At 41.4% G+C, this 69557-nt stretch overlaps 6 protein-coding genes across 7 annotated transcripts in view; 3 read left to right on the top strand and 3 right to left on the bottom strand.

Annotated features, from left to right (window-relative positions):
- The window catches only part of LOC307248823 (sodium-coupled neutral amino acid transporter 3-like), a gene marked incomplete at both ends in the record, with an annotated part of 19023 nt that extends 18489 nt beyond the window's left edge, over window positions 1–534 (bottom strand). Inside the window, one exon of the mRNA XM_080025338.1 lies at window positions 398–534. Within this exon, the coding sequence (XP_079881464.1) occupies window positions 398–534 (137 nt within the window). The remainder of the gene's footprint in view (window positions 1–397) is intronic.
- A 21048-nt stretch (window positions 535–21582) lies between these two features.
- On the bottom strand, window positions 21583–31389 carry LOC307249969 (uncharacterized protein). Of its 2 annotated transcripts, XM_080026878.1 has the most exons (26): window positions 31098–31389; window positions 30848–31013; window positions 30567–30698; window positions 30166–30238; window positions 29777–29850; window positions 28550–28636; window positions 28145–28196; window positions 27972–27995; window positions 27677–27840; window positions 27486–27583; window positions 27080–27164; window positions 26677–26827; window positions 26425–26583; window positions 26026–26190; window positions 25771–25935; window positions 25517–25675; window positions 24764–24916; window positions 24582–24667; window positions 24329–24458; window positions 24132–24226; window positions 23908–24033; window positions 22874–23041; window positions 22591–22653; window positions 22436–22491; window positions 22198–22339; window positions 21583–22004 (listed from the first exon to the last, which is right to left on the bottom strand). In XM_080026878.1, the coding sequence occupies exons 1-25, from the start codon at window positions 31157–31159 to the stop codon at window positions 22222–22224; spliced, it is 2811 nt and encodes a 936-aa protein (XP_079883004.1). In that variant the 5' UTR covers window positions 31160–31389; the 3' UTR covers window positions 21583–22004; window positions 22198–22221. The 2 variants fall into 2 exon arrangements, with proteins under 2 accessions (XP_079883004.1, XP_079883005.1); XM_080026879.1 differs by lacking the exon at window positions 27972–27995.
- Window positions 31390–32284: 895 nt separating this feature from the next.
- On the top strand, window positions 32285–35932 carry emc3 (ER membrane protein complex subunit 3). The gene is made up of 9 exons (XM_080026855.1): window positions 32285–32514; window positions 32914–33085; window positions 33194–33251; window positions 33459–33552; window positions 33958–34062; window positions 34202–34283; window positions 34404–34483; window positions 34934–35016; window positions 35099–35932. Exons 2-9 carry the CDS (start codon window positions 32931–32933, stop codon window positions 35225–35227), a joined length of 786 nt encoding a protein of 261 aa, XP_079882981.1. The 5' UTR covers window positions 32285–32514; window positions 32914–32930; the 3' UTR covers window positions 35228–35932.
- Window positions 35933–36355: 423 nt separating this feature from the next.
- On the top strand, window positions 36356–48161 carry usp4 (ubiquitin specific peptidase 4 (proto-oncogene)). Its single transcript, XM_080026667.1, has 22 exons — window positions 36356–36545; window positions 37906–38033; window positions 38152–38282; window positions 38394–38520; window positions 38667–38812; window positions 39442–39503; window positions 39680–39832; window positions 41241–41358; window positions 41526–41699; window positions 41835–41993; window positions 42650–42874; window positions 43064–43147; window positions 43260–43354; window positions 43463–43645; window positions 44290–44546; window positions 44668–44916; window positions 45041–45111; window positions 45210–45325; window positions 45427–45576; window positions 47002–47105; window positions 47476–47564; window positions 47777–48161. Exons 1-22 carry the CDS (start codon window positions 36394–36396, stop codon window positions 47897–47899), a joined length of 3096 nt encoding a protein of 1031 aa, XP_079882793.1. The 5' UTR covers window positions 36356–36393; the 3' UTR covers window positions 47900–48161.
- Window positions 48162–50387: 2226 nt separating this feature from the next.
- On the bottom strand, window positions 50388–52478 carry gpx1b (glutathione peroxidase 1b). Its single transcript, XM_080025723.1, has 2 exons — window positions 52162–52478; window positions 50388–51014 (listed from the first exon to the last, which is right to left on the bottom strand). The coding sequence occupies exons 1-2, from the start codon at window positions 52375–52377 to the stop codon at window positions 50664–50666; spliced, it is 567 nt and encodes a 188-aa protein (XP_079881849.1). The 5' UTR covers window positions 52378–52478; the 3' UTR covers window positions 50388–50663.
- Window positions 52479–53372: 894 nt separating this feature from the next.
- On the top strand, window positions 53373–69318 carry fancd2 (FA complementation group D2). The gene is made up of 44 exons (XM_080025769.1): window positions 53373–53401; window positions 53681–53741; window positions 54365–54490; window positions 54594–54661; window positions 54741–54847; window positions 54946–55006; window positions 55164–55216; window positions 55317–55395; window positions 55508–55632; window positions 55733–55820; window positions 55919–56023; window positions 56236–56336; window positions 56438–56555; window positions 56694–56729; window positions 56934–57080; window positions 57709–57843; window positions 57937–58068; window positions 58213–58320; window positions 58421–58530; window positions 58661–58715; window positions 59008–59127; window positions 59279–59352; window positions 59463–59606; window positions 59733–59833; window positions 59972–60087; window positions 60216–60324; window positions 60426–60524; window positions 60887–60981; window positions 62387–62542; window positions 62937–63053; window positions 63306–63434; window positions 63526–63644; window positions 63966–64076; window positions 64401–64531; window positions 64648–64747; window positions 65332–65454; window positions 66028–66121; window positions 66370–66441; window positions 66730–66768; window positions 66864–66938; window positions 67417–67491; window positions 67694–67840; window positions 67930–68034; window positions 69127–69318. Exons 2-44 carry the CDS (start codon window positions 53681–53683, stop codon window positions 69202–69204), a joined length of 4344 nt encoding a protein of 1447 aa, XP_079881895.1. The 5' UTR covers window positions 53373–53401; the 3' UTR covers window positions 69205–69318.
- Window positions 69319–69557: the final 239 nt, after the last annotated feature.

Raw genomic sequence — 69557 nt, 5'->3', positions numbered from 1 at the left:
TAGCAATGAATGATTGCATGTAGTAAATTTCAGTTATTGAACAGTCCCTCAAAAGACTAGATGGAACTGCCAGCCCACGCAGTAGAGTGATATGATCCGTTTCACTACAACGCACACACGCACGCAAGCACAGAGAGACACACACACACACACACACACACACACACATCAGCTGCTTTAATGTATATTATCTCCCTGATGTTTTGTGACCATTGAGGATGGAGGCAAGATAATAATTAGTAGAAAGGAATAAACAAGCACAGGCAAGCCACACATGACACCCATTTCACATGGTGCTCTTATAACAACCATAGTGAGGGGTTATACATGAGAGCAAACATGTAGTAAGGCATAGGTAAAGGTCATCTGAGACCACGTTCCCTAGGGGTATACTCACTTTTCAGCGTCTTCTGCGGGTGGTGTTTTGGCGTGTGCTGTGATTTCCTCCCCGGGCTCGTGGCCTTTCCCATTGGGAACGGAGTTGGCCTCAGCAGGGGCAGTTTCCACAGTCTCGGCTGGCTTATCCTCACTCATATTATCTGCTCTGATGACTTGGTGTTTAAGTAATGATCAGTCTGTTTTAAATTATTGAGGCTGTGGCACTGTAATTGTAGTGTGCTCCGAGAGTGACCTTTTTATTTTCCTCCTGGGATCTGCAGGAAGAACAGACAACGAGCAATTAGCATAATATTTTGCAAATGATAAAGAGCCTGCTGTCCTTTCTTCAAAGAATTTATCCGGATAAAACAGTGCAGGAAAGAGACACAAAAACAATCTAAAATCAAGACTGTTAAATGCATTTATGGATGCCAATTTTTTTTAAGTGAAACATATGGCATATCATCATTAACTGGTAAAAGGTGGCCATCTGATATATGTTGTTTTCACGGGACAGCAACAATATGTCACTGGTGCTTCTTGATGAAAGATTGGACTTATTTAGCGCTTTTCTCACAATCAAAGCGCTTTACAGGGTTCCAGGTTCCATTCATTCACACACAGTCATACCGGTGGTGGTAAACTGCAATAGCTGCCCTGGGGCAGACTGAGAGAAGCGTGGCTGCCATTTCACGCCTACAGCCCCTCCGACCACCACCTCAAACATCCAGCACTCATACACATTCACACGAGGCAAGGTGGGTGAAGTGTCTTGCCCAAGGACACAACAACCATGACACAAGTGGCAGGGCGGGAATTGAACCGCCAACCCTCCGATCATTGGCCGACCCGCTCTACCACCTGAGCTACAGTCGCCCCAATGAGACATATGCCTTGCATGACTAATAATAATAATAGCCTAGATATTTAAATAAAATATATATATCTATACATAAAATATTTCGATATTTAAATAAAAATTCTGAGCTATTCTTTTGTAAAAACTTGACACTGCCAGCCATTTAATGGATGAAAACAACAAACGCATACAAGTGAATGTAAGAGAATAGCGAACATTACCACTTGTTACTCAATGCATCAACACCAACTCCTATCTTAATCAGAATATACAGTATAGGCTTGACCAAAATGGACGTTTCGGCAAAGTTCATGAATAATTGACACATCATCAGCTGACAGGTCAATACGCTCAATGGAAACAGAGCTTTCAGTCAGCTGTGACACACTGGGCTTTGCGTCGGGGCCTCTTATTTCCTGGCTATCCTGTTGTGGTGCCTTAGCAGACCAGCTGGCTTGTGGGGCCCAGAAAGGCTCCCCGTGACATGTATCTCCTGGACGCTGTTGACCAAAGCCCCCTCTCTGGCTTGCCTTGAATGATCTTTTTTGCTCTACTGCATAAACAGCGTTGGGGGCTATATAATGGAGTGCACGTTGGGGGCCATAGATGAGGAACACACACAAGTTCTTGAACCCCCAGCATTTAGATAAAAAGCCAAACCAGCTAGGACCAGCTACAAACCAGTTCTAGCTGTCTTTGTGCCTCGATTAATCTGCTTGTCACTTTTCTCTTGGTTTCCTCTTTTTCAACATAGCAACAATGCTCAAGGGTTTTTTTTCTGTACCACCATTCCTGGCAACCTCTTCGCTGTCCTTTCCCCTCTGGCTTCTTCTTCTTCTTCTTCTTCTCCCCATTAAAAGAAAAGTAGTTTTCTGTAATATTATTTCAAGACATCAAACCCAGTGTGAGGTGAATAAAACCCTGGGTCTCCATAGACCAGCAGTCCTCTGAACCTGTCCAACCTCACGCTGCCTGTGAGCAAGGCCTCTGGCTGTCTCTGGCTAAAGCCGGGCAACGTGGTTAGGCAGTAAAGCATGGCGCACAATGGCACATGTTGTGCGGTTTCCTGGGAACGGGTCGGAGAACAGTGGCGCTATTGTGCCACGCATCATTATACTAACCGGGGCCCCCTTTGGCTGTGGTTTTGCCCGGCCACTCGAGAGGCTGAAAAGGTATTTCACTGGGCCCTAATTGAAAAGACGCCACCTTGAATTCAGCAAATGCCAGTATCCTGCAGTCATGCCCGGGTTGTAGGACAGTTGCTGACAGTAGCGATGGCAGAGGCAGGGCCCCCTCTCTCTCGTGGGACAAATCACTGCACAGAAACCCACTACCACTCAAGATAATCTGCAAATCACGAGGAGGCTGGGGGTCGCCATTCAAGGACAATACACCGCGGGTTGTCCCGCTACTAAGGTCCACTCCTCAATAGGCCTCGAGCAGTGAGCTTGAAACAGCAGGCCTGATTGGATAGTTATTTGGCTCCTACAACCATTATGTTAAATAAGAAAAAGGCAATACATGACATCCTTGAAAATAGATGAATAAAAGCACACCGATTCAGCCAGAAGCTTGTTCTCCAGTCCTCCCAAGTTTGAAGCAAATGGTAGGTGGAATGGAGGTAGCTGAAACACTGTGGGGAAAATGCTCCTTTTAAAATTAGGGCAATGTTATTGGCAGCAGAAATCCTCATTCTGATTCAGCAGATATTATTAGCTTAACAGAGATAGTTGTACTGAAATAATGCAGATTCGGTTGAAAATATACATTCGGGGCAAGGTTTACAGTTGACAAATCCTTTATGCATACGATGACCTACTGGCACTGCAATAGGTAGGTCACACTGAAATGATCATTTTGTAAATTATATTAGCACATACAGTATACTTTCATGATGAAGTCTAACTATATAATTGACCAAAATCTCAATACCACTAACAGGTGTATTAGGTTTAAATTAGTTAATTGACAAGCTGTTAGCAAAAATAGCAAGAAGATTGCACAAAAACAATTGAGTTCAGCCCCACAGGCCTTGACGGTATGTTACCATAACACCATTGTGGTATGAAACCACAGAGGAAGAGTTGTCATGTTCAGCTGCAGAACTGAAATGCTCTGTTGTCTCTAGACATTACGTCACCCAATAGCACATGTGCAACTATCTGCATGAGCAAGAACAGTTCACCCTGGTTTCTAAACACACAATGTATCCAAAGGAATTAAAGAGAGCAGAGTTTCTCTTTTTAAATGTGTCTGAACCACAAGTGTTTTAAGATCTCTATAAGAATGACATGCGTTTTCCTAACAGCACCACGCAACATTCCCAAACACACTGTCATAAGTATTCTTTTTTTGAGCCTCACACTCACATAGAGGCTGGCAGGGTCATAACCAATCTTCTTGTAGCCGGATTGATTATAGTGCCATCTGTTAACAAACAATTCATATTATAACCACACTTCTCAAGAGCACAAAGCTTTATAAAAAAAACAATAGCTGAAGAGAAGGGGAAAAAAATTTAAGAATAGACTTCAGTACCGGATGGGAACGACCTAATCAATAGAAATCCAATGTTTCCCCACGGATTTCCGAATCCTTTGCAAGAGTTAATGCCACATTGTGATGCTCTCGGTGGGAGTAAATTAGTCTTTTCACAGCAACAGAAGAGGCCAGGTTTATTTAAGCCCTCGACCAAAACAGTTTGCCAACACAAAGCGAGTGCATGCGTATCCGCTCACCAGGGCTCTGACGTGAACAACACCGACGTCATCCCACCAGGATGCAGGCAGCTCCACTGATTGCTATTCTGTAACTGACACCTGAAATAAGCGACACTTGTGCGTGCTTATTCATCATCACTTTTTGCTATGCATGTGTGCATTTGTGTTTGGAGGATAATTAAAACGTGCAGATACGCGTGTGTGTGTGTGTGTGTGTGTATGTGTGGGTGTGTGTGCAGTTTATGCAATGAGTAATCTCAAAGTGTAATACAGCCTCCTCTGTCAGCACTTAATGACATTCTCATAGGCCTCCGGGCGTATAAGATTACTTCAACAGTCCCTTCTGTAATTTTCTGATACTCTTAATCTGATGAAGTGATGAATGTGGACAATCATAGACTGTTTCTGACTCTTTGTGTCTCCACATCCAGGTCAGTGGATGCATGAAAACAAGGGCTAGCATTTCAATGCCTTTACAGAAACCTGACTAACCTTTTCTTTTTCATGGAATTTCCATAAAATCCTCTACAGCATCACAATGTCTACATACAGTATACAGCTCCGGAAAAAATTAAGAGACCACTCCAAATTTTCGGTGTCTCTTGGTTTTCTCTTTAGAGGCATATGTTTAAGTAAAATTAACATTTTGATTTTATAATATCAACTAGTGACAACATTTCTACTAAATTCACAATAAAAATATTGTCATGTAGAGCATTTTCAATAAGGAATGTACAGATGAAGATTTAAGAAAAATCCGGGGCTGTATATACTATATATACATTCATACACTGGACAATTAAACAGACAGCACATTCTTTATCCGCCCTTTATAAACAGGAAGCGATTTCCTGTGGATTAAGAGATTACACATGACGGCGATTTGGCTGATGAGCAGCTAATAGAGCTATCAGAGAACATTTTATTACTACACAGTGGGTTCAGAACTCTGATGGTCAGTGTGATAAGAAGAGTAGATCAGATTAGAGCCTCTCATCTCACTCATGGAGGAAATCAGGGCCAAACTGCTCCGGTCGCCCGCCATGCATTCTTGCTATTGTATAAAAATAGCTGCAAGGGAGTGTATAGCCACGTGATAACCCTATGTCATGTCACACTCAAAAAGCTGTGTTTAAATGCTTCTACGTGTGCCACTGAACACAGCAGCTGCCTGCAATAAGCAGTGAACACTCAATGTGTCTAAAGACCATATGCCTCTATTCTGGTTCTTCACACCAGGGTGAGCATGCACACACAAAGACATACAGTATAATTGGGGAAAACATCAGGAAGTTGTGAGTGAATCAAACATCCCTCAAAGCTACTGGCAGAAAACAGTCTATATCATCACCAAAAATGTGTCACTGAGACTGGTGCAGAATTACAGTTGCTGTGGAACATAGACGTTTGATATAAGAGATCTTCTGTGTTTCTATAACAAAAGAAAGTAGAGAATTATTGCACTTGTTTAGTTAGTAAACATTTACTAATAATAAGACGAATTGGTCTTGCACATTCTAATGGAGTGGTAAACCATAATGGGATTAGTTTTTCAGAATCAGGATACAAGTAAAGCATTGATAAATAGTTTGTTATCCACTTCTGATTTCCTTCTCTATAAATATAATAATACAAATCATAAAATCAGGCCTGTCTACAGCCAACCATACACTTTAATGCATACATGATTTTAAATAACTTCCAAAATTGATCAATTATAGACAAGATGTCCCCAGGTTGGATTATTTATTCCTCGACGGTCACAGGATCCCCCGGTGATCCCCAATGTGTGTGCTACTTATAGGGTTATTCTATCCCTTTACAGCTATCTAATAAACACCTAAAAGTCTTTATCAAAATAGAGCTTCTGCATCAATTTGAAATTGGATCCTTCTTGATTGAACTTTTCAAGGTCTCTAACCTCCACCCACACTTAATTTTCTCTAGTTTTGACATGGCTTTGGAATGGTTTAGGATGATTTATTCAGATGGATACATGTCATATCGCTCTCTTTCTCCCCTGAAATCTTGTCTGTCTCAAAAACTTCCCCTGCCCCTGAAACAAACAAAAAAATCCTTCATGCAATCTAGTTTCATGCTTCGATAACGTGAAGAGAAGAAGAAGAATAATAGAGCTCTGTGCAGGCCTCAAAGATACCGGTTCAGGCTGTGTTCAAGTCGTAGTTTAATTCTGCCTAAACCTGACAGATACTGCCTATTTGAGAACCTGAACCTAAAACAATGCCAAAAGTTATATTATAACCTCCATTTCATCCTCTGCTGTTCTGTGTGAGAGTGAGGCATGAGGCGGTGTGGATTTGTCTTGAGTGTCTGGTGACTCACTGAAAACGTGGTTTATTTATAGGTTCACGCAACACTTTCTGTCACTCTGGCTCAACTCTTAGAAGGGACACCCTACAGTGCTACAGGGAGTGGCAGAGCAGCCACACACATAGAAAATCAAGAGTCTGAGCTTTGCAGCAAAGCAGGATGGACAGGTGATAGGTACAAAGCGCCCTTAGGGATGGGTTTAAAGTTGTAACTATGTCCCTTGATAACAAAACAAGAAGGGGGCATTCATTGAAGATGACAGACTAAAGTCATCAATATGATATTAAGTGTGTGGGATTTATGCACATAGCGGAGCTGTGCTTAAACTTGCCCTCGGAATGCAATTAGCATTCCCTAAATGAGAGCAAGGTTCTAGTCTCTAATTATACAGAAAGAGACTGGGGCTGTTAACATTTTTAAAAAAATATATATATTATTATTGCAACTCGTTAAACAAGCTTCCAAGAAAATGAGGAAGAGACGGCAAAGAAAAAATAAGTTATTCACTGCAAGTGGTGGAACAGATGATGCTGCAGCAGACTGAGTGAGTGAGAGGTTCAGAGGATATTTAAACTGGAAGCAATCATTGACATGGCTAATGTCTCTGTAATATCCCTCCTAAGTAAAGAGTTAAATGAACCCTGCAAATGTCCTCTTAACAAAAGAGTTCGATCGCCGTAGTGCAAGTCCAAGTGGTTTTAAACCCAACTTACCATTCCCTATTTGTTTGGTGCTGTAAAATACTCAAATATGGGATTCATTTATTAATACTGCTCTTGTTTCTATTAATGCATTCATCTATGTTCAGTATTTGTTTGTTTATGATAGTATCTAATTCAGTGCAATCTTTTCATCTAAAACTGGTTAAGTGATGCTCAAGGCTGCCACAAATGTCTGCTGCGTAGTGAAATGAGCAGCGAACAGAACACTGTGTGGCTAACGACCATCTATTCTGGTTCTTCACAGCAGGGTGAGCATGCACACAAAGAAACATCTCTTAAAGTGCAGGTTGAACCTATTATTAGCCGTTAAAAGCATTGTCATTTTGAATCAGTTGTTGTCTACTTCTCTCGTATTGTTGTGGGATATCAGAGACGATCTCAAAGCAGTGTGTCTCAACCCAAACACAGAAAATCAAATCCAAATGTAGATAGAAAAAATTCAAGGTATCCCCACTGTGGTTATGAATACTGTTAATAACACGCATGCCGAATCAATGCCATGTTGCTTTTGAGGTGATGGGCTGCTTCAAGGATCTTTGAGATTGGTTTACAGTCCCACATCTGTTTCACCAACATCTGTCTAAGTAGTACAAATCATCACTTGATTTGAACGTGATCTCATCCCTGTCGCTGCCTGGCTCACGAGCTGTGCAGAACACAGTGACACTGTGCTGTGCTGCTTAGTAGGCAAAACTGCAAATGAACTGTTAACAAGCATAGCATGTTGTATGTAACATACAGTACACTTATAACTTGCGGAACCAAGTGTTTTATTACATGATGCCAGATTGTGTGTTGTCTATTAAAAACAATAGCATTAACAACTCTATATTATGGTACTGCCTCAGTACAAAACAATCAGCAAAGATTGCAAAATAACCTTTATTCTAAAATGTGCCATATATGATGTGGAATCATGGGTGTTCAGATAAAGGTCAAAGCTGGAGAGGTGTGTCCTGTGCATTTAAAATGTGATTTTCATACATCATCCTTATACATTTAAGTACCAGTATTATCATTATAGAAGTAGGGTGAATTCATGTTTTAGGGCTTGATAGAGATGAATTAGTTTCTTAGGCCAATATCATGATACAATAAAGGCTTCTGATATAAGCAGGAAGTTACTGGGATGGATTCAATTGCATTTTTGTGTTTGTTTTATTAGAGTGCTGACAGAGAAGATATGCGTTTAAACGTGCCACATGTGTTCCATTCGTTTTGAGCTGAATGACAAAACCAAGGCTGATAAGTAGTGGTCCGGACTGTAACACAATGCTGCTGACATGGTAATGCTAAATCAAATTTTGCCTGTTCTCAGGCTGCTGTTGAATGCAGCATTGGAAGCAAATAACAGTACTGTTCACTCGCCACATGAATGAAGCAGCCTGCCTGTCGAGGTGAGAGCAAACACAATTATTTGAACTTTCTTCGAAAAAAGATGGTGTTTTTAGGACAGCTATATAAACCACAAATATCTGACCAACAACACTCAAATGACGCTGCTGACACACTGCCCAAGTTGATGTATTGCCAGTGAATATTGTGTGTACAGTTTCAGACAATTTCGGTTAGTCAGCTTAGCACTGAGGTAATCTTGATAGAGCTGTGCAATAAATTGAATTAGAATTGCATTGATGCATTGTTGCTAGGTGAGTAATGTAAGAGCCAATTTGATTACATACACTTTGCTTACACCCATTTACGTAGCCTATAGGCTGTGTATTAAGATCAGATTTCTTTTCATTAACCGATTTTGACAGAAAGTGATTCTGCAGAATCACTGACTCCACTTTGAAGATACATGTTATCTGGCAGCCGGGCTCCAAAAGCAAGTTGTTTTTGGAGCTGAACATTAAGGACAGCAGTGACACAGTCAAAGACGACACAGCCTTGAGGAGGAAACCATATGCCCGTTGTTGTTGTGTATAATTTAGAACAATAGGACAGAATGCAATCAGCTAAACAGACTTCCACCCACCACACAGTCCTCCTTCAACGCCACACTGTTTAATGCCAGCTCTGTCTCCTCTCAGTCATGTGGCCTAAAAACAAAGTACCGTCCTCTCCTGGCATCTGCCACCCGTCTCCCTCCCGTTTCCTCCTCATCACATGGGAGGAGAGCGAGAGAAAGACTGTGCATCATGTGGGGAGCGGAGGGGAGAGGGGACGCATTCATTCTGGTGGAAGAAGTACAACTCACGCAGGGCCTGACCACAGTGGTGGGTGGGTGTTGCACTGCTGACTCTGTCACATGCATCATTCAAGTCCAAGTTCTAATCGGCTGACAGAGGACAAACGCTTGAACACTGAAGGCGCCCACCGTAAACTGATCGATGTAAGGCTTAAGTATCAACTCCCTTATAGAACTTAGAATGGTCAAACAGACCCAGGATGGGTAAATACAGAGCTAACTGAGGCTCAGAAGATTGTATTCAGAGGTAAAGGGTGAGCAAGGTGGCCCTTGATTGATTTCTGCAGTGTCTTTGACAATCCAACCAAAGCCCTAGCTACGAGACCAACCAATCATGTATGACTTTAAGGTGGAGACAAGGCTCTGTAAACAGGCATGTTGCTAGCTATGGTGGGCCCCCTTTGTTTACATACCAGTTTACAGAGCCTAGGCTGTGTATTAAATTTTTTTTTTTAAAGCGTGCACACACAGTATGGAAAGGTTGCGGGGCGTGAGGAGATATTCACTGATTTTGACACTAAACGTTCTCCAGAAACGCTTACTCCACCTTGAATTATAAGAGGGGCCAGTCGAAAGAAACCTTATGGCAGTGAAATATAAGCAAAAAACTAATAGTAAAACTTACACCACTCTATTGAGGCCTAATTGATCAAATCTAAGAAGAAAAAAAATGCATTTTCCATTGAACTTCCCTTTCACGATCCACTGCAATATTGGGATTAATGTTGTAGTATTACGCATTTCAGTCACAATTAAATTGATGAAACAGTGCACAAACAGTTTTTAGCCTTTAGGTTTAGGCAGCTGTTTCCGTAAGACATGGATGTGAGACTCTTCTCCACTGATGATTACAGGACAGCATACTGTAGTGTTCAGGCTTTTATCATTTTCTCCTACTTAGAGCTCGTCTAACCAACAGGCTTGCATTTATCCTGAGTGTTATGACCTTATGCAAGCTGCACTTCATCTATTCTATGATGTCCCTCAGCGTGTCCTCGGGTATACCGCAATTCTTTCATAAACAGGTCTGCACTCAGAAGAAGAAGAACGGCCTTACTTTAATAAAATACCCCATTGAAACTAGTATTAAATGTAAAATCAATGGTTTTCAAAGTTTTCCCTTTTTTAACAACTTCCCTTGACACCAATAAGCTTGAATCACAAGAACTGCTTTCTGATTAGGCTTTAGGTTGGCGAAGAATAGATGTATCCATAGGTACAGCTACAATATGCTCACTCAGACCTTCCCCCTAACACCATCTTCAGGTGCCCTAGATGTTCTACCCATCCTTTTCAGTCTTTTTGTTTAAGCAGATAATCTAGTAAACCTACAAAATTCAATTTTGCAACATTCTTGTAACCAGAGACTCAGGAAAGAGTTATGAAAATACTTTGCCTTTTATAAAAGATCAAAATCAAATTCCTGTGAAGCCTGAAGGCCAGACAGGAGCTCATGTCCTTTCCTAGTTTAATACCATGGACAAAGTTACAGCAGGGTGTTCCCATTCTTCTCACGGTCAACTACATTGCTTTCATAGACTGAACAATCCCATCGTGTTTTCTTTTCATTCCTGAGGTAAAAACCAATACCACTGCAGAATGACAATAAGTATTTCACATGGACACAGAGCTTCAGAAAATTAAATAGTGAGTGAGTGAATATCTCTGTCTGTGTCTCATCCTACAGCCAAGAAAAGAAGAGGCGGGAGAAGGGGCCGTAGACATTTCTCTTCCACTGACCGGAGACAGAAAGAAAAGAAGAAAAAAAAGATAACACTGATGGGAGACAAATGATGGTTTCTTTTCTGCAGGCTGAATGTGATGGTGCTACAGACTGGAATAAGCCATGCTGAATCATTTGCATCTACTATGGTTCTTGTGAATGAGGGCCTTGACCTTGCATAGCACTGTCTGATTTATGATACGTTTTCTTCTTTAAAAAGATATTTTTTAGACCTGTAAATAGTCATTTTGATTTATAATATGAAAAAAGACTGTATCCAAAATCTGTTGTGAAAAACCCTCCAACATCTAGGTCATTGGGCACATGGGAACAGGGGGAATCTCTTGCCAATTTTGAACTCAACCCAAGAGGCAAATACAATCATTTCCCAGTATCTTTTCAACCTCCATTCTAATATTCGGCAGTGTGTGTAAGACATGCATGTTTGCACGCCACCCCTATACACACACATGCTTCAACTCTCATCAAGATCTGTGAAACACACACAAAAATGCAGGCTTTAAAAAAAATAACATGCAAGATCAAAGGCTGGGGGCTGGGTCAGTCAGGATGGATTCTGGGATGGGGGCAGCAGGAGTAAGGGCAGCACATGGGCCCAAGACAAGCCATGATAAAAAGGCAAGTCAGTTCATTATAGCAGCATGAGGCCAAGCGGGTTAGACATGAGCCTCCGTCAGCACTGGCCAGTCAAGCCCAGCAGTCACACTCTCTCTCACCTGCGGCCCACAAGCCCTTAAAGTGACTCATTTGTGGAGTAATGAATGACTGTGGACATCATGCTGCTGTTTAAGACAGAGTTGTATCTGGTCTATGGGAAGTTCAGCACTGTGCCTAGCTGGATAGATAAATACATGTTGTCATTTAATGTCATTTAATGTGTGTGACTGTCTTTATAAGAAATCTGATTAGCAACGTGCAATTGTGCATGTTAGAAAATGCAGTCCTTTATTGTATTGCTTCCTTTCAGACCAATCAGATCAAAGTAATGCACAAGTGCTTAAAACTTAAGTAACTTCTGTTTTGCGTGCATTTTCTAGATGTTGGCTGAAGCCAAAGTTAAGATCTTTCTTTCATTTTTCCAAAAACAAGTGTTTTATATACGTTTTTACACAACCGATTTTGGATATGGCCTTTTTTCATTTGATAAATCAATAATACTATGACAGGTCTTACAATTAACAATACAAGACAATTAACAACACATGAACAACACTTCTGTAATAATAACCATCACAATATTGCTAAGAATGAAGGTTTAGTTGAAGTAAGTGCTTTAGAAAGTTGAGTTGAGTTTTTGGTTCAGAATATAGAAAAAACAAATTTTGAGATAATGGCCTCTGAAGATGGTTGTATAGGGCCTATAGCATACATATAGAAACACAACCAGAAAAGGTTTAACATAAACATCTAAATGTACATATCGGACCTTTAGTTTACCAGTATGAAGCAAAACATGTAATGGAAGCAAAATAGCCAAATATCTCAAAATGTATTCATGTCTCACGTTAAAGAGAATATTAGATATCTGTAAGTGGTGTATACTAGAATTTGAAAGCTGCTTTGCCCCTTTTACTAGTTAGACTTGGCAGATGCCACCAAATGTCTGGGCATGTAACTCAGACTGGGCAAGATCACCAAACATGATGACTAGATGGCACCTGTAGTAGCCAAACTGTGACGCGCGCGGCTGTGGATGTTTCTCAGGCTTGACTTTAAAGTGAAGCTCTTAACTTTAAGATGCATTTGCATCTCAGTCCCTGAATGCCACGGAGACATGCACTACTGAAACAAAGTCATTCCTAGAAATCCTGAGTGCCAGTTTGTGTTGAGCTAAAATCATACGAAACAGTTGCAGTTCCCTGGCCTGGGTCATTTCGTGGGAGAGCTTACAGCCCCCCCCCCCCCCCCCTCCCCACACACACACACACACACACACACACCACCAAAAATGCCCACGTCTGATCTCACCAATCCACTGACTCTACTTGAACATGGCATTGAGAGGTTGACACTGTTTCCATCAAATGCTTCTCCCTCAGCAGTTATCCTCTGGCGATACAAAGTAAACAGTTAGCCTGTCAATTCTGCAGATTTTCATAAGCCTTGAAGGGGGAATAAGGCAATCACAAAAATAGAGTCTGTGTAGTCCAAAAGGGATAGCTGAATCTCAATAGTAGCAGCCAGATAATAGTGACCACCCAGCTATGATGATATAATGCAGCACGTTTATAATGTCACCTCACCTCTCTCCACGACTGGTTGGGACCAGAGAAAATGTCGCATGATTGGAACAAAATGACACCACTACCTCCACTTGACTTTTTACTGCATTTAACTCACGTTTTGGAAATGTCACTCGCGCGCGGATTTAGCAATCTGACAGGTGGATGCTGCTGCACGCGCGCGCACAATGAGCGTAGCTTTGCCTTTGTTTAAATTAATGTTTAGGTACGGGGAAGAGAAACATGTTCGCGTCTATGGTTAAAATGTGACCTATTTCGTGGGCCTATTTGTGAAAAGAAGAAGGAGACAAAAAAACATGTTATCATCGTTAAAAGGTGCAGCGACCGTTACATGTCTTACCAGAGAAGTGCCCGCGTGCCTCCCCAACTCCAAATATCTCCACACAGATCTCGCTGCTCGTGGCGTGTCGTTCTGCCACTGCTCTCGCTCTCTCGCTCTCTCTCTACGTCCGTTCGCCTTTCCCACGAACAGCGTTAATGTCATGTGTTTCCCCAGTAAATTGTTCCCTCGTAATCTTCTCAAAAAGTGGGATGCGAATATAGCGCCCGGGTTCCGCCTACCGCACGCACGACGACGACTCCAATCAAAATGATTGTTGATGTGTGAATGATGTGAAACTGACGCACGCAGCAACATAGAGCCCCCCCTCATACTCTACCCTTTCCCTCATTTGGCATGCGCTCCCTTTAATCTTTTGGAAAGGAAGACCCGCGCTTTATTGATATCGTCTGGTGGTTGGAAGAGGTCGTGCCCGCTGCTTTTAACATGTTGGAAATAGAACTGTCATTTCAACAGTGATGAAGGAGGCGGGGGTATAGGCTGTATTCCACGTTTGTGGATTTATTGTCGTGCATGAGCGCGTATTGTTATACAATGAGACAGCGAGGAGACCACACACTCTATTCCACTGACTCCCCTTTATTAGTTCCAGATAATATAACCGAAGTGGCGGACCTTTAAGGAAATATCGATCCAATTGCAAGTTGTGTGTGTGTGTGTGTGTGTGTGTGTGTGTGTGTGTGTGTGTGTGTGTGTGTGTGTGTGTGTGTGTGTGTGTGTGTGTGTGTGTGTGTGTGCGTGCCAATTGCCAACCTAAACACAGCTACCCGAGCCTTATGCATAGAGCCCACTGTTGCTTACGCACATAATGCACGCTCCGATTTCTAGGTCATCAACGGCCGCGCGTTCTGACGTCACACACCGCTCGGGGATCGTCTTTTCTCTCTCTCCTCTGTAGCTCATGTTCAGAGGAAAAACATATAGGGAAATACATAAATGAAATATAATAAGTCTATCTAGGTTCCCTCATCATCCTGTGAACCTCTATCTGTTTTTAATATAGGACATAATGCTATTGTGCATTATCTTGTATCCCCAACCCATTAAAATGACTCTATATTTTCTCCCACAAATGCCTTGCAACCAGCAACCACAGCTTCCTTTGAAGCAAGTTGCAGCAAACCTGACCTTGTGGAAAGCAGAGGACGTTTAACCTGTGTCACGCAAGACACACAAGCTGTGCATCTGCTCTGAGTTTGACCCAGTGGGGGGGACGGCTACCCACAGAGGAAAAGGCCAGAGATGCTGAGAAAGAACTCGGCTGGGTGCATCCCTAGGGGAGCTAGACAGATGTATGCTATAGGTCAAAGGCAACATATCAAGTGCCTGAAGGCATGTGATTTAATCTGTGGTTTCATTTCAAATTCCTCTGTTATCCTCCTATTCACATTCACAAAATAACACGTTGTTGTGCTAATTTAAACACTGTCAAGTGTCAACTAATGAGGAGTGTGTAAAGGACATCTGGTTCTGGAGGCAAGGCATTTTCATCCAGCTGTATGAACTCCCCCTGTTCTTTCCCCTTTCAATGGTGTAGGCTACTGTGTGCCAATCTTACCTTGCCTCACCTATCTGGCAGCCTAAACGGTGATGCATGTAAGTGCTCCAGGACTCTCTGGCTGCCAAGAGCAGCGCACAGTAAGGCGTAACCATAGAAACTGGGCGTAGCAAATGTCTGCCACACAAGTTGGATGACCACTGAGCAGAGGAGAGATGCTAGAAGACTAATGAAGTATGGCAGGCTGGCAGCAATTAATGTATGTTAATGCCACCCATTTGAAGGCCATGGTATAATGGTTAACTTTACATGAACAAATGCTTAAAACTGGTTCCAGTTCCTTTTAGATATCTTTAAAATATGACTTTTTGAACGTTGTTCCGCTTTTAGCATAGTTAGGACCATAATTACAAAAACAGTAAGTGGGCCTTCTGTTACGGTGTGGCAGACAGACAGGCAAGCAGGACTGTCTGCCACACCGTAACACCTTAATTAAAATGTGGGACCTTGCAACATATATGATAGACTTAACGCTACTTTCAAATTAAACGCACAGTATATTAGTTTTACATTTGTTAACTTATAATGTTAGTTACAACACCCCCGTCTTTTTCTCACAAAAAAACTAAATTACTTGGTGACCAAATGCAGTTAAAGTCTGGCTTACTCTCCCCCAAAAGAATGGGTTGGTTTGCATTCATTGAAAAGGTCATTTTGGTACAAACTGCAATACTCAAACACACACACACACACACACACACACACACACACACACACACACACACACACACACACACACACAACTGAAGCCAATGTATAACATCAACAAAGCAGTATAGCCTTCTGAACAGTTTTGAATGGATATCTGAAAACAATGGGAGTCTGTGACTTCTGGGGGGTCTGCAAAGCTTTAAGCTGCATAACATTATAAGAGGTTATAACTTTGCCAACTGTGCTAAATACATAAGCAGATTTTGACTGTTTCAAAGGCAGGTCTAGAACAAATCTAGCCTGTTCTCATGAAACTTTATGAATGTACTCTCCTTTTCCCTAAGTCTGCTGGTATCCTGCACCGTAACTAAAACGTTGGTCTCATCTTCACTTGATTGACTTCAATGAGATCAAAGGAAAAACTATCTTATTTTTCCCAGAGAGTTTCCCTTACAGGTGTGGAGCTTAATTTGTGGACTCCTGTACATTCTCCACAGTCCCCGTCATCCACGTCATTAGGACAAACAGAAAGAAAAGATCTCACCATGCACCACTAAACCCATTCAGTTTGTTTTGCTGAGCCCTGCCGGAAGATGCTGCCATCAAACTCAATTAAGGTCAATCTTCCATAGTCCATTCAAAATCTGGGGGAAGAGATACCACTGTGTGTGATTATCCAACGCAACATGGCCCACTCATGGCATGAGCATGATTTAGCCGTGCTGTTTGAAATGATGCGTATATGCAATTACCTGAAAGCTGGTTTTCAGCGAAATGGCGCTTTACGTGGGACTATAGGCAATCTGCCTGTGAATGGAGTGTGGTGGTGACTCATTCAGCAAACAATGATGACACTTGACACGCTGCCTTAGAGGGGCTACAGGCATGAGCTAGTTCGTAGGTGTTAAAGAGGATTACATGCCTGCTGAAGTGGATCGGGTTTGTTTACTGGAATAAAAATAGTAAACATGAAGGAGGGGACCATTGTGATCCATATTAGATAGGTCAACTGTTATTTGATATTCATGTAAAGTTATTTATATAAAAATATATTCACCAATGGATGGAGTTTGCACCGTTGTGTTTCGAGATGGATGTGTTGACATGAGCTCAGCAGCTGTTGTGGATTCACTTTTCACAGGACTTCCTGTTCAGTAGCCTTTAGGTTTAAGCATATACTTTCTCTACTTTTGTTTTTACCTGGGAAATAGGAAATAGTTGTTTGACAATTGCGATATCATAACATAAACAACAACATAACCATGGAGTTTGCTTTGTGTTCACTTAGGAAAATACCAATTTCATATGCTGACACATCTGTTGAAATCAAACGGCATATTGTCAGCCACCGTACATTTCACATAATGTAAGCTAGAGTAATCAGGGAGTTTCTGAAGAGTTTATCAAGAGGAGACATCTGTCACACAAGGGGAATGCTGTTTGTTATTCTCCCCAGACTTCAATCATCCGAGAACCTTTTTACAGAAAAAGTTCACAAAGTGTCCCCTCTCCTAAACACACAAACACATACTTGGGCCACCTGCCCATCCTTCTCTGTTGCCATCAAAGAGCCTCCACTGTAGTACACACGCACACATGCGCACACACACACATCTTTGCAGGATAGAAAAAGTCCTGAGCATTATTCCTCTCTGCGGGAGGAATTCCCTGAAGGAGCAGCCTGGCTGAAACATTTAGGCTCAAAGAGGGAAGAAGTTCAGGGTGTAACAGAGTTTAGGCAGCAAAGATGAGCAAAACCACATTCAAGGAGAAAACCACTCCGGTTAAGTTGGTTTGCAATGTAAATCATTTTTCCCTTTTACATGGACTAAATCTTTTACGCTTTAGAGTCGTTGAAATGATTTTACGTGCCAACAAAAGCTTCTGCTGTTGTTTTTTTATGTTCATGTTTACCACAAAGTTCTTTAAAAAAAACAAGAAACGAAAAGTTACATTCGTATCAAGGCTCGCAACATTCAATGGGTACATTCAAATTATGATGGGTTGGCGTACATTTTTGGTGGGGATTCCCATCACATATGTAATTCTGTCCATGTATTTTGGTCAATCTACGACTTCCGTCCATACTGGAAAAATGCAACAATTGGATTGGATGGATGGCCATTCAAAATCTGTTTTGAGTGAGTTGTCACTCTGGTGATCTTCTGACTTTTCATTTGGTCTAATAGGTCACAGCCGTACCTGTACTTTGCGTTCAGAGCTACTTCAGAAATGTTCTACAATTCTAACGCGCTAAAAAGTTAAAAAGTACAATGTGAGCTTGTTATCATCTAGCTCTAAGCACAACCGTACCCAAGGGCCAAGCCTCAAAGAGCTGCTAGCAGGGCTGCCAACTTGTTGGTGTAATCCTGTTGATCTTATCTTTATCTCTAATTATTGAGCTGGTTTATTCACTTACTGTACATCAATAACAGTTAATATTGTGTGCATTCAGATCACAATCATCTTGATTCATGTAATTGTTCGATCAAGACAAGGATTTGTCCCAAATTGGAATGCAGTCAAAGAAACCCTCCACCAAAGCCAGTATGTAGGATTCTCATATAAGTCAGCTTCTCCCTAAACTCATCACATTTTTACCAACCACTTATTTAATTTCCTCCCTTTGCCAGCTGCTTGGTTAGGCCTTGGGGGAACTTGTGGCTCATGTCACAAGGTTAATCCCATACAGGACTCTACTGCTGCAGACATGAACACTGTTTGAATTTAGTGAGGCTGCACAATCTAATTGATTGGAAACACTAGCAATCTGCATACAGCATGATATGTACAAAAGTCATTTAAACATTTAAACATAAAATTTAAATATGCAATAGGTTTGAGCATCAAAACAACACTTAAATTAAGAGAATACATAATAAGTATAAGTCATTTTTCAAGTTGACTGCACAAGTGTTGCTGCATAACACAATACATACTGGTATATTCTTAAACCAGGTTAAATCATCAACATATGGTTATATACAATCTATGCTATTTAATAATAACATCCCGACTTAAACTTAAAATCTGCAATCAGATGTTATTGGAGAGTTGTCTTAAGGCCCCCATGGGAAGAATATCCAGAACATTTTTTGGAATAATAAGTAGATAATAAGGTAGACATACCACCTTTTATGACTTCTCAGATCCAATAATACATCTAAACTCTTTGTAAATGAATATGTGGATCATAAGATCTTCCAATATTGAATTCAGTCCTCTTTTGTTTGGACAGCTGGCTGGAATATAAACGACTAGCCAGCATGAGCCCAGTTTATTACCAGTGTGGGTTCTTGTATGTTTCATGCATTTGTTGCGAGTATAATCTTAGATGTATTTCCTTTTTAGATCCCCGAGGAAAGGAACATAAACACTTCACAAGAAGACAAACACAACGTCGTACAGTGCGTCCTTTTTAGATCACTGCGACCTCACCACAATCCACCTGACAACATACAAAGCTCCGCTGTTTGAACCGACGACACTGACTTTATTGCCATTGTCTGTGTACAAACACGGTTAATGGTGTTTTTCTTTGAAATATCTATTACTCCCTTGTCACAACCCGGCTCAAGGGTAGGACAAAAGAGGAGACCACACAAGAGAGATAGTTTAACCAAATATAATTTATTTAACCAAGTTTAAATTAAATTAATAAATGGTGCGTGAATGTCAGTAGTCAGTAATGGGTGTGGTGTCTGTGTGAGTGAATGAGTGTATGGTGTGTGTAAAGCAGCACTAACTAAACCTAAACCTAACCAACCCAAACCAAAACAAACCATACGTCAAGAGAGGGCCTTTAAGTGGCTGACTCCTGCCGCTTTTATAGCTCAGGAGAGCAGCCAGCATGGGTGTTGAGGATCAGCAATCAGCTCCTGGCAGCCTGCCAATCAGGAGGTGCCAGGAGCTGTCACCTAACCCTAACCCTAACTAAACCTAACTAACCCAAACCAAAACCAACCAAAACAAACCATACGTCAAGAGAGGGAGGCCCCTTTTTAACAAATCCCAAACCAAACCAAACAAAACAGCTCAGTCATGACAACTTGACAAGTCTGGTGATATCTTATATGACAACGACAAAGCCCTATATCACACAGCAACAAATGAATAGAGGCTTGAGTTATAGTGTTGGACATGAACTGTTGAAGATACACAGTATGTACAAAAGTATTGAGCAACGCCTCTATAATAATTTAATTTTTACCGGAATTGTAGACAGCAAAACTGAGTTTCATTAAGAGGAATATTTTTTTTGCTCCCCAGGCTAAAAGCACAAGATGAGGTAAAAGCAATAATTTAAGTTAAATGACCTGTGCCTCTAAGGCCTCAAATGCACATTACGGACACAAAGATATAAGGTTTGCACAAACTTTAAGAACTATAGGTGAAACTGATGGTATAGAATAATAGCAATAAAGACAGTTGATTTATTTAATCCCATTAATGTCACAATCCCTATACATTAGGGACACATGGCATACATATATGCCAACCTCATCCTCTCTCAATTTTATTCTGCACGACTGTGGGACCTGACTGTGTTATGCAAAACAGCTTTGTTAACTGACACAGATTCTGGTAAGATGAGCCAGTGGCATTTGAGAACTGAGTAGGCATTCACAAGTGTCTCTGTGAGACAGCGAGCACAGTTAATTCTGTGCAGAGCTTTTAATCAACGGGGAGATAAACACCATCATGCTGCCACTGCGGGTTGAGTTCATCTGCACTGTTTGGTTGTCACTCGGGGGGAGGCCTGGGTAAGAGACTTCTTTCCTTTCCATACCAACTGGTACGATGCATGAAATGATTTACTACATTGATACAATGGGAATGATTCAAAATAGCCTCTCTAGTTGTACCGATTGTGATTGTTGTATATATAAATCAACGACAGTGATGTTAATCCCCCCTCCACCCCACCCTTTGCCCAGCAGCAGTGAGGACGTCATCATGTCAGCGTGATAAGACAGACTGTGCTGATCCAAGCATCCACAAAGATATAAAACTACAACCACAGCAAGATGGAGAAAAATATTATATTAAATATGTTATCGTTTATATAAGTAATTATGCATAAGAGCTGCTCAAATCATCAGCATAAATATACTTGCAACACACTTTGATGGTGAGAAAGCGAGTTTTGAAAACAAATAATTTAGATTTATAAAACTGAATCCCATATGCTAGAGGATCATTTGAATGAATTGTTTGTATAGATTTTTGTTGGTGTCATTTCTTTCATAGTTTAAAGTGACCGTCTGAAGAAATGAATTCTAAAAGTGGCACTGCCCCCTAATTATGAGAATGAGATTGAATTATTTGCACTTAATGGACCGAAATATTCAAAAGGGACATCTACATAACTCCTGTAAAAAAAGCTGTGTACACATAATAGCTCAGTAATAGTCTTGTAATGCCTGCAATGTGAAACATGACACTGTTCCGTTACATTTGAATGTCAGTCCAAATTGTGCAAAAGGGAATGGGAGAGGCCCTGTAAATTACATTGAATCAACCAACACCACTCCACAGGAATGCTTTGCCATTCTTCCCAGGAGGTCACACATTCAAGTAACCTGGAAGAATGATAGCTCGCTCTCAAGCTCTCGGACCACTTTGACCTTAAGAAATTGATATTAGGGATTGTCACAGTTCTTTAGGGTATAAAGCTCAGTATTTCTGACAAAGCCTCTGTATATCAATATCATTCATGTATATCTACCTAATGGGCTACTGCCTGCTCCTAGAGTCGTATCTGACTGATATGAGAGATAAATGGAGAAAATATTTAGCAGAGGCAAGTACTGTTGACCACAAAGGTCCCATTTTAATTATCACATTGATTTTTTATTTTTTTTTACAGAAACAGAACCTCAGCTGGTTCATGTACTTTAATGTAAAAACACTGTACAACATTTACATGTGCTTTCAACTGAAAACAGATCGCATGACAAAATATCGTTGCCATATAAAACAAAACTACCTTGTATGTACACAGAGAAGCTCGAAATCTATACAGGGCATGGGAGAAAAAACTTTTCATTTTCACAGCGGGTCAATCGGACACAAAAATAAAGATTTCCCATTTCAGCAGGATTACTTTTCCCTCTCCAGTTTACTCTCTCTCTCTCTCTCTCTCTTGCTCTCAGCAAAGTGTGCGAGCACAGCCTTACGAAGAGCTTCCTTGTTTGTGTTGGATGCTGAGGGTTCATGTGAGCTCAACTTAACACCAGAATCTGTGCTCTTGGTTCTTAATGATGCCTGTGGGGAGAAGCAGAGACGGTCATTAGAGGAGACAGCTTGGACACAGGTTGTCCTCAGGTAACGGTGCTAATTGCTTTGTGAGCGTAAGAGAACACATTGACATGCATATATCCATCTGTTAGGAGCTGGTGGGGAGATGAGCTTGTTATTTTGAATGCGAATGCCAAGTCATTGTTGCCAGCTTTCTCACCGGGACAGGAGCGATGACGTCATGTTAGTTGTCATTGCCAGCAGGGGCTTCTAGGCCTTCCAGCCAGCCCATGTCCTTCAACATTTTGTACCTCATACTTGTTCGGTCATTTGCTACGTCATCTTCACGCTGATTCATGTCTCTGTTAAATGTGAATTACAAGAGATGTTACAAATGTGCATTTGTTGTCCACTTTTGAATTTTCAGTTTGCAGTGAGATCCAGCAAACCACACTTACATTGGTTCAGAAACACCACATTTCTCCCCTCTCTCTGAAGCTCTGTCTATGTATTTCTGTTGAATTGACATTGAGATTATATTTATTGTGCCCCACATTGCAAAACAAAAAATACCAGATACAGATGAGCAGGTATACATTCTAGAGCCAAATACCTTGCGATCTCTTCTCTCCAGCTGTCTTCTTATGCACTCTGATTGCCAGTTGTCCATATTTTTCTAAAACAATTGAAAGCAACTTTAATTGACAAAACGTGCGCTAAAAAATAAACATAATTGCATTATATGTGTTAACAGGTATATCTACAGTAATACACTACATGATGGATTAAGTCCTTTACGTTTTCACATTGAAGCTTTATAAATTGAACAGATGGCCTCACCAGAAATATTCAGAGCTACTAGCAGATTAAAATGCCTGCTGTTTCGCCATCCTCACCTTGTGGAGTTCAGATTTCTTTTGGTGTTGCTGCAGAGACATTTTGGTGGCAAACTCCCGATTACACAGCAGGCAAATCAGATTCTTCCAGTCTGTTATATTTCCCAATCTAGCTCTCTCAGAAGAGCCGCCCCCTTCTGCGTTGTTGTCAGCAGCACACGGAACACTCTGGAGAATCAAAGCCGACAAGGGTGAAGGGTGTTATTTATTTTAATTTTTTTAAATGAATATTTGTGGAGCAAGGCCAAAACACCAAGGCCAGTCTCTCTTAGCATATGTTAATTATGAATAAGTCACATATGATGTTAGCCATTTGGATGGGAAGTTTTAAAAAAGAAAATAGGGGTTAAGGTATCATCTACACACACAGTTGTTGTAGTTGAGTCACCATTTCTCATGTCAGAGTTACCAAAGAAGAGTCAAAGTCCAGTCATCATTACTTAAGTCCAAGTCTTCATGTTTGAGTCTGAGAGGAGGATATAGTAGTAGGCGTGTTGATTACACTTCTTTGCAACACTTATACAATGTGTGCAGTCCGCAGTGTTAGCAGCCATTATTGTCACATCCCCCTTGAGTGGAGGTGTTGACAACAACGCTGCGTACGAAATGCTTTCGCCTTGTTTTCTACTGATCAAGACAGTTTGCCCCCATTTGCCGAAAGTCCAGTTCTGCTGACAGGTCTAAGACGGATCTCCCCTGCATGGCTTGGTCAGTAACACACACACACACACACGCACGCACGCACACACACACACGCACACACAAGCAGGTGGAACTGAATAGGGTAACCGGGTCCCAAATCGATTGTAGGTAGGGGTGCAAAGATTGATTGGGTGCAGGCAACACGCTCACAAACTCTAGTTTATTCAAATTGAGCGGTCGGTTTGGTTCCTATCAGTCAATATTGGATGTGCCTGTTTGGGCTTACAAAGTCTGTCTCAGGTGAGATGATACGATCATGGAATCAATTGGAAACTGTGATCTGAAATTTGTATTACAAGTAAAGTATAGATATTTTCTAAATGAGCAATTACCTCATCTGGAGATTTGTCTGATGCCTTGGCTTTTTCCTCTCCGGACTCTTCAGGTTGTATTGGGACGTATATCTGCTTCTCAATGTCCCAGTAGAGGTATTCCTTCGTCTTCAATTTAAAGTAGTACTATTGGTGACAAGCGTAATAAAATATAAAATAAATGACAAATGCATAGTGTTTGACAGCATATTGTGTACATACGGTTAGCACCACAGAATACATACGTGGCTGCTGGGATCGTAGTAAATGCCAGTCTTTGCGTTGCAATAGTAACCTGATTCCTCATCAAACTGGTATGTGGAGTTGTCAGTGCCTATTACTACAGATACAAAGAGAGACACAAATGAAACAATGCATGACGATTTTAAAATCATAGAAAATGTATCTGTTCAGCCACATATCTGTTGCCAACTAATCTCACCCCTTGTGTTAGCAGATGAGGTGGCACGGACGGTCGTCTCAACAGTGGAAGCTGCTGTGGTTGCTGGTGATGCAGTGCAAACCCTAGTGGCCTGTTGTGATGCATCATTGGGCCTCGCCGATGGATGTGACTGAGAAGGGTGGGAGGAATCAAAAATGACCCTTATGCATAAAAAAATACAACATCAGTGTTATATATTCTACATTGGTAGAAATGATTACACCACTACATAGATGCCATGTACACCGGCTACCTCTACGGCAGGCTGGTGAAGTTGATGAGACGTGGATGCGACAACACCTGTGGCTGCAGGGGCCAATGTCTTCATTCCCGGAGGAGCTAAGGAAAAAGTAATAGTGATAAAATTACCAATCTCAGCCTCAGGATTAAATTCTGTAAAAAAACATATATGAGTGGTCGACAAGCTATTACTACCTCCAGCGACAGTTGCCGATCCTTCATACTTTAGCTGCTGCTGCTGCTGTACTTGATGGGGAGGGGCAGGCTGGCTCAGAACGGGAGGCGGGTAAAAGTGATGTGAATTGGGTATGACAACACCTGTGGCTGTAGGGGTCAATGTGCTCATTTCTGGAGGAGCAAAAGGACAAATAACAATGATAAAAATAGCAATCTCAGCCTCAGCATTAAAGGGATAGTTCAGTATTGTTGAAGGTGGTTTTTATGAGGTACTTACATACGGTTAGAGTGTTACCTTATGGAGCTGGCGATCAGTGCAGTCACTATAAGGAGTTTGGGAGATACGTCGCTGTACCACCAGTCAGCCTTGTACTGTTGCAGACGGGGTCAGAAGAATTTTTTTTTCTCTCCACATATATAAATGCTTAGCAAAAAAATAAATATCCATTCTATTGTTCGACTCGGAGCTACCGCTGCTTATTTGAGAGTTGATTGGCTGAGTGTTGCAAGTTGATGTATGAATTCATGGCTTAACTACACTTGAAAAAAAAGCAAAGGTAATCGGCCGTTTGGCGGCAAATGAAAGTCGCACAGTACAAGGCTGACTTCCGCTACAGCGACGTCTCCCATAAACTCCTAATAGTTACTGCACTGATCGCCATCCTCATTACTTAACACACTAACTATGCACAAGTACCCGATACAACCCCACTCGAAAAAAAACTGAACTCTTCCTTTAAATTCTTTATGTGAGCCACATTCTTGTTCTACCTCTGAGTGAGCCACCTCCAAAGACAGGAGGCAATCCTTTGTGCTGCAGCTGCTGTACTTGAAAGGGAGCATCAGGCTGGCTCAATACGTGAGGCGGGTATAAGTGATGTGAATTGGGTATTAAAACCTCTGGGCCTGCAGGGGTCCATGTCCTCATTGCTGGACGAGCAAAGGACAAATAATAGTGATATAATGAGCCAACTCAGCCTCAGCATTACATTCTTTGAAGAAATATCTCGGCAGGATCTTACTACCTCTGAATGGGCCACCTCCAAAAACAGGATCCGATCCTACAAACTGCTGCCGTACATGATAGGGAGCGGCAGGATGGCTGAACACGTCAGGCGGGAGAAAGTGACGTGAATAGGGTATGAAAACACCTGGGCCTGCAGGGTTCCATGTCCTAATTCCTGGAGGAGCTAAGGAAAAGTAATAATGATAAAAACTGAGCAATCTCAGCCTCAGCATTAAATTCTGTAAAAATATAGGAGTGATCGTCACGCTCTTACCAGCTCCGAATGAGCCACCGCCAAAGACAGGAGGAAATCCTTCATGCTGCTGTGCTGGATACGGAGCGGCAGGCTGGCTGATAACAGGAGGCGGGTGAAGGTGAAGTGAATTGGATATGACAACACTTGTGCCTGGAGAGGTCAATGTCTTCACTTCCGGAGGAGCTAAGGACAAGTAATAGTGGTAAAATGAGAAATCTCAGCCTCAGCACCAAAGATGGCGTCAGCCAAATCCATTGTTAATACACAGCCTAGGCTCTGTAAACGGGCATGATAATAGCTGCGGTGGTTCCCCTTTGTTTACACACCGGTATATCAGTTTGCCAGTTCTCCATAACCGCTGACTCCACCTTAAAATTCTGTAAAAATATATCGGAGTGGTCGAAACGCTCTTACTACCTCCGAATGAGACAGGAACCGATCCTACATGCTGCTGCTGCTGCTGTACTTGATGGGGAGCGGCAGGCTGGCTGATACCGGGAGGCGGGTTAAGTTGAGGTGGCTTGGATATGACAACATCAGTGGCTGGAGGGGTCGATGTCTTCATTTCTGGAGGAGCTAAGGACAAATAATAGTGATAAAAATAGTAAATCTCAGCTTCAGCATTAAATTCTGTAAAAAAGATCTGATTGATCGTCACGCTCTTACTACCTCCAAGTGAGCCACCTCCAACGACAGCAGCCGATCCTACATACTGCTGCTGCTGTACCTGAGATGGAGCGGCAGGCCGGCTGATAACCGCAGGCTGGTAAAGTTGAGGTGGCTTGGATATGACAACACCTGTGGCTGCAGGGGTCAATTTCTTCATGGAACCAAGAACAAGAAGCCCAGTTAAAACATGCAGAGTTGCATTTGAAAACAATAATTCTGCAAATAAAGAAGGGTCCACATTCAGTAAGCCTTTTTTAGTAGCTAAAACATATCATTTTAAATGGGTCGAAAATGTTTGGCCTTAATTAAGATCACTCCATGTAGTTCAAGAAATTTGAAGTGCAACCATTTTTTAATAATTGGAAAAAGAAAAGAAAAATAGCATAAGCCTAAACACTGGTACCTGACCGGATGATGACTGGGCAGCAATGGCTGCTACAGATGCAGGACTCGGGCAGGCTTTGACCCCATCAGGCAGTGCCGGGTCTCTGGGAAAGACACAGAGCAATACGCTTAAAATTACTTTCGCTGCACACGCAGTTTACCTACACTTGGATTTCGATACTGAACCTGCATGCAGGAACCTACAGCAAAATGTGATTATGTAAATTTTGGAAAAAGTTAATATATTTTATTTAATTTTAAGTGCTCTACAAAAAAATAGGAAGTAGAATAGAAACACCTATACTATGCGGGTATAAAGATTCCTACACGATGCATGTGAAACAGTGCAGATCCATAAGAGCATTCATTTACCATTTTGTATTCCTAGTAGGCTAAATGAAAAATGATGCTTGTGCAAGACTCACTCCTCAGGGCTATTGAGATAATTCACAGTGATGGTTTTCCCATGCAGTTTTAGGGGTGGCTCCATGCTCTTGATATGATTGAGCAGCATAGAAGCCTCCTGTACAAGAAGAGAAGACGCAAGATTGTCCTATGTGTTCACAACCCCAAAACAAATGCACCAGCTTACACCAGGACAACAGAAATAACATACCTCATGAGAAGGGAGCTGAACAACGGCAAAGCCGGTGTTCAGTCCCGTCTGCGGGTCTTTGAGTAGGTGGATGTTGCGCTCCGTTAGGTAGGCACAGTAGGAGGATAGTACATTAAAAATCCCAGTAACAGTTGAGAGAAAGGAAAGGTTTCCTAGATGTATTACTGTAAACAAAACAAACAAAAGATGATTCAATGTAGAATAGCTTTACGGGAGGAATGTAAAACCTAAGTATGTGGTGAAAAGCGCAGACTGCCGTTTATATCGTAGTTCCCTTGCCACAAAGCATTCTCACCCCTCTGTGCCGAAGACTCCTTTTCTATATCCAGTAATGACAAAGTAGAAGGATACACATGTCAGGTAGCCATTAGTCAGGGCAAGAAAGCAAAATATCAAAAGGACAGAGATGAAGATGAATTTGAGTAGAAACATTTTTAAACTTTATTTTTGTAAGTTGTGAAAACTTACCATCTGTTTTTGGTCGACACTCGGAACACTTCTTTACGTTGGACCAGCCACACTGTATCAGGCCAGAGATAAATGTTTTACTTTTTTTCTTTCTTTAGTTAAAAGTACAAAAAACTGCTCATATTTTGTTGTGATTAGTGTAAGACATAAAATGAAATAACAGTTATATTTGCACAACATTTACAGTTTCATGTTAAGTATATGCCAATGTGCAATGGGCATGAGTTATTTTTGATTTGCTTTTTTGTTTCTCCTTTGTACATTTTCTCTGTCTTTCTAGTTATTCTAACTCATTCATTATTCCCCACCACATCTTTGTATATAGTGTTTTTTTTTGTTTGTTGACTGGATGAACTGTTTGGTTGTACTCTGTACTAGTGCAAACTAGTCAGTAGTGAGACTTACGTCAATGCAGTGCCATTTTGTCCCTGCTTGCTGATTCCACGAGCTGTATTGTAGCTCAACAGGTGCCCCCTGGATCACCACCTTGTTCTGTGCAGTCAAAAGCCACCGATTATTATTTCAAATACTGACATGTTTAAGTCACAGGTCGAGGTCCTGCCGCTACCCCACCCACCGCATGAGTGAGAGCGGCAGCTGGAAGTGCAAGAGAGTGGCTAGGCCTACACTCCTTTCTTCGGTAGAGTGTCTCTGGGAGTCCTATCCTGTGTATTTGGGAATTAAGTTCTTTAAAAAAAGGTCTATGTAGTGTTTAGATACAGACTGCTGCCAGCTGGTCTCTGTCTCACTCCAGTCTGCGGATTTTCAATGGAGATGAGAAAAATGTCAAAGTGCCTGAGCTTGAGCGGAATGTGCCGTGGAACCACAGGACTAAACAAGAACACTATACTTTTTGTTAGGAGAGGCGGAAGGCTTATTCATCTTAAATATTTTCTGCACGGTATCTTTGTTATTATCTGTACACAGAACAGAGAAAAGATTTTATTGCAAAAACCTCCACACCGTGAATCAATACAAAATGCAGAACACACCGTATAATAAGCGGTTGAGAGACACTTGTATCAACCAAGGGTGTGATGGAAATCCAGACTCACATCTAGAACAATATAGGGTCTGACCAAGATCAACAGACCTTCCAAACTCCAGGGGCGGCACCTATGCGTGCATTTCAAATACCAATACATGCAATTGGAAAGCACTACGACCAATCAGAGCAATGAACAAGGTGACGTATTAAGCCCCGTACGTTTAGCGAACAGCGGGGTTAACTGGTAACTTAAACTTTTGCCGTGGTCGGTCGGCAAAACAGAATTTTTTTCTTTCTTGCTAATGAAAGATTTGAGTGCAGTCTTCCGAGTCGTTAAATGTCCAGGCCAAAGCCGTTTCAAACTCAAACATCTTTCTTTTTTCACATCATCTTTGTTGTTTTCATGCCCAGCACTGTCGTCATACGGTTACGTCCGCCCCAGAGCCCCATACATAGGGCTCTGGCCCGCCTATATCAGATAGAACGATTTGATTGGTAAGTCAGAATTTTTCGACATATTTTGAGCTCCAATGGATCGTGTCCAGACCAAAACGCTGAGCAAATTTAAATTGGCCAGGAGGGTCTGGATTTCCAGGCTACTGATCTCCAAGAATAACCCAAAACTTGATGATTATTGTGGCAACCTGATTGATCTCCATCCATTGGGCGGCATCTTCCAAACCTCCAAACTCCACCAAGGCGCAACCTCTGCTCCTACCTAGACACAGCATACAAATATAGACGGGAGGCATGTTAGTCAGCTAGAATGCTTTGGTGCAACATTCAAACTCACAAAGGGGTGTGCTTCGTTTGCCTACAATAGCACAAGTAAAGGTACAAAAGGCAGAGAGGTGTAGCACATACGGTTCACATACTTACCTGGCCATATCATCATAACCAGACAATCTATGTTATCCTTTGACATTTGTAATATGAGTTTTCTTTTTCAAAAGGATATAGATAAAAGGAGGTTAAGTGAGTCGTAAGACAGAGCACGGGAGGTGAATGTGAGAAAAAACAGCAGAACACTCACCTTTGATCACCATCACCAACAAGCGGATATTCACAGGTTTGGGCCCGGACAGCTGCTGCAGCAGGTAGCGGATCTGGAAAATAAAGACAGAGGCTTTTCACATTATTTTACGCAATCAGACTCAATAAGAGCAGCAAGCCAACAATGGGATCAAATGTTATGTCATTTCACCCGTATTTTCAACTGCACCAAGTGTTTCTGCATTGTATGTCAAACAAATCAGTGCGTAACCTGTCTCGGGCTTTTCAAAATGTACCTCTTTATCTTACATTTTAAAAATCCCAAGGGAACTCCCTCTGCCTTGAGCGACAGCCCCCAGCCCCCTGTAACACCATTGCACTCCTTACTAGAGATTTGCCATTTAACCCTGAAAATGGATGGATAAGCATCAATGGGCTTACGTCCGTCTCTTTGACACTTAGAGGGACATCAACCATAGCGATAGCGTTGCTCTTCTCATCCGGCTTCGGCTTTTTGTCGTTCTGGTCTGGATGATCCACATCGGGTTCATTACTGCGCCGTTTTTTGCCCCCCTGTTACAGACAGACAAACAAACAAACAAACAAACAAACAAACAAAATAACTGTCTTGTCAGTAAATATTTAGTACCAATATGTTTGGTAATCTACTGCTATGGTGTGAAAGTAACAGGAACTCACAGAGGTATTCATAATCCACTCACCTCTGAACTGTGTCTTTCTTTACCATCTTTTTGTCGATCATGATCCCTCTCCTTGTCTTTGCTCCTGCTTCGTTTCTTGAGCCTTTCTGGATGCTCTCTCTTCCCATCTGGTGGCGGTGCATATCTCCCATTACGTTGACCCCGACTATTACTCCTACTCCTGCTCCTGAGACAGATAAATGAGTGCCAGTGAAATACACCAATACGCTCAATGTGTGGCCACTCTTGCGTTGCATTGTGCTCATCTTACCTTTTCTCGCGTGTGTCTGTGTCGCCAGAGACTCTGGAACTTCTACATACGCGTCTACTCATTTTTTTAACGCCCTCACTTTAAAAAGCTGGCCTGCTGAAACAAGCGAGTAGTAATCAGCACAGCTGACGGTAGGTGGATAATACAGCTCTACGTAGAGCTCAGCTGGCGCCACCATTAAATTACCTAAATAACACAAGTTTATGTTAGGTTCATTACTACACGCCGTTTTAATGTCAGTTATCTACTTATTATAAATACCTGATAATGAATGTTTTTGTCTAGTACAATCAATTCCAGACAGACAGCGGAAGTCTACCTTTTGTTTTTAAAAGGGCCGTTATTAAACAAAATGAACTGCGCATTATCGCCACCTGCTGGTCAGGAGGATTTAGAGTGGCACTGTGAAGTGTGGATGACTATATTTTCACAATATAGAAATAATCCAATGTTTCGCTGATGATGTGGTGTTTCAGGATGACATAACCCTTGTCGCTTCTGCATTGTTAATATCTACTCCATATCAACTAATATAGGCCTAGTTAATGTTGACTCCTGTTTTGCAGATCGTGCCTCTCCATCTATTAATTAACTAAGCATTAACTAACCGTTTATAACTGCTTGGTTAGTTAATTTAAAAAAAGTGCTTAACCAAGCATTAACTAACCATTAATAACTAAACATTAAAAGTAAGTTAATAATAATAATAATAATAATAATAATAATAATAATAATAATAATAATAATAATAATAATAATAATAATAATAATCTTTATATAGCACCCTTCATACATAAAATGCAGCTCAGAGTGCTTTACAGTCACAAAATAAAGAAAAATATAAAACAAAACAGGCAATAAACCAAAGAGCAAAAGATTAATGCTAAATAATAATTTACTAACTGCTAATAGCATTAACTGGACATTAACTAACTAGTTCATTAATGTACCTAAACCCTTATTGTAAAGTGTTACCCAACTTCCAAACTTTTTTTTTTCAAATTTAGGAAAAACTAAATAAACTGTTCACCCCATAGACATTATAAAGGGCAGTTTGGTATTTAATGAGATATGTTGATATGAGAACCGTGGTCTGTATGGCAGAGGGACGCTGGTTGACCTGGGCAGATGCTTCCTCCATCACCGCGGGGTGGCGCTGCAGTCCCAGAGAGATGCGGATGCGGATCTGATGCGGATGAGCTGCAAACGCACAGATCTGCTGATGCTCTTATCACTGGGGCTAACAACGATGGCCGAAGCAGCAGATGCCTACTGTTAAATATCGTATTTTATTCATTCAACTACCTCACATCGTGCATGGGTTGTGGCTTTTCACGGCTGAGAAAAAAATCACTGCAATTTGGCTAAAACGACTCGCCTGCTCCTTCCAACTGTGACCCCGAGCTTCAGGAAGAAGGTAGCCCACTGGCTAACGTTAACATTAGCCAACCATTAGCGTAAGCTTAGTCGATGGAAGCGTTTTTGTAATACATTATTGCTACTGGTTTACTGAAAAACAGGTCGTTAACACTTGAGTAAGTGGAGCTTATGTTAGCTTGTTAGCTAGTTTGATACCTAATATTAACGTCACCTCAACGATGATGGCTAGCTAACTACATGGACTGACAACCCATGTATGCACTTGACAGTCTCAGGCATAGCTTGACAAGCCGTTTCTTTGTCATATCAGACTATTACAATCAGCAGGCCTCACTTCAGTTAGAACGTTACTTCCATATTTGAGACGAACCCAAAGGTGTTTAACGTGCCTGCTATACTGAAAGTGTTTATCTCTTTCTCTCTCTTGGCACTTCAGCTAAGCTATCAGTCTGGATGGCAGAGCCGGAGCTTCTGTTGGACTCCAACATCCGACTCTGGGTGGTGCTGCCCATTGTCTTCATCACCTTTCTCGTCGGGGTGATACGTCATTATGTGTCCATTCTTCTTCAAAGTGACAAGAAGTTGACGCTAGAACAAGTTTCTGACAGGTAAAGTAATATTTCAATGTGAGGTGTATCAGATGTCGAATATAAAAAGCTTGCATTTAATTAGTATTAATGTGTGCTGCTCTTTTTCTTTTTTTGTTGAAAATCCAGCCAGGTTCTTATCCGGAGCAGAATTCTCAGAGAGAATGGAAAATACATTCCAAAACAGGTTGGGATTCTTTTGTTTAATATTTTTTCATACTTATGATTCCTCATCAGATGGCTTCTCCCCTGTCACCTTCTCAAAGTGATGTTCACATGAAAAAATATCATAATTAAAATACACATTCCACTCAAAACTGCTGGTCTATGCATTCAATTTCAGAACTATGTGTAAGACTATGTTATCGTACTGTAATTGTTTTCTTTGTTTTAGTCTTTTTTGATGAGGAAGTTCTACTTCAATAATCAAGAAGATGGGTTTTTCAAGAAGACCAAAAGAAAGGTGGTTCCACCATCTCCAATGACAGGTAATCCTTTTCCGGAATTTACCAGTAAGACAGGATATGATGATGCGATCTTCAATGTTTTAAACCACAGTGACCCTTCACAAAGAAGCCCACACAAACAATTAGATAAAATAGTAATATTTTGAATGTAGTCTTTTTTTATTTGGCTGAAATGCTTCCCTTTGGCCAACTCAAAGCAGAATAGTAGTTAGATTAAAAACCTGAATAATAATAACAATGTATTTTCTTCACCCGCAGTACATCACCTTAACTGAACTTATTTTTTCTCTTGCCGTAAATATAACTAAACACATTTACTTTTTTTATAGAACAGCAAACTCCCTGAACAAAACCAAAAACACTACTTACTAACAAGACATTTATTGAGTGCATTTTGTGGCACACAGCATCTTTTTTTTTTTGCAGATCCCAGCATGCTGACAGACATGATGAAGGGAAACGTCACCAACGTGCTTCCCATGATTCTCATCGGAGGCTGGATCAACTGGACCTTTTCAGGATTTGTGACAAGTAACGATTTAGCTCTCTTACAAAATGTGCAGCTCGTGGTGCAGAATATGGCTTTCACAACAACAACAAAAATATTTTGAATTTGTCTTGCCAACATATAAGACATTGTTTGTTTCTTTCTGTGGTCTATTTCCCACAGCTAAGGTTCCCTTCCCTCTCACTCTGCGCTTCAAGCCCATGCTTCAGCAAGGAATAGAGCTGCTCTCACTGGACGCCTCTTGGTAAATTAATAAAACAAGATCTGTAGATATATAATGTATCAATTGGTCTCAAAATGCTTAAGCAAGTGTGTGATCTTCTCATTTATTCTGTTTGTTTGTTTGTGTGTGTGCGTCATCTAGGGTGAGCTCGGCGTCATGGTATTTCTTGAACGTGTTTGGACTACGAAGCATGTACTCATTAATTCTAGGCCAAGATAACGGTAATTTGAGCTAATTCTCTGACTGTCATTATGAATGTTTTTGTATTGCTAACAAGTTGAATACTTAAATTATTTATCTACTTGTGCTGATTCAAACAATGTTTAACACTAAAAGCAAACCTCTCATACAAGTAGTTATTTGATATATTTTTTTCTTTCAATTAAAATGTAGCTCTTCATTTTAATAAAGTCATTTTCATAATCAGTGTGCGAAAGAGAAATAGGAACATGAATACAACATCTGATTCCAATCACACACAATCTAAAATTTAAAAATTATTTAACTTTAAGCTTTAGTTCTACATGAATCCATGCCAATGCTTATCAACCAATGAAGCTTTATAGTTTGAGTTAAGCCAGCGATTATGGTGAATTTCTGTAATGCCTTATTTTATAGTGAAACAGGGTTTTGCATTCAAATACATATTTTTTTTGGTCAATCCCCCACAGGTGCAGATCAGTCGAGGATCATGCAGGACCAGATGAGTGGTGCTGCCATGGCCATGCCTGCAGATACAAACAAAGCTTTCAAGGTACGTACAGTAGTCTCAGCACATTTATTAACGAGGGTGGGCTTTTGCTCACTTCAGTTGTCCATGTGTCCCTTGATTTCAGGGGGAGTGGGAGGCACTGGAGCTGACCGACCATCAGTGGGCGCTGGAGAGTGTAGAGGAGGATCTGATGAGCAGAGAGCTGGACTTTGACGGCTTTTTTAGCAAAGAGCTGCCAACTGGTATCTTCTGATGCCCGGTTCACTTCAACTCGGAGCCTTCATATTTGAATTTTCATCATTGCAGGGATTTCTTTTGTTTTTGGTTAAGACCACACACAGATATGGGACAAATCCTTTCATGTTCTGCAAAAGTTTACATTTGTCTATTTGTGGTCCTTGTGCTTTCACATGTATTACCTTTTCCATTCCTGTCCATAAAACCATTTGAAATGATAACGCTGGTTCTGATGCTGTCTCATGCACATTAGCATAGCACTGCTTGGTTTCACCTTTTGAGGCAAGGAGATATCTGGGAGAAATTTGAAAAAGTGTTGTTTTGCTTATTTGAATGCATTCATTTTTAGCTTGCAACTGTATTCAATCATAATGCCATAGGTAATAGAATGTGAACTACCTAGTTTTTTTTTCTCATGGTATGCCCAGCTAGACTACCTGTTTCAATTTTCATATGTATCATCATGGTTAAGAAAAATAGAACGTACCATTTTACAGGATTGAGTGATTATTATTTCATTCAACTTTTTAATTAATCCATTTTTAGATCAATTGTTTAGTGTCAACTGCCTAATATCGGAAACAGACCCAGAACTGGTTAGTTGTTGGCAGATAACACTGTATGTTTGTGTGATTGCAATCTTGTGTTGTTGTTAATTATGTAGATGATTTATTTTGTAATGTAACTCCCCTCTGTTTTGTACAGCATAAAGCCTGTTTTGACTAAATACCTGGTTTTGTTTTTTTTAATTTAAAACAAACATACAAACAAGTAAACCGAGTAATTTGAAATGATTAAATCAGCCGGCACAGTTTGCAAAGTGGAATTCAGTGATGAGGTTTGTTGGGTTTGTTGATGCCCAAATAGATCGCTATGATGTCATAACATTACTGACCGGATGTTTTGGTAAAGTATCTCTTTTGGTATACTAGTCATATATATATGATACTAGGCCACTAGTATCTATGATACTAGTGGCCTAGAGCACTTTGCCACTTAGTATGTGGCGATCATGTGACTGGCTGTACTGGTGGTGGTGATGGAAGAGCAGCTCTCGACCTACGCTGTGGTCCTGACCGAAGTGGAAGAGAAGAATTGTTACCCATGAGCAGTGCTGGGACGCTCGGCTGATGCGCGTCTCTTCTTCCATCAGCGCGTTCACGATACCGGCACACTCACTGCATGATGGCCGAGGGAGGCGGACCCGAGTCGGGTGGCGCGGCAGACTCCGACTCGGAGCCGGTTGCTGCACAAATGCCAACCCCTTCAACCGAAAGTCAAAAACAGACTATTGGCTCGCTTTTAAAAACGACACTAAGAAAGGGCGACGAATGGTAAGAATCGCCAATGGCCAACGTTAGCTGGGTGTTTCAAGCTAGCTAACGTTAGCTCGCGAGTAACAGGAAATGCTAGCCTGATAATGCTAGCATGCTAACGAAACCGATAGTCTGAAATCGAAAGCTACAGTGCTACCGATGTTTTGGCCAGCTACTATTTAACCAGTTAGCACGCTAGCTGCTATCCATCCCGACTTTAGTATTTATCTGTTAAGAGGGTCCACTGGAGTAACTGCTAATAACGGTGGTTGTAAACAAGCAAATTACCATTGGTTGCTAACCGGCCCATTTGTCCTACACTTAAACGTTAATGCCTGAAATTTGTGATTCGTTTAGGCGTCTTTGGTCGAGGTAGTGGCTAGTCGGCTGGTATAATAGGCCCTGGATTCAGATGGTGGGTTTCCCTGCCAGTCAAACCGGCTTGTCGCTTGATAACAAGTGATCAACATTGAAATCGGCCCGTTGACAGGAATTGTATGCGGCGGCGTAATGCCACGCCAGTTGAAGTTGACAAACAAGTTTCTTAACCAGCAAACCGTGTTAGTTAGCCTACATTGTTTCAGATCATGAAGACCCTCCAGGCCCGGGCATAGTGCTCCCAGATGTATTAAAGCAGCCGCACACATCAGCGATTGAATATTTCAACAGATCCATGTCAGATTAGCAAGAATTCCATATGCCTTTATTGTTGATGGAAAGTAGAACCAAGGGAATAGCGTGCTGGCACATTTCTAATGTTTGTCGACTACTCATTCAACATGTTCTTAATTATGGTTTTTGAGTTGTTGTGGTTAGAAGAGGACTCCTATCCAAAAGGCTTTATTTATGATAATTTACAAACATTATTCATGCTGTTGCATATCTTGGAGAAATTGAGCTCAGGTTAAAGGGCAAACGTCATACACACCATACTATGAAGAAGACACCTCCTTCTTTGGACTGTAGCAATCATCCTGACAGAGTTTACACACACACACACACACAACATGAACTTGACCCAACATCTTACCATGTGAACACTTGTCAAAAAGCCTATTAACTAAAGGGGATTCTCGCTTGGGATGAGATTAAGTCAAACTAGCTTGGTGTTGCTTTATCTGCAATTGCCATGGCTGTTTGGTGTTGCATAATGTTTGGGCTTGGCATAAGGCTGAGTGCAGTTTGTCTCTCTCTGAATGCCATGCGTTGGTAAATCTCTTGACCGCTTTCTGTCCTTGCTGGATATCATAAACATTTGAGCTGACCAAAACATTGTGAATACAAGTCTCCAAAGGTTCAGGGTAAACAATAAAATGTCTTTAGAAGTGTGATATGCTTGTTGTCATTAACTGTTGCCGCCCGTCTAATGTGTTTCCAGGTATCTAATAGACAGCCGGTGGTTCAAACAATGGAAGAAGTTTGTGGGATTTGACAGCTGGGACATGTACAATGTTGGCGAACGTACCCTCTATCCAGGACCAATTGATAACTCTGGGCTGTTCTCAGGTAAAATTGTCATATTTAAAAAAATATAGAATAACACAAATCCCACTAAGAGATGAGATGAGCTGTTATTTTTCATCCCATAGTCATGATTCTTTTTTTCTTCTTCTTGTTTTTCAAGACCAGGAGACTCAGGCCCTGAAAGAGCACCTTATAGACGAGCTGGACTATGTGCTGGTACCCACTGAGGCATGGAATAAGCTTGTCGGCTGGTACTGCTGCCTCGATTGCCAGAGGCCCATTGTCAGGAAGGTAAAGCTGTTTGAGGGAAAAAATAAATCTTCTATTTTATTTATACAAGTCTTTTTTACGGTGATCACTCAGCTTTGGATCGGGCTCTTAAATGTTTCTTTTCTTCTCCAGGTCGTGGAACACGGCATGTTTGTCAAGCACTGTAAGGTGGAGGTCTATTTGCTGGAGCTGAAATTGTGCGAGAATGACAACATGGACAATGTGGTCACCCGTCACTTCAGTAAAGCTGATACTATAGGTAACGGTCGATAGATTTGACTATGCAATCAAAATACCAAAATACACACTTGAAAAACATCTCTAAGAGGTTGGTCATTGCAATGTTGTTTATGTATAAACTAAGCTGGAAATATAAGCAAGTCTTGCAAAATTCTCTCTTTCTAGATGCTATAGAAAAGGACATGAGGACGCTGTTCAACATCCCATGTGAGAAGGAGACGCGGCTCTGGAACAAGTACATGAGCAACACCTACGAGCAGCTGAACAAGCCAGACAGCACGGTGCAGGATGCTGGTCTGTTCCAGGGGCAGGTAGCGCAGAGCTGTGTTATTCAAATAACCTTCACATCACTGATAACAGTCTCTTCCTCATTTCTTTTGAAGAACACCACAGCCTTGTTAGCGCAATGCTACTCCCTGTGCATACATAAATCATCCACACACATTGTACCAAATAACAGGAACATCTGGTAGTTTAATGCTATACAACACAAACGTTCTGGAATATGACATACATTGTTATGGTTGTGGTGTGTACTTCTTGTTTAGACAGTGTCAGAAAAGTCAGGTGTGATAAAAAAAAAATTGTGCTGGTGTAGCATTGCGAGGGTAATTTAAAGTATTACAAATATTCTGTGTTCCCTTTTGAAGTTCTAAATTCCAAAACCATTATATTGCACCACATTAAACTGTGCAGTTGTTGTTCCCGTATATGTGGTGCCCGTACTCCCAAGACTTGCAATGAAAGAAAGTTTCGATTTGTCACAGCAGCTCTTGCCTAGAAATGCTAAACTAAATGGTCATAAACAGACTAATCTCACATAGAGCAGTTGACAGACGCACCTGCAGCTGCTACAACTTGGCCGCAGCGCGAGACATGATAGCTCTGACATGAAGGTGGATTGATCTTGGCTTTGATTCAGCGTATATTTTTGACACAGGTGCTTGTGATCGAGCGGAAGAATGAGGATGGCACGTGGCCCAGACAAGCCTCCCATCCAAAGTAAGCAATTGCCCAGTCCTTTATGTTTTGTCATTAAGGAAAAAGGATATACATTGTATCTTAGCATGTAGCTGTAAAAAAAAAAAATCACTATGCTGTATATCCAAGTTGTATTGAAAGTTTGAGGTACATTGTTATGCTCATCTAAAACCTTGTTTTTTGCTCTTGCTCTTCAGATCCAGTACAACACCATCGAGGAATTTCACTACCTCCCCAAAACTCTCCTCTAACTCGGCAGCCGCCAGCATCTCCTCAACAGCAACCAATGGAGAGAACAGCTGTAGCCCTGGCTATACACTTAACAACAGCACCACTTCTGGAGGCAACAGGCAAGATTTATTATCTTTCTTTTTTTTAAGGATATTTTTTGGCATTTTTATGCTTTGATAGTGTGAAGAGACAGGTGAAATGGGGCAGAGAGGGGAGTGACATGCAGAGAACGACCGTGGGCGGGAATCGAACCCGGGTCTGCTGCTGGCCGAGGCCCGGGGGGACGCCCTACCAACTGAGCTAAGGGCGCCCCAAGAGTTATTCTCTTTCTCCCTCCAACCCCCCACCTAGCAGTCCTTTACCTCTCCTGGGGCTTTTACCTACCTAGCCTAACTTATTATATTTGTGTTGTGTACCAGTTACTTCCTCGGCTCTTGCTGTTCCAACTCCAAATACTCATTGTATGTTATGATGAGACTTTATAATCTAACAGAAAAAAAGGCTTGCACATTGATCTAATGCAGGTGTGTTGGAGTTCTCTGACGCCCCTCCCTCATTAAGACATTTATTGAATCAGTGCATTAGTGGGTTCAGTCCCTAGACACTCTTTTCATCAGAGCATGATGTCAAAGAATCCTTCCCTTTTTACACAACTCGGAATGAACACTATGTACTCTTCCTCTTCACATAACATCATATCTTTTAATCTAATGCTACTTCTGCTTTCATTTGTAAATTAGTTTTGACTTGCATGTGTTTTGTTTGCTTTCCAAACACTCACTGTGTGCCCCAGACAAACAAGATACACCCTAGTAGTGGTATCTGCATAGGTTTAATCGTAGTGACTGTAGAGGAAAATATGATAAAAGAACACACTGTAACTGTACAGCAGTCCCTTGCTGACTAAAGCGTATTAGGATTAGAAGTTAATTTGCTGTTTTAAACAGCAAATAAAGTCCATACAATTTTACTAAACTGTTTAGTGAAATTGAATGGAGTTTGATTTAAATAAGAACATGCAGTAAGTCAGTTACTAGTTGTTGAGTAAATGTTGCTACATCCAATGCCTTAGATTGTATTCATTCCATTTAGAGACTGTAGACTTGTTATGTTTCTTAAAGGGAGCTTGTAATATTTTAATCGCCTTTACGGCGTCGATGTATGCGGACATAATAGAAAATGTGGTATTTACCGAGAAAGATGTCTGCTCCTGTTAAGTTCAGCACAAGATTTGTCAAACATTATCACTACTACTAACCTAACCTTGCTTGTGTAGTTGGAAAACGAGGCATTGCATAAATGTACAGAAAATATAAGAAAGGACATCTGAAATCAGTACCGATATGGTGAAATTCATATAGGTATATACTAACTGGTTAACGTGATCTCTTGATGTAGTGTTGTGTGATGTCAATCTTGATATTTGATCCACGCATGATTTTAAAACGTTGTGTTTGAACATGGGTTTCATCACAGCGCAGTGTCTCTAGTTACCTTCAGTAACAGATGATCTACTCCTCCCAACAGATTGGGGGGCTACAATTCATACAGCTCCTCCTACAACTACAGAGATTCCCAGTCACAGCCTGGCTTGTGTGGTCTCAGTAATTTGGGAAACACATGCTTCATGAACTCTGCCCTCCAGGTAAAAAAAAAACACATTAAAGATACTGTAGTGTGCCAACTTCTCTTCAGCGAAAGTCATTTGCCATGTCTTTGGGAATATTATTTTCACCCAATCCATTTCATCTTCTTCTTCTTCTTCTTCTTCTTCTTCTTCTTCTTCGTTTACATTTTTTTTCCTTCTTGCAGTGCCTGAGCAATGCATCTTTCCTCACAGACTACTTCCTGGAAGACCAGTATGAGGCCGAGATCAACCGAGAGAATCCCCTGGGAATGAGGGGCGAGATAGCCGAGGCCTACGCCGATCTGGTAAAGCAGATGTGGCTGAGCCGCAGCAGCTACGTGGCCCCACGAACCTTCAAAGTGAGTTCGCGTCAACAACTTTTACATTATTTTTTTTTTCATCTCAAGTGAATTGGTGCACATGCAAAAATTATCCAATCGGTAATCATCATAACGAACTCTTTGCCTTTGTTGTGTGTGTGTGTGTGTGTCCAGACCCAGGTGGGACGCTTTGCCCCTCAGTTTTCAGGCTACCAACAGCAGGACTCACAGGAGCTGCTGGCCTTCCTACTAGACGGGCTCCACGAAGATCTCAACCGTGTCAAGAAGAAGCCTTATCTGGCCCTGAAGGACGCAGAGGGCCGCCCGGATGAGGTACCACGGCACCAGCATTAAAAACAAGACTTGTGTAGCTTTTAAGGAGTCTGACGCTGGATTATGACGACAACCTTGAATATCTATATTCAATGAACTCCTGTGTTGTTTTGATTTGATAAGAAATTATATTCAGCTTTACAGGTGGAGTCAGCCAATCTGGAGAACGCTAGTTGTAGAAATCACTTTTTGTCAAATCAGTGAATCTCTCCTCACAATCCGCTACCTGTCCGCAACTTTTCTGTGCACTGAAAATACACCCAATACAAAGCCTAGGCATGTTGCTTGCTGCGTTGGGCCCCTTTTATTTACATATCCTTTGTTAACATAGCAGTTTACAGAGCCTAGGTTGTGTATTAGCAGAGGACACACAGTATGGACAGGTAGAGTAGAAGTTTGTGAGGAGATAGTCACTGATTTTGACACAAAGTGATTTTGACGACAAGCGTTTGAATCAGAATCACTGACTCCACCTTTTTAAATCTCTAAAATTGCCTGAGCTTCAACGACTTACAGTATGTGTGACACGGTTTTAAACCAATGGCACAGCAGAAGGTTTATAAGAATGACCTTACAGTGTCAAGTTGCACACTTTGTTTTTGTTGGTTTTAAAATAGGCATCTAAATATTTGTTCCCCCCTGTTCTGGAATTCCAGATTGTTGCCAAGGAAGCCTGGACGAACCACCGCTTGCGCAATGACTCCATCATAGTGGATATCTTCCACGGCCTCTTCAAATCCACCTTGGTGTGCCCCGAGTGCTCCATGGTGTCTGTAACCTTCGACCCATTCTGCTACCTCACACTGCCTCTGCCCATGAAGAAGGACCGCACTATGGAGGTGTTCCTAGTGCGGTCAGACTCACAGTCCAAACCCACACAGGTGAGCTAGACTGAAACTCCAGAGATCCATATTAATCAATCCCAAGTTCTCAACTCACTTTATAATAGCATTCCTCTATCTAGAAACAGCTGGCTTTCTACTAGCAATCGACCATTTCAGAAATCTCCAGCATTTGATTAATAGATTCACTGACTTTGAAAATCTCAATAATTTTTTTTCCGTTTACAGTATCGAGTGGTGGTCCCCAAACTGGGTACAGTGACTGACCTGTGCAGCGCCTTGTCCAAACAATGTGGATTCCCTCCAGAAAATGTGAGAACTTTTCCTTTTTACACCACCAAAACAAAGTCAAGCGTTCTTGGTTGAAATGGAAATATTCTATTATATTACTATATACTCTTTGCCCATCCTCTTGTCTTTCTAGATGGTGGTGGCCGACGTTTACAATCACAGGTTCCATAAAGTCTACAGGCGGGACGATGGCCTCAACCAAATCATGGATAAAGATGACATCTTTGTGTGAGTCTTGTTGACGAAGTTGTCTTATGATAGTCACGTGTGTTCGCTTTTTTAATACTAGGTGTGTTTGACGTGTCTGTTTGTTTGGGTGGGTGCTTACTTTTCCAGGTATGAGGTGCAAGAAGAGAACAGTGAGCGGATGAACCTGCCTGTGTATTTCAGGGAGCGCCACTCCAAGCATACTGGAAGCTCCACAAGCACCATGCTGTTTGGCCAGCCTTTACTCATCACCGTGCCCAGACACAACCTCACCGCGGACATTCTTTATGACAAGATCCTAGAGAGGATTGGGTAAGGACCTCCTGTGTGGATGGCACCTGCATATCAGTGCAGTTACAGTGTGAAGAAATAAGAGTTTTAAGAATTGGGGGGGAAACAAAACCAGGGTTAACGTCATGTAAAGTCTTCTGAGAACACCCGTTTATTTTTAAAGGGCACATTATGCTGATTTTCTGGTTCAAAAATCAATTTGGGTTTCAACTGTTTTAATTGTGTATTGTTTGTCCAACAAAAACCTTTTGTATTTCTCACAGTGCCATTGCAATTCTGAAATGCATTCCATAAAACCCAGTCTGCTCTGATTAGCACTTTGGAGTATCTGGGGGGTATGCTTATCACAGGTGGAGGTAGGGCTAAGTTAGGCTGGTAACGAGGGGGAGTAGGGCTGGGGTTTCTGAACACAGGTTTTTCAGAAAGGTAGAGTCGGAGAAAAAAGAGAGGGTTGTTTTTTCTTCTTCATACTTTGGGAGTGTATTTGTCACACCGGGAACCATTATTAATGTGCTTAATATAATTTTAAATGACCATAAATTACCTATTTAAACATGTATTGAAATGCCTAGTAATGTTACTGAACCCAGTCATAATAATTACAAAGTTATATTAGTACTGCATCTGCTGCTGTTAACCTAGTATCCGCTGTTCCCCTGTTGCAGACGTTACGTAAGACAATCCCAGAGCCCTAATGGTGAAAGCAGGGCGTCGGCCTCTGCAACGGCATCAACATCTGCCTCGGCCTCGGCGACCGTTGCCAGCTGCAGCCAGGCCCCGGAATGTTCCACATCGTCTGGCCACAACGCCAGCCTGGGCGGCTGTGGCAGCCCCCGCTCAGACGGAGCCTCCTGCAGCGCCAGCTCCAGTAACGGCAGCAACCACTCAGGGGCCTGCAATGAAACCAACGGGCTGTATGATGGTAAGCACCGCTAACATTAATCGCTCACCAGATGAAAAAAAAAAAATGGATGTCAAGGCAAACGTTGATCAGTGAACCCAAACAACTCAAAAGTGTTTTTTTTTTCTGTGTCTTGTTTCAGCTGAAGAGGAGGCCATGGACCACCAGGTGAGTCCAGAGGCAGCGGAGAACGGCCAGTCGGAAGACGAGGAAGAGGAGACGTCCGACTTGGAGAACGGTTCTAAAGGCGACGCGGTGGTCAAGCAGTGCTCCTCCTCCTCCTCCTCCTCCTCCTCGCCAGCCAAGCTCTTCACCTTCAGCATCGTCAACTCCTACGGAACAGCCAACATCAGCCCGCTGCCTTGTGACGGAAATGTCCTCAAACTCAATCGTCAGTGGGCCTCTTTCAACACTTCCAATCGCATCAGTAGTTTACTTTTATTTTCTTTTCTTTTTTTTTCAAAGCGACTGATTGTTGACATTTCCCATCTCCCACCCCTTCTCCTTCTCTGCAGCACATTCCACGGTGGCCATCGACTGGGACACAGAGTCAAAGAAGCAGTGTTACGATGAACAGGAAGCTGAGGTCAGTGGGGGTTATAATATTCATCAGGAACATGATCTCGTGACAGGATAATAGCAAACAAGACTTTTTTAATATTTGTGTATGAACGTTGTGCTTAGGCCTACGAGAAGCACGAGAGCATGCTCCAGGCCCAAAAGAAGAAGGCCACCGTGGCTCTGAGGGAATGCACCGAGCTCTTCACCACCATGGAGACGCTCGGAGAACACGACCCGTGGTAAGTGTTCACCACTGCAGCTTCAATCTCTTTCAAAAACCTCCACTTTTATCACTTTCTTATGAATATAATATATATAATTTTTTACTTTTTTCATGCAGGTATTGTCCAACGTGTAAGAAGCACCAACAGGCCACAAAAAAGTTTGACTTGTGGTCGCTGCCTCGCATTCTGGTGGTTCACTTAAAGCGTTTCTCCTACAACCGCTGTTGGAGGGACAAGCTGGACACAGTCGTGGACTTTCCCATCAGGTATGGAGGAAGTTTAGTCTAATGTTTTCATTGAAGGGTTTCTGGGAAAAAAAGAAAGAAAAGGGCATTGTTGTCTGTTTGTTAGTTTAACATGTCAGTTATCATACTTGCACTGTCGTTGAAGTTGTAGTGTGTTTCAATTAGTGTATAATCGCTTGAAAAAAAAAAAAAATGTATTACCTTTAGAATGAGTGTTTCATATCTACTGTACATAGGAGTCTGACTCACTGCCATGTTGCTTCACCATGCTTTTATAGCAGCACAAACAGGACAAACTTAAAGGCCTTACGCATTTTTATTTATAGTGGGTGTCTGTAGGAAATGCACTTGTTAGAAGACGAAGAATAAGTACTATAGAATAACTAAATACACCTTCACCTCATCACTAGAAAGACTTGAAGCAGTGGTGGATGATGCCCTAAGTATCTAGCTCTTGTCCTTGAAGGCTATTGTAGCTTCTGTAAATTATTCGAACGGAAAGGGTAGAGAAGGAGTGTTTCAGTCTAGAATTTACACCACCAGATGACGCCAAAACACTCATATATTACACACTCTGACCAGGCAAAATAATTAAAACCCCCATCTGAATAGCTTTTTTTATTTATTGTAAGCTTAACATTTTATCCTTCTCAGCATTATGAAAATACCAAATACGAGAAATGAATCCTTAAAAATGTATAACACTTTGCTTCTATATCTTTCATCTAAAGATTGAAACAGCATTTCTCTCAATTCTTCCCCAGAGTTATTTGATTTTTTTTTTTAAAGCATGTAAGAGTCAAGGAACTGAGAAACACTACTGCATCAGTTGTAGTGGTGCTGAGCCATGAGCTGTAGTCATGGAATAATGATTCGAAGATTGAGGAAATGCTTCTTTTTTTTTTTTTTTTTTTTTTTACTTACAAGAAAGTGATTTTTGTCAGAGAGCTGACATCATACTCTAGAACAATTCCACCTGTGTCCCTCCTACTGTCTTTATCTATCTGTGGTTGTGTAATAATAGAGCTTTGAGAGTAACCCTTCAACCCTTGGTGAGTCATTAACCTTCCAGTAGCTCTCGATTGCCACAGTACAAAATGTCCACTGTGTTAGTTAAAAAGAGAAGTTGCCTCAGGATCATTTGGTCTAACTGGAACCTGTTTCCCTGTTGGCGCTGCGTGTGCAACACACACTCACCCATCTTCAGGAACTTGATGCGATAGAAACCAGGAAGCAGAGAAAAGCGTTACTGACTCATGCTCATTATGCTCATTATGGCTGGCTTTAACATACAGCAGGCTCATATTCTTTGTGTTTAACATTGAAAGTGATGACAAGAGAATATTGCTTTTATCTTTCTGGTTGATTATGTGTTTAATAAGTCTGTTTCAATGTGGTGCCAATGCCATTTTCCCCCACTGTGACTGGTGATATATTCTTTTTCAGGGACCTGGACATGTCCGAGTTTGTGTGCGACCCTAAGGCCGGCTCCTATGTATACGACCTCGTCGCCGTGTCAAACCACTATGGAGGAATGGGAGGCGGTCACTGTAAGTCACTGTTAATTTTTCTTCTCGTCTTGTCTTTTATAACCTGAATTCACCATCCCTCCACATCAGCACATCATGAAGAGCGCTTATAAACCGATTTATAACATTTTAGTCATTTTATTTTCAGTCCCACTCTTGTGCCAAACAGAGTGCTGAACGACCAGTGTTTCTCCATGGACACCGCTATCAGTTGCATTAGAACACGGCCTTTCACACGTCTTTGTTCTCTGTTGACTTTTCTTCTTTTTTTCTCTTATTTGCTCTGTCCATTCACAGTGAACTGGTCTGACATTTTTTTTTATCTCTTCCCTGGTAAACGCATGACCTGGATTAGTTGATGGTTAACACTGCTTTCCCTTTTGTCTAACAGACACAGCCTATGGCAAGAACAAAGTGGATGGAAAGTGGTATTACTTTGATGACAGCAGTGTCTCCTCTGCCTCGGAGGACCAGATTGTGGTGAGTTTTGGCTCCAACGTCTTCATACATCTGTATCCTGTAGTTGAAAACCATCAGAAAGGCCGTATTTAGTATTTGTTGTATTTTGTTATTTGACCTGTTGACTGATGTTTGATGAAGATGGACACTTTAGCCTTCTTGGGTTTCTTTCCTTGGTTTCCAGTGTCCCTGTGGTTTTGAAGTGTAACCCTATCCATGTGGTTCCCTTGCAGACTAAAGCAGCCTACGTGCTGTTCTATCAGCGCAGAGAGGAGGAGGCGCCCTCCAAACCTCAGCCTTCGGCGTCCATGGGCGGAGCCCCAGAAGCAGCCGATGACCACATGGACACAAACTGAGGAGCCCCCCCACCCCGATGCAACGGGGACACGCACTGAACACACACATACGGCAAATAAAGACACTCTCGGACGCACACATAATGCTATTTTAGTGACAGAGGACTCCACAGACTTAACATTATTAACCCCGACCCCCATTTCCCCCCGTCTTTTTATTTTTGATTTTGTGTCTCATATATATTGTCAACTAGAGCCAACAGCCTTGTCAGAAGAGTGATCCCGAGGCACCTCCTTTCTGCAACGGGTGGCCAACTGATTTCCTGAACATAGTTTGCTAGTGGGGAACTACAGAGGAGCATAAATGGATATAGATCCTCTCACTGGATGAACAGAATGTTAGAAGTGCCCTGAAATGCGTAGATTAACAAATGTTTCTGTTGCCCACAACAGTCAGAAATATATATATTAAAGAAAGAAGAAAAAAAAAGCCAAATGCAAATGTTGTTTCAACCAAAGCGTTCCAAGGTATTTATGATAAAAATGTACCAACTGTTAAGACAATAGCAGGATACTGGCATTGTGCCTAGATTTATCTCTGATAATCTTGCTGTGCTGCGGTAAATGCAACCTTTTAACAGTGTGATGTGCACACAGATCAATACATGCCATGCTTGTTGAAAGAATCCTGTGAATTTCTTCCACCTGTAGAGTGGATCGCTGATGGCTGATCCTGCTACTGCTGCAGACTAGCTGTGGCAGCTCTGCTTCAGGGGCCTGGCCCCAGTCTGTGGCAATAAAGCACAGAGGGCAGGGCAGGGAATGTCTTGTTTAAAGGTTTCAAGAGCTGCGCCTTGACAGACGTTCTGGCAGAAGCTTTTGGTTTTTTCTCTCTCTCTGTCTCTCTCTCTCGACCTTGCTCTTGTTCAGCCATCATTCTTTGCTCTTTGATGCACAGTGTGGACTCTCCTATTTCTCGGACCTCTTAACTCACGATAGGAGTCTCAACCTACTGACAAATTTATGTTTTTCTTTCCTTTAAATAATCACAGTGCAAAAGCGGCCTTTTGATTCCTGCAACCTGACTAGAAAGGAGGCACTTTGAATTCTCCGCAAAATACATTATCTACCTTTACTCTGGTATATCTAGACATGACATAAATGTATGGTTTGGCCTTTAGCATTAAGGGTTATGGTCTGTCATACACTTCCAGATCATTTTAATGTGTCTTATAAGCATATTTTGATTGCCGCCTGATCGGACCCCCTAGCCTCACCCGCAATGGCTTGTCCTTAATTAGTCTTGTACATTAACGCGGCTTTGTATTGAAATGGCTATGTTATTTGATATCTTCAAAGCACACAGAGTGACGCAAAATAAACTAGAATAAAAGTGGTGCTTTATTCATGAAACTTGAAGTAGCTCCTTGTCACTAAGGAACAATCTACGTGTGTCATCAGACGGGTCAGGACAGGACCAGCTTAACAGCATTTTTCCCACTGAAGGAAGGCATTTTTCCCACTGAAGGAAGGCATTTAGAGCCAATTGTTCTCCTACAGTGATCACTACTCAGCTGTCGATCAAAACCAACAAAACTGTCTGTGGGTAGCATTAGAGAATAATCCCTTTTGTTTCATCTTTATGGAGTTTCTCTACAGACACTCAGTTATCCCAGGAAGCAAAGCAACAGCAGGTGTCTCAAAATAATGGATCTATTTACCATAGTTCTTGTTCTGTGGCATTAATTCTGCACTTAGCATGCTGATATAAAGGGCCTCCAAGTGCCCTTTTTTTGCCAGTTGGTCCTGCCATTATTGTATTGATCGAAGTTGACTACCAAAATATAATCATTTAGGAAAAGCTTCATATCACATCTGTGACCCTAGATACTTAGCCGAAAACAAAATTCAGCTGCTGCCATGACATGCAGTGACTCTTGTTTTCTTCCCCCTTTAAATCATGGGAGCAAGTCAAATTCTAAAATAATGAGATGTAAATAACCACACTGTTGAAAATAGGTGTATCAAATCTTGTCCTCATATTTAACTGATTGCCAATATCTACAGTATTTGTTTTTAACTGAGAAATATTTGATTTCAAAAGTCCAATAAAGTCTGGAAGCCTCAACAGGGTGGTTTGTTTGGAGTAATTGCACGCAAAAAAATATATTGACTCAACGCCACACCAAAATTGCCTGGCTCAACTTCAAGAGGAATTGTGAAATAACTGAAATGTATTTGCAGGTGGTGCAACTTTAATGGCGTACCATTCAGGATGACTGGTTACAATATTACGTCTGGAAGGTGCTGCAGGCCCTTGAACATCACACGGGTAGTGATCGTATGATTACTGCAAACCCACTCCTTTCTAAATGAATATTTTTACCCACCATAACCTTTTAATTTCAAGGTGACAAAGAAAAAAAAATCATAAAGTTATTTTTTTAAATTCTATTAACAGTTGGCCTTTTGATTTGGGGTTTTGAATGTGAAAACAGAATCATCAGTGTGATCACCTCAGGGTTAAAATAATTACAAAGAAGCAGCGTTTATTTAAAATGTTTAAAAAATACATTTATTTGTTATTTTGAGTACAACAAACCACAGCTGTGCTTGACATGCACCCAATGCAGCTGAAAAACAATCCGCCTTTTTACATTTCATCAGATACCCCCCTCACATTTAGCTTGGTTTCAGAGGATGCCTTCATGTAGTAAAATAAACGGAACACAGCCATCGGGTACACGTGAGCACAGGTGTCAGAAGCTAATGCTGGTGCAAGTGGAAGCTGTTGTAGGACGGAAGAGGACGGTTGGTTGGTTGGTTAGTTAGCCTGGTTGAGGAGCTTCTTGATATCTCCCTCGACGTCGCTGGTGAGGAACCTTCTGCTGTAGCGCTTGAACGGCACTCCGTCTGGTCCGATGAGAAACTTCTCAAAGTTCCAGGACACGTCGTTGCGGCAGACTGGACTCCACGTGATGAGCTTGGGGTCGGTCATCAGGGCGGCCGGCTCGTCGCTGGGGAACGGGAGCTTTTCCCTCAGGAACTCAAAGAGGGGATGGGCGCCTTTTCCATTCACCTCCGCCTTCTCCAGGAGCTGAAACTTTGGTTCAAAGCCATTGCCAGGACGGATGTGCTTCAGAGATAGAAGGATTTCCTCATTCTTGCAATTCTCCTGCAGCAGGGAGGGATTGATCAGAGGTTAGTATTTTAGGTCCCGTGGAAGGTCTACATACAATGTTTCAGAAAAAGGAGGGAATCATTCATGGCAAATAAGTCTATAATTTTGTGACAGTAGCCTATAAAAAGGTGCTGCGAGGAAGTTTCAGCTTGTGTTCATTCTTGCACCCCCCTTTGGACAAAAATTGTAGTGTTTTTACTACGCCAGCTGTTGTTCCTGGGTGAGCATACCCATGAGGATGAAATTGCATTCTTTGCACTGATGGTCTTGTTGCTGTTAAATTACATCATCTTTGATAATCAGAGGAAACAATTAGACCGTTTCACAAGTATTTAAATGTTCCTCGTAGCACCTATAAGGAAGAAGACTACGTTTGAAATTGTTTGGGACAATAAAATGAATTGATTATAAATAATGTGATACTACTGAGTAAATGATCAGACCATATATCAATCAATATGTTGCTAATATTGTTATTAACACTTTGGGATAAATAATAAAACATGTAGGCTATAATCCTATAATAGGCAATAACACATTATATAGTAGCTGTTTATTAGGTTATATGGAACAACTAAAAAAAACAAGGGGTTTGGCATCGCACCAACTCTACCACGATGTCCTGTTTCCTTATATGCTTCATTGAAATCACAGGGCAAGTCACTCACGTGATAAACGTTTCCTTGAATATCAGGTTTTATATTTCAAATCATATGTTCAACCACATTTCTAAATAATGTAATAATTTAATTTGATTATTGTCTGCATATATCTACAACAAGTTGACTAAATATGAGACTACAGCTAAACCCAAAACATGCAGTGAACTTGGAAAAGAGTTAAACGTATAAAGCAAGTCTAACATAGGAAGTTGCTTCCGTCTGAATACAGCGTGTAATTAAATGTAGGCTATAGCCTAGCCTACAATAATTAAAATAATTGTACTTTTTTCCATCAATAGGCTTGTTATAAATGCATAGGCCTACTAACTTTAAAGCCTATTGGGAAAGTGGGATATTTCAGGGAAAATATAGGCAAATCTAACACAGTGGCAGTAAAACCAACAACACGAAAAATACATTATTCCCATTTCCCAGTCTGCCTGAAAGTCACTAAAAACGCAGACCCCGTTCTTCCTCACCTGATGGCCGAACTGGTTGCAGGGCACTCCCAGGATAACGAGCCCCTTGCCGGCGTACCGCTCGTGGAGCTCGTTCATCTGGGTGTAATCCCTGGTGGTTGTACCTCAGAGAGACGCCACATTCTCAATGAGGACAACCTTGCCCTGCAGGGAAGAGAAATTAAACGTTTCTCCCGTTAGTAGTTTGGCCGTGAGGTCGTAAAATTTCGCAGTCATTCTCGAGCTTTCTGTGTCCTGTCTTTCTCAAGGGTCAAAATATTTCCTTTGTTTTCTACAGACGCACTGCTTCCTTCAGATTATTGAACCAACGTTATATGCCATATGTCAAAGAGTTTTTGGTGTTAAACTGTCAAGATAGTTCACCCCCCTGCGTCTTGCTTGGTGGCCGGTTTGAGCGTTTCACTGTCTGCACCGGTCAGAACTTGAATATGAAAAAGTTATTTAAAATTATTAAAGATCAACAAATTATATAATTCCAGAATTTAGTATTGAATCATTTTGCATTATATTGAAACCGAGAACATATCTGGGAGATTGTATCTGAGATCTAGTAACTCAGTCACTCAGCACTGTAGCTAATGCTATCTTATTATGTGGCAGGCAGGTGCAGTTTATTAATTTGTGGCATTTATTTCGAAATGTTTAAAAAAAAGGCTAGTTAAGGGGCTAACTGGGGGGCTACTGTAAGCGAGGCGAAGAAGGTGGCATGCAGCAGTGAAGCATCTCGAACAACCATACACTCTTCTGTGTAGATGCACCGTATGTCCATGACAGGTACAGCACTGTGGGGCGTATTCCAGTCTAGTTTTTTTTACAGCATATTTCCATTACGGAATATCCTGGCAATGCCGACAAAGAACGGCAACAACAGCATTTTATTTATAAAAACATGCGACACACCGACACTAAGCCAAAAAGAAGTGACAGACAGTCTAAAATAGCCTATGTTAATTATGTTGAAAAACGATCCACTTTTAATGACACAGTTACAGCCTATATATTTCAGGCAACAGACTAATTTATAACGGAGATATATTTGAAACGGTTCAGTGGTTTATTTTATTATTCGCCGACGTAGTGGGCATTCATTGATCGATGCTCTCTATTCCCTAAACTCCTCGGGCTACTATTGGACGACAGTCCCTTTGGCTAATGACGCGTTCAGCGCATTGGCGCGGAAGTTTGTTTTGTAATTTCGGTTGCTGAGCTCATCTGTGGGTTCGTCTGTGTACTATTAAACGTATGTCTCACTTTTATAACCCTGAATGATTTGGACAACCAACCTAATATTCTCGATAAAACGCTAACTATTTAAAGTAGGGTTGTGTAAAATAGCTTCAGTTATTGAATGTTTAAACTTGCTAATAGACCAGCTAACGTTAAAGTTCAGTATTTTGCTGTATGGGTTCCATGAGTCCCCTGTGAAAATAACTTATCTGCAGTGAAAATACATTTTTTTGCTACTGTGGTTGCTAGCTTTGTATTGCTATCAAACACGGCCACCTTTATATTTCATCAGATGATGCGTAAAAAGCGACGTTCCTCTGTGGATAAAGGAGAGGAATCCGCTGCAACTACTAGTAAGTGTTTGTCACATCATATATCAGTTCATAACTATGTGCAAGTATCAGTACAGGGTTTGCCAGTAAAGTTCCCCATCTCCTCAACTAAGATATGATTTCCTATCAAGCTGTAACGTTAACCTTATTATTCACACAATGACAGCAACGTATTACAGGAGTATGACATCATCTGATAGGACCACTGCATGTTTCACATCTCACTGACTGAATGAATACGAACAAACATAATTGTCAAACGTCTGGTCTGAAATGTAACCACCCTATCCCATTCCCCTCATTATAGACCTACTTCACCGGTGGGAATATGAAGGTGTATTAAACTATGAGATCCTATGTAGTATACATGTGCAAACAATTTTTACATCGGTTCATCCTAGCCTGAGAAAGAGTGTTTTAAGGTATCACTGTCCAACCCTACATTTTACTAGTGTGACATAACACTAGTAAAACTGTAGGATTAGGATTAACAGGACAGCTGGGCAGAGGGAAGACTGAGGGAAGAAAAACCTCATTCATTATATTATAAAAGTGATTTTATAATGATAGAACGCCGGTTCTGTATGGGTGAAGTATTCCTTTTAAGTAATTGAATGTTGACGCTGTTGCATGGTGCTCCGTAGAGGCAAAGAAGAGTCGCAGCACTGGTCGCCAACCAAAGGAACCTGCTCCAGAAGAAAGTGTGTTTGGAGCCTTTCTTCGAGAGGCAGGTGTCACCTTGAAACAAGGCGGCTCGTCCAATGAGATTGGTAAAAATACACTCAATGCAAGTTTCAAAACAAACCTGGTTGATCCTTTAAACCGGTTTATTCCACTTCTGATTCTTACAATCTTTACCTTTTCCTTCTCTAGCTGTTGACCAAGTAGTTTTCCAAAAAAGGTTACAGAAACAACTACAGAAGAGTCCCAGGTACCCTGGGGTACGTGTATACAGCACAGTGCAAAGTCAAAGCATTTAATATGAGGCAAAATGCTTCATTGACATTTTTAATTTCTTAGATCGTACAGGAATTTACCAATGGATTGGAGTCTCATATTGAGGACCCTGAGCGGTTCAGGAACTGCCTCCTTCCATGTGTCCCGCGATTGTCTGATGGAGATTCAAGGTAAATGTTAAGGAAAACCCAATGCTACTAGAGGGGTCATTTAATGTCAAGGGTGTGTGTGTGATCTTGACATACTGACATGTGCCTCTGTGTCGCAGCAGCGTCAGCTCATTCCAGGAAAGTCTGCTCCGCATGCTGCTGGGGATTGAGATGCTGCAGGTGCGATCTTCTGCATAGAGTCTGCCAGAGACAACTAGATGTCACACATAATACAAACAGAAAATGATAATTACCTGCAAATGTGTATTGTGCAAAGTGCAGTGGTACAATCATGTATCTTCAACAATGCCTTCATGAAATTTGCTCTTTCACGCAGACTGTCATCATTAACACCTTACTCGAAAAACTCCCTGAGTTTATGTTCGACGGGTCAGTATCACAAATGAGTTGACTTTACAGAATTTAACCATTTTTACACGCCATTTCTGACTTATTTTTCTAAATGTCATCTTGTTCTCTCCCTTCACAGCACTGGAGATGGAGGGCTCAGTATTCCTCGCATAATTGTTAACCAGCTCAAATGGCTTGACAGAGTTGTGGACAGCAAGGTAGTCATTTCTAGGATGATGGGTCTAGTTGCATGTGCAGTAGTCATTAAAGTAATTAAGTGTGTCACTTCGAGATGATTAAGATGTTTATTTTAATTTTTTTATTTTTCAGGACTTGGCAGTAAAGCTCATGGAGCTGGTGTCAGCAGCACCGGTGGAGGTTCAGCGTGACATCATCACCAGTCTGCCAGAGATACTGGATGACTCCCAGCACAATGATATAGCCAGAGAGCTCAAGTATGTATAGTACATCTACTGTATATACACACACATATATATTCACACCTACATATTATTATACTAAAATGCAATTTTTTTTTCTCACTTTTCTCTTTAGCACTTTACTCCAGGAGAACACTCAGTTGACTGTCCCAATCCTGGATGCCCTCTCTAGTCTGAACCTGAGTTCCCCATTGCTGACTGAGGTACTACACACACTCATGCATCCTATTGCGCTTATGTTTGGTGAGTTTGTGAAGGTAATGTGGCTGTAACGGTCACACGTTACCGTCTTCTATCTCAGGTCCGTGTAGCTGTTATGTCCACTTTGGCTGCCGTGCAACTGGAAGACCTGCCTGTGGTGGTGAAGTTCATCCTGCACTCTGTCTCAGCCTCTGATGCGTGTGAGGTCAGAGTCCTGTCCATATATTAAACATAAATAGAAATCAAATTGTGTTCTTGGTGGTTATCTTGTGGCACTTGTGTTTTGAAATCAAGAAGTATGGAGTTCCCTCTTGGAGCTGTTGCCTCCTGCGACCCGACCCCGAATAAGCGGTTGACGATGCTTTGTGTGTGTGTGTGTGTGTGTGGGTGTGTGTGTGTGTGTTATTCTGTGTGTAGGTGGTGTGTAATCTTCGTAGAAAGCTGGAGTTGGAGCAGTGCATTCTGCCCCCGGTGCTGCAGGAGTCCCAGAGTCGCATGAAGAGCAAACAATCAGTGAAGTACGACAACACAGATTCCAATCCACTTGCAGCTTTAGTAGTAGTTGGCCTTCATTTTGTATTCTTGAAGATTGGATCTAATAAATGTGGTTTCGGAGCAGGTCCGCATCCAAACCTGCAGCCAGCAGCAGCAGCAGCCAAGACAGCGTTGCGTTGATATTAGACGGCATCAAGTCAGCAGTCCGATTCCAGAAAACAATATCTGAGGCTTGGCTCAAGGTGGTTTATTATAAATAATTTTTGGAGAACTTTTGATTAAATAAATGATAAAGCATTGGATTCTTCCAATTGTGTAACTGTTATAGAAGTGTATGGAATGAAAGTCGGTGTAGCCTTACATGCATTGTTTTTCATTAGGCAATCGAGTCTGTGGATGAAGCGGACGACCATAAGGTGAGAGTCATCTCCTCACTTCAGGGTAACCGCCATGTGAACTGGTTGATGGCAGAGGCCTTAGATCCCATTGGACAAGTATACAATTCAACATCTTGAAATCAAGGAAGACGTACCTCTCTGGACCCTATTTTTATATAGTGTGTCTTTGGGGATGTGAATATACTGTATGGCTGTCCCCTGAACCATGCTCTACCATGTCAGGTCATAGATGTGTTGGTGCTGCTCATCCTCCACTCCACCAATGCCAACCAGAGCCGGCGTGGTGCAGAGCGCTCACTGAAGGCCAAAGTGAGGACCGGGCTGATCCAGGAGGCTCTGCTCCAGAAGACCTTCAGGGACTATGCTCAGGTGTGTTGCTCTGCTGACGCACAAGCTTCAATTTAAAGACACAGTGCAGGGATGGGACCTATCCAATATCGCTATCTTGTGACAGGTCTAGTATTCTGACTTTTATTTTGAAGCAGAAACCGGAACCTAGCACTTCCTAGCTCAGCTGCGCGACCTTCACTAGTAGTGAAGAGTCTTCCGTATATTGTTATTTGCACTGAATTGCAAATTATGATATTTTAGAAGAAATACACTGAATTACAATGGTGTAGACATCATTGTAATTCAGTGTATTTCTTCTTAAATATCATAATTAGAATGGGTGTGATAAGAGCATTAAAATGAGAAAAAATAATGGGACAAAAAGAAATCAAGGGACATTCAGGCTAGAATAGATAAAAATGCGATTAATCGCGAGTTAACTATGACATTAATGCGATTAATCGCGATTAAATATTTTAATCGTTTGACAGCACTAAATAAAACACATAATATCACCTCCAACTCTTTTTTTCCCCTATAATAATTATGATATCAGAATTGGATTGGAACTGGAAAAATGTGTGGATCGGTGCATCTCTACCACAGTGCACTTTATCTTTGTCAGGCAAAGTAATAATAAGAAGTAATTCTTCAATCATTCTCTCAGGTCATGCGAGGGTATTTTTCCTCCATCTTGGCTCTGGCTCAGAGTTTGCTGCGCTCCCCTGACCCGTGCGTGGTGCCCTTCGGTGGCCACATGTACCGACACTCTTTCACTGCTTTCGACTCTTACTGCCAACAGGTGGGTTTGGGATTAGCGTTTGGGATTACTGAGATTTACACAAGCAAGTAGTTTATTTTTTAGCCAAATTCCATGCTATGTTATGTTTTCTAGGAAGTGGTGGGCTCTCTGGTGACCCATGTGTGCAGTGGTGTGGGTGGGGAGGTGGACATGGCTCTTGAGCTGCTCTGTGGCCTGGTTACCGAAAAGCCCTCAGAAATGGCCCTGTACGCAGTCTTTGTCAAGGTAAGGATGTGATCTGCTGTTGTAGCTGTCAATTAAACTTGTATGTGTGAAATTTGAGCATGTACCGGCTAGCTTGTAACTTAACAGTTCCTAAAGGTTGTCTTTACAATGGTTTAGCGCCTTAACCATTGTGTTTTGACACAGGGAATCTTGGACTACATGGACAACCTGACACCCCAGCAGATCCGCAGGCTCTTCCACCTCCTTAGCAGACTGGCCTTTGGGCAACAGCAGCAGGGATGTCACATCCAGGTTTGCACATTCACTAGACAATTCAAGTGTTTTTCTTTCAACACATTCCCCCCCCCCCCCCTTGTAATCCTCTTGTCCCCTATGAACTGACTTCCCTCAGGATGACATGCACATAGTCATTCGTAAACAGCTCTCCAGCACTGTGCCCAAGTACAAGCGCATTGGCATCATCGGCGCCGTCATGATTGTGGGCAGCATGGGCGCCTCAAGGTGAGGGCTGTTTACTATAGGCAACAGCAGTGTTTTTGTCTCGTTTAATTCTCTCGCTTTATATCTCTGTGTCTTCATCACTCTCTCTCTCTCTGCCCCCTCCACCCTCCACCCTCCACCCTCCATCCAGGCTTAAAGTGAAGGAGTCACAGAATGGCTCGTTGCCCCAGGAGACGTTCAGACAGGTATTACACATTAAAAGACATTGAAAGCACCAGTTTTTAGTTTGTATTTACTCCAATATCACTTTACTTGTTGCTTTCAGTGAGGGTTTAATAGTTAGTTCTAACTGCAATACATAACTGCTTTAACGTTCAGACAGTAAATGTTAATATGTGAGTGATATTTTTTGGTCATAATAAATAACTCTTCCTCCCCTCCGTCAATAAAATATCTTTAGGAATATGTTCTCCTTTTGTGTGTGACTGCAGGTATTTGGTGCTCATGACCTGTATGTGCGTATATTTCCTGTTGCAGGTGGCAGCCCTGTTGGAGCTGGTGAAGTCGAGCAGTGAGAGTTCACCTGAGGCCGCGGCTCTGTACTATGATGAACTGGCCAACCTGGTACTGACCTCTACCCTGGACACACAGGTGCAGGTGTGTCTCAAAACAAATATTTACCTTCTATCTTAACAGCTATTTAATATATATATATATATAATATTGACATGCATCCGACTTTGTAAAATGCAAACAATGCATGTCTTATTAAGCACCCTGGTCCTGTTCATTTCCTCCTGCCAAACAGGAAACCATTGCAAAGAGTGTCCTAGACGACTTCCAGGATGACTTTGTGGTGGATCTAGGACCGACAATATCCAGGTAAGTGACGGACTGCCGGTAGTGCAAGGACTCCCAAAAAAAAAAAAAAGCTTTTAACATTGTATAACAATGCATAGTGTCATTAATCCCTTCCTACCTGTGTATCTCAGTTCCCTTCCCTTTCCGGCACGTGTTATGTACAACCTGGAGGAGGACGAGAGTCCCGGAGCTATTGTCATCAACCTGCTGCCTCTACTTGCCAAAGACACCCAGAACAAAGGAGAGCAGCACAGTCAAACCAAGAAGGCCCACAAGTCAGTCACCCACCCCACACAACAAAGCAATTCAGTCAATGAATCTAGATTTACAAGCTCAGTAAATCGAGATGTTTGTTTTAACGTTTATTTTTCACCCTTGTTTTTTGTTGTTGCTGTGCCTAGGAGAGTGTCTCCCCTCTGTCTGTCTCCATTCTTTCGCCTCCTGAGACTCTGCGAGGAGAAACAGCACCAGGGAGACCTCGAGGAGATTGACGCGCTGCTTGGTGAGGGGATTGGGAGTCACACATCTTTCTCTCTGTAAAAAAGCAGAATGTTCTCATTCCCGCTGGCATGTGAAATCTAACTGGTGTCTGTGTGTGTGTGTGTGTGTGTGTGTGTTTACGTTCTGCCCGGATACACAGGCTGCCCGCTGATCCTGACAGACATGGACGTGCTGGAGAAATCCGAGAGCCTGTCAAAAGCCGAGAGGGAGTTCCTCTGTACTTTGCTCTTTCACACCATCAACTGGTTCAGAGAGGTAACTGCAATGCTAATGTCATTTTATTTTTATTTTTATCGATTCGTATAGTACAACCTTTTTGTCTTAAAGAGTAAGGAGATTCGCAACTAAAGCCCATATGCCTTGCCCCCTTTGTTTTGGGACAGGTCATAAATGCGTTCTGTAGACAGAAAGAAACTGAGATGAAGATGAAAGTGATGACTCGCCTGCAGAACATCACCTACCTGCAGACACTGTTGGAGCGTGCATTGGCTGGTTGGTTTTTGACCCATCAGTACTCACAATCTCCCTGTTATGCCATATATAGTCATTTCCACTCAAGATTGTAAAATGATGATCTTTAATGTGTGTTTCAGCAACGCCTGGATATGTTCCACCCATTGCTAACTTTGATGGTGAAAGCACAGATGGGATTATACTCAGTTCTGCTGCTCCAGCGAATAAGGCAAAGAAAGGTAACCATGCCCACACGATATTTTATGTTAATAAAACGAGATTCTATAAATGAGAAAAATTAGTACCCAACGTAACTGTCTAACTGGCCATTCATTACATTCAGTGTCTTCTGTTATACATATTCTGTCATTTCTATCTTAACAATATTGAAAAGTTATAACAGTAAACATACATTTAATATGATTGACTTAAGTGGTATGTGTTTTTTGTAAATTAAAAGATTGGCATTAAAGAGGACCTATAGTTAGTTATGCAGTGATAAATAACATCTTAAAAAACAGATTAAAATGTCATTTATCAAAATGTACCCAATGTCCAATTAAAAACAAACAGTTTTCTTACTTTACATGATGTTATTTAGATGGCACAGGAAAGAAGAGGAAGGCCCCCGGGAAGACTTCCTCAGAGAGCAGCTCACAGCTTGAAGAGTCCACTGACGCAGACAAAACCCAGCAGGTAAACCTTGACCTCCAACATGACAGAATCTCTTTTTAATCATAGCTGAGATATACTGGTAGGGGAGAACGGGGGAATCTGAGGCGTCGGGTAATGTGAGCCACACCCTGTATCTAGGCAACGGAAAACATTTTTGGTCATGTGAGATATATGTTTTCAAGCCCCTCTCATTTCCCCATGGCCCTGAAAGAGAGGATCTCATGGTGCTGTGGTAAGCATGTTTTTTTCACCAAAATAGGTATTTTGCATGTAAAAGTAAATTTTCTTGCTGTCAACTTAATCAACTGTTGTGCCAAATAAAATGTATTCACGTAGAAAAACGTCTATCATACGTGTTGATGAACTACCTACATATAAAAACCATGTGATGATATTAGCTAAAGATTAGCCTGAAATGCTAAGAGAAGTAGTTTTTTCTCAAATTGTGGTGGTGGGGGAAAGTGAGCCAAATGCTGTGGGGGAAAGTGAGCCACTGTCTCACTTTCCCCCACCATGAGGCACAAGTTAAGTTTAGTCTTAAACATATTTTAATGTAATATTACATGACATATGTTTTATTTTAATGTCATACACATTGTAGAAAAGCCATCATGCCAAGGAAATACACCTAGGGCAACCACACGGAAAGAGCACCTTCTCATCTTTCCCTGTAACCTTCAGGGCTGGAATGTAGAGTAGGCCTAGTTGTAGAGTATGACAGGCTGATGTTATAATCCAGTTGGGTCTTCTCCTGTGTCCTGTGCCTGAGTCCCAGGCTGTTCTCGCTGGTTCTGATTTTCCTATGCTTTGACCCTCAGACACAAGCTGGCTCTAAGGGTCCTGTGTTCTGACCCCCAGACTGTGTTCTAATCTAACTGGTTCTATCTTTCATTTGAATCTTATTAAAACCTTTTGAATTATAATATGTTGTATTTGATTTTGTTCAGAGTTACTTTCAAGTGTTTAGAAAATTTGCTTTGCTTAATTGACCAAACCCCATCATTCTTTTACTAGTCCAACATTAGTTCTGGAATGTGTGGCTAGCTTTCAGGATTCTTACTGTTACAATATGTGTTGTTATGGTAGTTTCAGAGTGGAAACAGTAAGTTCAGTTTACCCCCAGGCCCAGCTGGTTCACTTTACCCCCTTGATTTTTCTGGTCTGTCTCAGTTTACCCCACAGCTGGGGTAAAGTGAGCCACATGACAACTTTTTTTAAAACAATCATATTTTCACTGCCCTTTGTCTTGAAAAAAATCTGCTAATGCCCATTTCTAGGAAACATCCTGAATTAATGGGAAATGTGTACATTTGAGTGATAAATAATTTTAGCTTGCTTAGAGGGGAGCAAATGTAAAAAGTGGCTCAGATTACCCCGTTCTCCCCTATATTTAATAAGCAATGTGACTTCTGCTTGTCTCAAAAAGGAGCAGCCAGAGAAGGAGAAAGAGAAGGAGACCCGGCCAGGTGTCAGCCTGGTGTCCTACAGACAGTTCTTCAGGGAGCTGGACATGGAGGTGCTCAGTGTACTGCAGTGCGGCTTGCTGTCCCGCTCCGTGCTGGACTCTGAGCTCCACACCAAGGTGAGGGAAGAAATAAGAAAGATTTATGGGTTTCTTCACAAAAATTTTTCATTTTTTTATTTTATGTATTGTATTTAAAAAAAAATTATGATTGAGAAAATATAAGTCTTCGGACCAGACCTGGTACCAACCATCCTCTGACAATGTGATCACTTTTTTGGAAGCGTTCATTTCGATTGTATAGTGGAAACAACTCGCGCATTGGATTGCTGGGCCGGTGGTTTGATCCCCTACCTCCCCCGCCACAAAAGACACTTAAAAAACATTTAAATAATAATTTTCATTATGTCAGTGAGTGCTGGGTTTACACTATTGCTCTAACGTATACATATGCACCACATATATAGTTTTAGAGGAAGTATAACGACGTCTCTAATGTTCTTTCACCATTGAGGTGCGAGAGGAGGTTCTGCTGGGTCCCGCTGAGCTGGTGTTCCTGCTGGAGGATATGCTTCGCAAACTGGAGTTCAGTCTGACGGCTGCCCCTGCCAAGAGAGCCCCTTTCCTCAAGGTACAGAAACAGAGCTAGCACATGAACACAGAACAGAGACGTCACGAAAAAGCATTGAAATGTGTATTTTAATGTGAGACTGTGCATTCTATAAAACTCTTTTAAAAACTGTTCTTCTGTCACAACAATAAACATTTGAGGTTATTTTTATCCTAGATTTATTTTTAAATGCATGCAAATAAAGACCATAAATGTGTCATATACTATACATGCTTATATGATATTAAAAATATTTTTCTTTCTTATCTGCAGGCTCGGACCGATAAGAGTGTAGGCTTCTCCCATCTACAACAGAGGAGCTCCAAGGACATTGCCTCCTGGTGCATCCAGCTGCTGCCTGTCCTCTGCTCACACTTGGAGAACTGCCACAACCATTTTCAGGTACAAAAAAACAAAGCAATCTGTACATGTCATTGTTTCTCATTCTTCTGATTGTGTATACTAATCTGCACTGTGTTTTCCCCTCCGTCAGACACTGCTGTCTGAGAACAATGGTGTTGTGGACGGACCCGCCACAGATGTTGAAGAGCACCAGCTGATGTCATCAGGCTACCAGCTGCTGCTACAGGTCCTCAGCACCACCTTCAGCTGGTGAGGACTGGCTCCCCTCACTCACATGTCAAACGTTACATCTTCTAACTCTATAGAGCAGTAAGCCATTTTGGAAGTGTCACCGTGTGTGTGTGTGTGTGTGTGTGTGTGTGTGTGTGTGTGTGTGTGTGTGTGTGTGTGTGTGTGTGTGTGTGTGTGTGTGTGTGTGTGTGTGTGTGTGTGTGTGTGTGTGTGTGTGTGTGTGTGTGTGTGTGTGTGTGTGTGTGTGTGTGTGTGTGTGTGTGTGTGTGTGTGTGTGTGTGTGTGTGTGTGTGTGTGTGTGTGTGTGTGTGTGTGTGTGTGTGTGTGTGCGTTTGTCAGGTCTGGATTCAGCCAGCCAGGACAGCGGAGCTTACTGAAGAAGGCTCTAGGAGTTTTGGCCGGTCGACTAAAAGAGGGAGGAGCTGAGTTGTCCCTGGAGCAGCTTGTAAAGTGAGTGATTAAGCCTTAAGAGCCAAAGGAGGAATAACTACTATCTATGATTTATGCTTTTTCTTATTTATCTATTCATCTATTTGTTTAACACATTCAATCCACTTTGGTGGCCTTTCAAACCCCTTTTTGCTCAAAATGCAAGAGAAAATGCAGCACCATTCTCCAAATAACACAACAAAAAGAGTCACTCTGTACAATACAATACAACCCTAGTCATAGAAATAAATGCAATAGTTAATTATCCACGGATAATTCAGGTTGAGTTTTGTTTTTGTGTAATGACGGAATCAAACCCTTTTTTTTGTTTTTGTCCCCCTTCAGACACAGCTTTGAGTACCTGTTGAACTTCCGCAGCACAATGCCCAGTCTCAGCACGGCGCTGTGTCTCTCCCAGCTTCTGTCCACTGTGTCAGAGAGAGGAGGGAACCCAGCCGCCTACAGAGAGCAGACCGGTGGGTCCAACGTGTTATTGCCTCATTATCAAACTTCAAGTCAACTCATCTACCAAATCTAATGTGACTGACCATGATTTACTGATGTTGTGTTTTTTTGTTTTCTTTTGCCCCAGCTACCCTGGCAAAACATTTCCTGAGTCAAGCCTGGGTGACAGCCAGCGGAGAGAGGGAGCGGGGCAACAAATTCAACGATGGGCTTTTCACTCTCCTAAGGTGTGTCTGCCAAAGTTGCACGCAGAAATCCATTGAAAGGAAGTGGGGGGAAAAAAGTGATAATTTAGAAATTGTTTTACTTAATTTGGACGATGACAAGTGAGTTTTCAGATTGTAAAATGTTATTAAAAAATAACTTAAGATTAGCTGATAGATATTATCTTGAATATCTATATTGGTATTATGAACCTTACAATTGCAGCATTGGCCAGGCCTTGTGTGAGTCTTTCACAGTGAGTCAGGTACATAAAAGTAAATCATCATACGCCAGAATTTTGTGCTCTTCATTCACATACCACACAAGTAGTTGAGTGTGTTTTTTAGTGACTTGGTAAGTGAATAAAGAAGGCATTTTGTTCAGCATTTCTCATAGTTGCACAACAAAATGGCCGCAAACACATTACGGTGGAAAACTGAAAAAATTATTAAAGTCAGAAGAACCATTTCAGTCTCTCCAAAAATACATGTTCCCTCCTTCTGAACTTGAGAGGTGGTTGCTATGTTACCCCATGTATTTTCATATAGGTTATCGTAATAACTGCTACCAAGTTTAATTAAGGATGTCTTTTCACCTCTGTCTGCAGCATCTACCTGGAGCATGTTGATGATGTCCTGAAGGCAGTGGAGGAAATCGCTGGAGAAGGAATCCCCGAGCTCATCAACGCAGCAAAAGATGAGAGCTCTGCATCGTGGCCCACTCTCAACAGGTAGATCCACCATCAGTCCTGTGTGCTTAAAACATTCTGAAACCTCATAAAAGGGCTGTAAAGAATACTGGAATAACTTTACCTTACATTTTGATGAGAAAATCATATTTTAATTGCATCACAGATTAGCTTTTTTTTTTATCCTTTTAGTTAAAAACAATCATACAATCTTTAAAAGTTACTTTTTTGTGGGGAATACAATCAGTAGACTGAGCATTCAGGTTTAGGGTGTAGGAATGACTGAAAAGATGCTGCGAGGCAATTCAAAAAGAAATCAGGAAATCAATACACTGTACATTAGCAAGCTAGACTGCTTTTTCATGTCACACGTGAGGATACAGCCTGAGCCTATGAGTTATCCTCATTCAAAACAATTATCCACATAATGGATACAACAATCAACATATTGTGATTTATCCGTATTTGTGATAAAATCTAATATCATCCCATCCCTACTTGTGAGTGAGTGATTATGCAAGAAAAGCATCTAACTGAGGCCAATGAAGAGTTCATTAATCCATGTTGTTTTGGTTCTGTTTTTCATTCTATTTTTGTCTCTCTCTATTTTTCCAGACAGACATTCCTGGTGTTCTATAAAGTGTTGATGGCAAAGTTGGAAAACGCTGCCAGGAGGATTCCTGCTTACAAAATCAGTGACAACACTGAGGTCAGCCACTGTGCAATGTGTTTGTTCTCTTGAACAGTATACCCGGCTTAGAAAACACTACTATGCGCCTACTAAAAAGTGGCAAACCAAAGAAAATATACTTTTAAACATTTGTGAAGGACAAAAAAATTCCAAAGTTCAACTTCACACTCCGTGAACTGAGACCTAATGTGTGTGTGTGTGTGTGTGTGTGTGTGTGTGTGTGTGTTCTAACTTTTAAAACACGTGACCCATTTCCTCCCCTCCAGGCTCAGTGTGAGAAGCTGATGACATGGAACCTGGCTGTCAAAGATTTTCATATCCTGGTCAACCTGGTTAAGGTCTGTTAGCATGATATAATGGCTTATCATTCTCTTTGTGCTGAAATGTACACATGACCTCATCTAGTTCCAGCATTCAGACCCAAGTACTGGGTCAGATTTGCCTTGATATGGTATTTTGTTAGTTTTAGGTTAGACTCACACTGCAGTACAGGTTTCATTAGACGTACCATTTCATCACTTCTCTCCCATCTAAACTTTCATGGATTTGATGTTATTTAACACATCCCTTTGTTTCATTCAGGTTCAGCCATTTCACGTATTCTGTACTCTCATTTCTTCCTCTAGGTGTTTGATTCCAGGTCGGTGCTCAATGCGTGCCTCAAGGTGAGCGAGGCCGTGCATGATCCAATAGAATTCACATCCAGGTTGAAGCTACTGGGACTTTGTTTTAACTGGTTATAATGTTGTTTCATTGGTAGTATGGCCGCCTTTTCCTGGAAGCTTTCCTGAAGTTGGGGATGCCGCTACTAGACAACAGTTTCAAAAAGCACAAGGTAGGTTAAACATGGAGCCTTGCTGCCCCCTATAATACAACTTGTAAATGTCATATTAAGTTGTGAAATGGTGTTTAAATATAGCCTTGAAGAACTAGACAGTGGAAGATTTGAAATGCTTGACCTTTTGTGTTATAACATCTGTTGACAACACATAACTGCACTACACTAAACTCAAGTGAGGTTGCCCTATTCCTGATTTAATATATGCAAAATTCAATTAACACACACTACTCATGACGCTCAGCCGTGCTAATCTACTCAATATAATGATAGAAATGTCATAGTACTGAAATAAGATTTACGATTTATTTTTCCCCTGAACAAATTGAGTCATACCTTGCTTTATTTACAGGTGAATTATGTTTTTTCTACTGCACCCCACTAGAGCAAGGCAAAGCACTAAAAAACATTATGTGATGTTGTGTAAAAAAAACATTGCTGGTCAGTTGACTGTGTGATGCATTGTCTTTTTAAGGAGGATGTCCAGGGCTTACTGAAGAGCTTCCAGCTCAGCACCCGGCAGCTCCATCATTTGTGCGGACATTCTAAGGTAACTACAGTTCACCGTTTATAGCAGAATTGTTTAGCTTGGAGACATCTCTGCATGTACTAGTAACAAATCTATCATTAAGGCTTGCACAAAATATTCCTGTTAAATTAGAGAAACAACAGTGTCAGAGTCTGTATGCTCATCCTTCGGTGCTACTATAACTAAAGTGGCTTTGTCATAATGTTGTTTGGTTGCTCTGCAGATCAGCCAGGATATGAGCCTGACCAACCACGTGCCAGCCTTAAAGAAGAGCCTGGAGCTGTTTGTTTACAGAGTGAAGGCCATGCTGATGCTCAACAACTGTCAGGAGGCATTTTGGATTGGCAACCTGAAGAATCGCAACCTGAAGGTATAAAATATTGCCACTGTGAACTTATGTTATACTCTATGTCTCTGTTCATATGAGCTTCACTTAAAAGGAACCGTGTCATTTTCCAGGGCGAAGAGATTCTTTCTCAGAGGTCACAAGGGAGCGACGATGAGGACGATGATGAGGAGCAGCAGCAGCAGCAGCGTTCACGGCAGCCACAGTCAGAGGATGAGGTAACTGCCATTTCCAGGAATACGATTGGCTCCATTCAGATGTGTTCCAATTGAGACGTTTTGTTGTTTGTAGCTATCATAAGTGACAATATAGCATTATTTGTGTGGATTTATTATGAAAAAACGGGTTGATTCTGAAGCATTGTGAGACCACGTGACCCAAAGTTGACTACAATCAGCAGTGTGTTGACTAAGAAATTGTTGAAAACCAAATGAAAATGGTCTTAAAACTACAGAGCCCAACGGGTACTGGCCTGGGTGAATTTACGCAAAATATAACACAATGAGTGATTTGTTTTCAAACAACTACCATGAGGTTCTTATTATGTGATTATACAGCATGTAACACAACAACGGTCTGTACTTATTGAACAAAGGTAAAAAATATAATGAAATGTAATATGTATATAAAATAAATATTAAGAGTAGAAATAGGATAAATACTTCCAAGATTCAACGGAACAAAACCCCCTTTCTTAAAACTTAACAAAGGATGGGGGCGCCCTTAGCTCAGTTGGTAGGGCGTCCCCCCCATGGGCCTCGGCCAGCAGCGGACCCGGGTTCGATTCCAGCCCGCGTCGTTCTCTGCATGTCACTCCCCTCTCTGCCCCATTTCAACTCTCTCTACACTGTCAACAAAGCATACAAATGCCAAAGAATATCTTAAAAAAATAAATTAAAAAAAAATTAACAAAGGATGTATGTAGAAATACAACAAAACCAGTACATTTTTTACATAAAGTATCTTTAATTTGAAGGGATATGCAGCACACAGAAGGAATACAGTCAGTTACATAAGCCATGCAAACACTGTGCTTCCACTGCTGCTGAGTCAGTCATTACTTTGTCAAGTTTAAACCGTAGAGGTCGGTTAACAGGCAGTTGAAAATGTAGAGAGCAGTCGGCCGATAAGATAACTGGTAGAGCTGATTAGTGGCTGATAGAGTTGACATTGGAAAAGTTTGATATGCTGTCAGTTTCGAAGACACCGTGTTGTATGGGTTTCTCCCTTATGCTGCTTTTCACAAGCAGTTTCATAGCTTGAGTTTGACACGTTTGCCAAATATTTTTCATGTGTTTTTTTTTCATCAGGCCCCAGAGACTGACTCAGAGGAAATTAAGAAGGTCAACAGAGAGGATCAAGACGATACTACAGATGACTCTGACTGAAAGAACAACAAGCCTGTGCATTTGGGTCCAACCCAATAACGTTTTGATGGTTCAAGTACCCAAGAAGTATCAGTGTCTTCAATATTACTCTCAGTAATAAATACTGTTTATAAATGAGCAATGTGCAGGTGAACGATTTATAATACTAAAATATTATGATATAGGTTTTTGTTTCTGTTGGAGTTATAATTGTGGTTTCACACGAGGTATGGTTCTGAAGATATACTGTACATACTATAGTGTTGTATGTTTTATACTTTTTGTTTGCCGCAAAAATAAAAAAAATATTGTTGAGATTGTTTTGGCCTGTTCTGGTCATTCAATATATACTGTATTGAATAGATATTTTAAAT

Source organism: Ammodytes marinus (genome assembly GCF_949987685.1).
Source record: "Ammodytes marinus genome assembly, chromosome: 4".
Lineage (NCBI taxonomy): Eukaryota > Metazoa > Chordata > Actinopteri > Uranoscopiformes > Ammodytidae > Ammodytes > Ammodytes marinus.
This window is presented reverse-complemented; position numbering and strand designations above follow the sequence as displayed.

What these genes read in the sequence shown, in the direction of transcription:
- LOC307249969 (XM_080026878.1), bottom strand. Translation starts at nt 31,159, where the DNA reads ATGAGTAGACGCGTATGTAGAAGTTCCAGAGTCTCTGGCGACACAGAC. An exon ending in AAGAAAGACACAGTTCAGAG is followed by an intron (nt 30,699 to 30,847) that starts GTGAGTGGATTA and finishes TGTCTGTAACAG; the next exon opens with GGGGGCAAAAAACGGCGCAG. An exon ending in TGGAGAGAAGAGATCGCAAG is followed by an intron (nt 22,492 to 22,590) that starts GTATTTGGCTCT and finishes TCAATTCAACAG; the next exon opens with AAATACATAGACAGAGCTTC.
- emc3 (XM_080026855.1), top strand. Translation starts at nt 32,931, where the DNA reads ATGGCAGAGCCGGAGCTTCTGTTGGACTCCAACATCCGACTCTGGGTG. An exon ending in AATTCTAGGCCAAGATAACG is followed by an intron (nt 34,484 to 34,933) that starts GTAATTTGAGCT and finishes AATCCCCCACAG; the next exon opens with GTGCAGATCAGTCGAGGATC. An exon ending in ATACAAACAAAGCTTTCAAG is followed by an intron (nt 35,017 to 35,098) that starts GTACGTACAGTA and finishes CCTTGATTTCAG; the next exon opens with GGGGAGTGGGAGGCACTGGA.
- usp4 (XM_080026667.1), top strand. Translation starts at nt 36,394, where the DNA reads ATGATGGCCGAGGGAGGCGGACCCGAGTCGGGTGGCGCGGCAGACTCC. An exon ending in CAGAGGGCCGCCCGGATGAG is followed by an intron (nt 41,994 to 42,649) that starts GTACCACGGCAC and finishes CTGGAATTCCAG; the next exon opens with ATTGTTGCCAAGGAAGCCTG. An exon ending in CCTCGGAGGACCAGATTGTG is followed by an intron (nt 47,565 to 47,776) that starts GTGAGTTTTGGC and finishes GTTCCCTTGCAG; the next exon opens with ACTAAAGCAGCCTACGTGCT.
- fancd2 (XM_080025769.1), top strand. Translation starts at nt 53,681, where the DNA reads ATGATGCGTAAAAAGCGACGTTCCTCTGTGGATAAAGGAGAGGAATCC. An exon ending in CCCAGGAGACGTTCAGACAG is followed by an intron (nt 58,716 to 59,007) that starts GTATTACACATT and finishes TTCCTGTTGCAG; the next exon opens with GTGGCAGCCCTGTTGGAGCT. An exon ending in AGCCACAGTCAGAGGATGAG is followed by an intron (nt 68,035 to 69,126) that starts GTAACTGCCATT and finishes TTTTTTCATCAG; the next exon opens with GCCCCAGAGACTGACTCAGA.